Raw genomic sequence first — 69,864 nt, forward strand, 5'->3', positions numbered from 1 at the left:
CCTGGCCCACCACCTTCTTCTTCCTCTTAGTTAAGGAAATTACTTCACTAGCCAGCAGCTTGCTTCCCGACGTCCCATCGCACGGCGGGTACAAGGGACGTTTCTCCCGAGCGGATAAGCACCGGGCCAGTCACTTCCCAGGAGTGAGGCTCCTCTTCCTGGGCTCAGTCGGGGCTCCAAACACAGGTGGCCCTCCTGCCCACCCTCCCTCGGGCGCGCCCCCGGCCTCCGGCTGAGCCTTTGTCCAGGTCAGATCCCGAGGGCCGGTCAGCGCTGCTGGCACTTGTCCCAGCCCAGCAGACTTTCTGGTGCCGGTCTGCATAGCGGCCTGCTGCTCGGCCCTCTGTGAGGAGTTCAAGACCGGCCCCGCCGCCACAGACATGGTTTTCAGCCGCTGGGACAGGGCAGGGACTAAGATACTAAATCACAGGGAAATCTGGGAGCCAAGGGGGCGAAAACTACTGAATTTAGAGAAAAAAACTGAAATGCGAGTGTCAGCAACACCGCACAGGAACCCAGAGGCAGAGGCGGGAGTGGAGGCTGGGTTCCCAGGAGAGGACGGTCAGAAGTGACAAGGTCAAGGTCAAGGTCAGCCTGGCAGAGACGACCTCACAATGTAATTATGTCAAAGCCGCAGTGCCCGGCGCAGGGGCAGGTGGCCTGAGTAAGAGCAGAGCTCCAGGCTGGCCTGCAGCTTTCCTGTCTGTCAATCAAGCGACACTGAGGGTGGGGCAGGCTTCCGTGGAGGCCAGAGGCAGGTGGCTGTCCCCTGGCAGCAGGGGCCTGGGCAGCAGTGTTGGCATGGCCACCCCTGCAGAGGTACCAGTACAAGTCCACACAGGACTCCCTGCAAGGTCATGGAGTGTCCCCTGCACCACTGATGCTGGGAGCCAGTCATGAAGGGAGGTTTCAGTTGGGTGTCAATGACTGCCTTCTCCTCTCTCCCCCCTACTCCCACCTTCCTCTCTCCCCTTCCTCTCTCTCCCCCCCTTCCTCTCTCCCCCTTCTCTCTCCCCTTTTCCTCTCTCTCTCCCCCCCTTCCTCTCTCTCCTCCATGTTATTGGACAGCCCTTTAATCGGTTAGTAAATTAGCATCATCTCCAGTGCAGGAGACCACGTGCTCAGTGGGGCTGAAACCCACCCACCTGGAGAGACGCTGACACACGCTGATTTCATGCCCAACCTGTCTGGCCAGTGGTCCTACGGATTATCACCTTTGGTTCTCATGGCCCGCTTCTTAAATGGCTGGTCACAGAGCACGTGGGCAGCCTCTGCGTGAACACCCGTGTTCCAGGCATGGGCGTCCCCTGCTCTGTGTGGTTCCAGCAGGCAGTGCTCGGGGGGCCGGCTCTGGCCCTGCAGGCGGAGCTGGGCCCCACCCCTCCAAGGCCCGGAGACTCCCCGAGGAGGGATGTTTGTCTCCCGCCCAGGACCCCAGTCTCTACATCTTCCAGCAGCTTCTTCCCCTCCCCTCCCCCGCACCCGCTGCCCGGTATTTTAGGAGCTGGTGGCACATCAGATGCCAGGCTGGCGGGCGCGGCTCCAGCAGCGCGTGAGCCGTGGGCTCTTCACACGGCTTTTCTCACCTCGGAGCACTCGCCACGGAGCCTGTTCTGAGAAATGTCAGGGGAGACAGCTCGTGTTGCGATGGTGCAGCGACGGGGGAGGGAGCCCCTCGCTGCCTGATGCTGCGCTGTCAGCACTCCATCTGCCCGGCCATGCGGACATGGAGGGCTTCCATGTCACAGGAGCTGGAGGGAAGGCCCATCCTCGCCTCAGTGTCCCCTCCCTGTCTGCTCCCACCTGCTGGCTCACTCGCCCTCATTCCTGAAACCCCCGGTCACTGCACTGTCCCTTTGCGTCACTTCCTGTGTTACCGACAGGGAAGGAAGGCAGAGGCTGTCTCGCCCCAGGTCGCAGGGCTGGGACCCAGAGCCAGGCTCAGCCTCACGCCCTGGCCCCCGGTCATTGTGCCGCGCCTCGGGCTCCGTGTCTCGGGCTCCGCAGCCAGTGGCTCTTGCCAGACCCTCCTGTGTCCCTAAACCATCAGGGAGCGTGGGGATGTGAGTGCACAGAGCGCCCGCTGGTGGCCCAAGAGCGCGTGCGCCTCCTTTAAACCTTTAACGCGCGTGCTCACGTCCAGCCGGGCTCCGGAGACACCCTCCTCCCAGGTGACCGCACGCGGCCCAGCTGCGCACCACCCTTCCCTCGGTTCCCTCCCTCTGTGACCGTGGCTCCTTCACCGCCCTCCCCAGCTCTCTGGGACTCAGCGATTCCCACACGGCAGCCGCCGCGCCGGGAGTCTGTCCCGGCTTTGATTTGTGCCTGGAAACCACAGGCACCAAGTCCTAGGGACATGACAGATCGTAGTTGCCGGAGGTGGGGGGGGGGGGGCAGGGGGGAGCGGCCAAGCTCTAACCAGTGTGTTTTAAAGTGGCTTGTGCAGCATAAATGACCAAATCCCTGCACCTTGTCACCTCACTGTCCACGCTGTCCCTTCCTCAAACTCCCGAAACTAGTCCTACATCAATATCTTTTCATCACTTAGTGATGGTTTCATGAAGTAAATATACCGCAAACACAGCAAGCCGCACTGTACATGAGCCCCTACCGGCCAGCACCTGGCTTTTAACACTGACCGCCTTCACTCGCCATGTCGGCCCATCACCATCCAGCGTAGCTTTACGTACGTCTAAGGCCCTGCGGACGCCAGGGCCTTCACGCGAAGCGTCTCAGGCTGCAGGTGTGCACGGCAGCAAGCAGGTCGGAGGACCTAGTTCGGTTTGCATCCTTGGAGGTAAAGCTTCGATACCGTGAAGAGCACCTTAAGCACAGTTTCTGGCAAGTGCACGCCTGTGCGCCGCCTGAGGAAGCAGCGCTGAGTGTGAATCCACACCCACGGGCCGTCTGCGCCTCCCTCACGAGATCTCAACCTGTCGGTCACCTACGGGTGTTCAGCCAGCACCTTTATCTATGACCAGCGGCCCTGGAACCCGGCCGTGTGGTGGGACCGGCTGGGCGCAGACACCTGGGAGCTTGGGAAGCCGAGAGAGAGCCGCTCGGGCACTAGTTTGTCACTGACGGGCCTGGTGCGGGCAGGGACCTGCTGACGAAGGCCAGGCGGCCACACTGCGGGGTGTGGCTGAGTGTCCCTGGGGAAAGCCTGCTCCGCCATCCTTGCAGCCCCTGGGCCGGGTGTGAGGAGCCACAGGTCCTGCCGCCTCCCCGCGGCTGGGAGAGCATTCCCGCCGGCTCTGCCCCACGACTGCGACTCCCAACCCTGTGGAGAGAGAGGCGTCCTGCTCACGGGCGCAGGCCAAATGGCGGGGGCAGCCCCACGCCGAGGCCAGAGAACGGGTCCAGCTTTCTCACCTTGTTTGAGGGGAAGCAGCCCAGAAAGACGAGAGACCGCAGGATGGGCGAGGACAGGACAGGAGTGCCCGCTGGCTCCTGGGAGAAACCGCCTGGGGTGGCCTTCTCTGCGGAAGAGGGACGTGGTGAGTGCTGGGGACGGCCGGGAGCTCGCCCAGCTGGCCGGGTCCCCTGCCAGGGCCTTCCGGGCCCACCCAGCTCACAGCGCAATTCCGCCGGGTCAGGACACACATCTCGCTCACAGCACAGATGCATTGATCGCTGCGTCTCTGCCTCCCCTCAGCACCCTCGAGGAGAGAGGCTCCCTGGTGCCCTGCTACGCTTAGCATCACCGTTAGGGGAGGCCTTGATGCGCCGGGTTTGCCCACTCCATGGTGCAGATGCGCCCACCGGGACTAGTCTCAAGCCACCAGCACAATATCGCCCAACAGAGCTGGCTCCTGCCAGCGGCACCAGCGGCACCAGCGGCACCAGTGGGCCGCCCGCACTGCCTGTTGCTCGTGGACTGGCCGGCGTGTTCCCAGCACTCGTGGGCTCCAGCTTCGTGGCGCAGAGTCTGCAGGGGATGTGCCGGACGTGACCCCTGCTCTCATGACGCCCCAGACCGGCGCTAGTTCTCCAGGGGCTGGCGTCTGCCACCTTTCCTCCTGTATCTGACCCCCTTTAACCACACTGCGTGGACCGTCCGTGTCATTTAGCTGTGTGAAATGTCACGGCATTAGAAACTCTCCCGTCCCCTCACTGGCTCCACCGTGTCTAGCGCCTCTTCCAGCCTCAGCCGCGGGACATTTATTGATGAGCAAGAGCAGGGGCAGCTGATGGGCTGACCTGGGTTTGTGCAGTGGTGGCCGCTGGGTCTGGGGCTGGGGCTGACGGGGAGGCCCCCCACTCACACCCCCGGGCTGCCGGTCCCTTCTGTCCCCAGGAGGCTGAGTTCCGCACGCAGGTCCTTCCCCGCGTGGCCTCTCCAGCCTCCTCCTCCCCCGGGTTCCAAAAACAAGAGGTTCCTGAGGGCTGGCAACTGCACCCACGTCCTAACAGCAGTGCAGCCCAAGTTACCAGGCTGTTTCCACACCCACTCAGCTCGAAGCAAAGCCAACTCCCAGCAAGGAACAAGCAAAAGGTTCCGTCTTCATCAGGAAGGGAGGGGGTGGGAAAAGCAGGGAGCGCCAGGTGCGCTCCCCCGAGGGAGCCACACGCAGGCCTGGGTGCCGGGTTAGCAGGCGCGTTCGGACCTCACTGTCCTGCTAAATCCTTCAGAGCCGCAGGGGGCGCCAGCATGGAGCTTAAGAGCCGACCACCTTGCCGCATCGAGAGCACATCCGTAGGAAAAGAACATACAGAAACGGGCCAGGGCTCCATGGGGAGGCGCCCGGGGTCTTTGTGGAGTCAAACCCGAGTCAGGAGAAAGGAACTTCCTTTATTTTGTCAAGAGCATCTGCACATGTAGCTCCTCTCTCACCCCCAGAAGGAGGTCAGCCAGAAGCAGGCCAGGGTCACATGGTAATGGGGTGAGACCATCACTCTCACTCCCCTTCCTCATCTCACACACGCTTGCTCACACACATGCATGCATACACGCATGCACACACATGTGTGCACTGTCTTCTCGGGAACCATAGGGCAGTTGACTAACTATGTTTGTCTCATGTGATTCCGTGTCCTAAGGACCAGCCCTGCAATAGGAACGTCGTCCTGACCCGAGGTCCTGGCCGCCACGGGCTCTCCGGCACCCCCTTTGCTCTGTGCCCCCCTGACTTTAATTCCTTCGGGAAGCATAGTTTAAATGTGAATGCACACATATGTACACACAGAGACCAACAACGTTTACCTACCTGCAGGTTGTCGTAAGAATTACTGAAGCGCAATGACGAATTCATGTTCTCTGAAGTAACTGGCATTTTAGGGGTTTGTTTATGTCACAATCTAGTTCACTGACAATGTAAATAAGAGCCCTGGCCAGTGTGCTCAGTGGTTAGAATGCCAACCTGCTCACCGAAGGGTCTTGGGCTTGAGTTCAATCAAGGGCATGTGCCTGGGTTGCAGGTTCAAGCCCCAGCCCCAGCCAAGGCGCCTGCAGGAGGCGACAATCGATGTGTCTCTCTCCCTTTGCCTGCCTCCCTCCCACTTGCTCTAAAAATCAATGGGAAAAATATCTTTGGGTGAGGATTATGAAAAATAATAGTAATAAATGAAATAAAACGAAATGTAAACAAGAAGAGGCCATTGCTGTTGTTGAGAGGATGTCCCTAACATGTAGCATCTGAGGTGACCGCCCCCCGGTTCTGTCCCCGGGGCTGGAGCAATGAGCACACGGGGCGGACGCAACACGGCAGCGGGAGCGGCTGCAGGCATCACGGAGCGGACCCTGTCCCCTCCCTCAGTCTTCAAGTACGGGCTTCCCAGGCCTCCACTGGGCAGCTGGGCAGCAGCGCCGTGGACTCTGACCCTGAGGCCCAGCCTCGGCCGCAGCCCGAGCTGGTGTGGAGCGGCTGCCGGGCCGTGGGGTCCCCGAGTGCCCCCGTGGCCAAGCTCACCTGCGGCAGCCCCATCGACCTCTGTGAGGGTGACGCTTCCCCACCGGCCCCAGCCCTGGGCGTGAGGCTAGCAGGCAGGTGAGAGGAGGGGCGGGGGGGGCTCCCACCGCAGCAGCAGGACTCCTTCCTCCCACCTCTCTGCCGCCAGCCCCCCAGAGCGCTCTGAAAATGGCCTTGACTACACCCAGGAGGGCTCTAGACTTGGGACTGAGGGTGGACGCACGGATCACAGGTGTCATGGCCGGAAGGAAACGCGAGGCCCCCCGGCAGGTTTGCAGTCTTTCCTGTGGCCTCTGCCTTCCGACACCCAGGGCTCCATGGGGTGGGGGGAGGGCGGGCCCAGCGGGGGGGCTGGTGTAGGTGGGGGTGGGCAGAAGCCCCCTCTACCCTCTCCTCTGGGTTAGGGTTCCGTGTAGGTGTCCTTTTGAGAGCAAGAACAGGAACCCTATCTGTTAGAAAGAGGAGGGCAGCACCTCTCTCACCAGGGAGTCCCTGAAGTTGGCTGGACAGAGGACGATGTGCCGCAGGCTCCAGCCTGACTCGGGCACCAGGGCCCGCTGCTGCCTCGCCCCGGAGCCGCTTTCACTAAGGCCGTGGCCACGCCGGGGCCGGCCTGAGACTAACTGTTTTATGTTAAATTCCTTGGTAGCTCATACAGATAAATGACGTATATAAGTACAAGATTAAGTTTAACTAATATCTTAAACAGTGTTGGGCCTCTGTCTGTCTGTCTGCCGGATTTTACTACCTTAATCTATTCCGGCCTCTGTAGATACAGCCACCTGGCATTTCTGCAGGTAAATGCTAATAACTCCTTTCTTCCCGGGCCAGGTATTAAGGTTCCATACGGAAAATTGTTCTCGTCAACCAACCAAGTGTGATTGCCAAGCACGTTTTTATCCTGCAAGAATGTGGCGGATCAGCAGCGGCAGCAGCCCTGGGTGGGCGTCCTCCCGGGCACCAGGGTGTGGCCGGTTCTATTCCGGTCGGGGCGCGGGCCTGGGTTGTGGTGGGGACCCTGCGGGGGTGGCCGATGGATGTTTCTCTCTCCCCCTCCCTTCCCCTCTCAGATATCAATAATAGATAAATAAATCAATAATAAGCAGTGGCGACAGCTCAACCCTCCCCAGCCGCGTGTCCAGGGAGGAGTCACAGCTGCTCCAGCAGCCAGCACGCACTGACCGCCTCGGTTCACGCCCGTGAGCTCACTGGCCTCCTGTATGTCACACATCACAAGTGCATGCTTCCTCATGTTTGGCTGCACGCGTGTTAGCTCCTTGAGTCCCAGCCAGGAGCCTCTGCGGGGGGGGGGGGGGGGGGGGGCGGACTGCTGGTCTCTCTACCTCAACGAAGAAGAAATGAAGGCACGCAGGTAAAACACTTCGTCCCCAGCCCCTGGGCCTGCCCGCAGCCGACTCCAGGGCCAGACGCAGTCCGGTCGGGTGACTCAGGGGTTGGACTCAGAAGAGGCCGCGTGGGGAGGCAGAGATGGCCCTTCCGGGAGGTGGGACCTTCCCTAAGGCATCGAGAAGGAGAAGGGCGGGCAGCGAGGGGGGCCGAGCAGGCCTGACCTGAGGTGCTCCAGTCTGAGGACAGTCTTACTGACCACACTCCCCTCCACCTTCCTACCCAGCTGTGCACACCTGCCCTGGTGCTGGTGAGTGCAGGAGGGCGTGGGGTCATGGCTTCCCCTCCCGATGCCTGGTCTGTCCTCCTCCCGCACCCTGGGTGTCACAGGCATCACGGTGTCATCGGGTGTCATGAGGTGTCGTCATGCTCTGTTGACATTTCTCTCTGCTAACTATGCTGACCCCATGCTGTGAGTATTGATGCCAGTGCCTGGCACAGCAGTGGGCATAGAGGCTGTCCTTGGAGAAGTTTGATGAATGAATAAATGATCTTCAATTGATTCTAATCAAACTGGGGGCAGAAGAGGATTTCTGTGACCCGAAGTGCACCCAAACTTCACCAGAGCGGTTCACAATGACACAGCTGACCACAGGAGAGCGATGGAAAATGATTATAAACACCTTCTCACCTGCAGAAAAAATGGGGATCAGAGCAACTCAGTCTTAGCCGTTCAGCCCCATAGGGTGGCTGACTGGGGGTTCACCCACGTGGGGCGCACCCAGGGAGACTGAGGGTTCAGCCATGCAGGGTGCACCCTGGTGAGGTCCTGCCTCGGCTGTCCCTGGTGTGCCGGCCGCTGCTCAATCCTAGGAGGTGATTTGGCATAAAAATGGTCCCACTGAACCATGAGGCTCGAGAATAGCCTGAGCTTGCCCTGCCCCCCAACAAAACAGCATTCATCTCTGCACTCGGGCTCTTGTTATCAGCCTCTCCCAACAGTCCTGGGGCGCCGGGGTCCCTGCAATGACGACTCATCGTCCGTTTAAGCCCCACTTTGTGCGGGACTTCCGGAAGCGCCGCATTATGCTGAGTACGTTATGCTAACATCTGACCCCCAATCCCCGACTTCCATAGCGATGCCTCCTCCACGTTCTCCTGACATTCCCCGGCATTTACTTTAGCTCCATGTGTGTGCGCACGCGCACGTGTGTGCGTGTGTGCGCGTGTGTGTGCGCGTGTGTGTGTGCATGTGCGTGTGTGTGCATGTGCGTGTGTGTGTGCGTGTGTGTGTGTGTGTGTGTGTGTGTGGTGGCGGTTACTGCATACCTGTTCAGGAGACAGACTGTAAGTCACCATCAGATAAAAAGAAACAGCGAGTGAGGGGAGGGTGGGGCCACTGCCAGCTCTCGGGGAGCCCCGACACCAGGGGCACCGCAGCTTCGCCTCCTGTCGAACCACACACATGGCCAGGCTTCTGTCTGTCACGCTGCGTGTGTGTGACTCTGAGTTTAACTTCATTTCATTTGTAGGTAAGTAGAGTTGGGGAGCAATGTTGCATTAGTTACGTTTGTCTCGGGTGTAGGACGTGGTGGTGGGCGTTTTGCACCTGACACTGTGAGCGCCCCACAACGCCGTCACCGTCGCCGTGCACGGGGTCAGTGCTGCTGACCGCAGTCCCCGCTGCTCGCCATGCCTCCCCCTCCTCCTTCCTGGCGACCATCAGTTTGTCCTGAGTGGGCTCCTGTTTTGTTTATTTTGTCAGATCCTGAGTGAAATCTACAGTTTGTCTTTCTCTGTCTGGCTGCTTTCACTCAGCATGAGGCTCCTGAGATGTCTCCCGTTCGGACTCGCAGCCTCCGTCTTTTCGTCTGTGACCCGGGCCCCAGGTTCACCGGGGTGAGCCGGCAATACCAGGCCCTGCCTGCCCGCGGCCGGGCGCTTCAGGCACTGACTGTTCCCTTCACTGCCTGGCCAGGCACAAAGCCAGTCAGCCCCCGCCTCGCCCTCGGGAGGCAGCTGTGTGTGCGGAAGACTCTCCTGCCAGAAATCACCCGTTTTCCAAGCAGAAAGGCCAGGAAGGACCCTGTCTCACCCCAGCCCGCCATCACGCTGCTGCCTAACGAGTGGTCCGCGGGCACCAGTGGTCCGTGAGGTCCTAAAGGCAGTGACCGCTGCCCTGCACAACACGCGGCCGCAGCACCTCCTGCTGCGTGTGGCTCTGCCTTCGGAGGCCTCCACCGGGCCCCCCTGGGCCGCCCCCAGGAGCCGATGTCAGCCAGACGCCGAGGACTCCACTGAGTCTGACGTCATCCCCCGGTCAGGCCTCCTCGGTGGGCCGCCAGCGGCGGGCGGGCATGCCCAACTTCAAGGTGGGCCGCAGCCACCGCCTGCAGGCGGGGCTCGTTAGCGAGGGCTCCGCGGTGATGGATCGGCTGCGGGCTTCATGTGGACTCGCACGCTCCGCAGGTTTTTCTAATTTAGTGCGGCCGCGGCTCAGCCGCGATGGGGTTCAGAGGAGAAGGGGAGAGGAGAGAAGAGCTGGTGTCGAACATCAAACCCACCGGCTCTCAGGGCTCTGAACTGAAAGGCTTTTAAGCTGCACCCTCAGCGCTGCCCGCTGTCCTCTCGGGACGTTTGTTTTCCTGAAAGGGCCGCGCTTTCATGACGACTCCCCAGTCATGATCAATAGTGGCGGCCTTGGTCCCAAGCTGTCACTCTTCGCTTTTTTCCCTTCCTTTCAAGTGTGGGTTTAGACATGCACCCCCGGCTCCTGGGTTCCACCACTGAGCACAGGCGGGCGGGGGCGGGGGGTGGGGACAGGCCACTGCCTGTGTCCCCTGTGGCTACGCAGGCCCCGCCGCCTGGAAGGGCTTCAGATCTGTCCCTGCAGGAACGGCCAGGCAGGGGAGGCCGCTCTGAACGGTGCCGCTCTGCGTGCGAGCGTGCGAGCTGGAGCATGAAACAGGAAAAGCCGGCTTCCTGCAGGAGCGGCTGGCGGTCTCCCCTGGAGTGGCCTTGATGGTCCCGAGTGCGTTTTCTCATTCCGTCCAGCTCACCATGGCAGCGGGTGAACCCCCAGCCGGGACACAGAAATCACGGTCCTTGATGCCAGGCCGGGCTCAGCCGAGTAGGGCCACTGACCACGTCCCAAGGGCAGCAGCTGGGCAGCAGATGCCAGCTCAGTGGCCTTGGATGAGGAAATGCCAAGATGCCACCTGCCTTCACAGTTGCACCAGTGTCACTGGGTGACTCACTGCATAGTACTCTGCTAGCCACCCCACCACCCCCGCCCAAGTCTTCCCCAAATTGTACTCAAACTGCTCTTTAAATAAAGGACCAGCATGGTTTAGGCCTGGGGTGGGGGACCTTTTTTCTGCCCGGGGCCGCTTGGGTATTTATAACGTCATTCGCAGGCCATACAAAATTATCATCAGCTTAAACATTAGCCTGCTGTGTTTGCCAAACATTTAATTAGCTCGCCCCTCACGCCTTAGCGGGGCCAGACCCAATGCTTTCACAGGCCTTATATGGCCTGGGGCCACACGTTCCCCACCCCTGGACTTGGGCCTATGTAGGTCCGGTGTCCCAGCTCACTTCTTAGTTGAGTTTAGGTGAGTTACTGGACCTTTCCATACCTCAGTTTCCCCTTCAGTACAGGAGGTGGCTGACTGTGCCGAGCTCCCAGGGTGTAGCAGCCTCCACACGAAGCTCTGACAGCACAGCTCCAGGTGACGCCTTACTCCTGTGATGGCTTCTTAGACACAGAAAGTGCCCGAGCACCTCGATGGCCCTCGTCTCCTTTCTTCCAGATGAGATTTCAGGTCTTCCTCCCACAAGGGCAGGGGTGGGACAGCGGTGACCAAGAGGAGAAGGAGATGAAGGAGGAGATGGAGGAGGAGGAGATGTAGGTGGAGGAGGAGGAGAGGGAAGAGGAGGAGATGGAGGAGGAGGAGAAGGAAATGGAGCAGAAGGAGAAGAAGGAGATGTACGAGGAGGGGGGAGATGGAGGAGGAGGAGGAGATGGAGGAAGAGATGGAGGGCGAGGGGGAGGGGGAGGGGGAGGGGGAGGGGGAGGGGGAGAAGAGAACAGATGGAGGCTCACCTCTTTCTCCTCCTACTGTAATGCCAGTCAGTCAACACATTCTGCCGGGATCCAACCCCAGCAGGTCCAGGGGTCCCCAGAGGTGTGGACGGAGTCGGCGAAGAAGGAAAGACTCAGAGGCAGCGTTCAGTTGATCAGCATGGTTGGGTTCTCTTGCCTGGTTCTATTGCCATGTTCTGTAGGTTCTCCAGCCAGGTTCTGTCTAGGATCTCCAGCCAGGTTCAGTCACCAAGTTCTAGTCAGGTTCTCTTGCCATGTTCTATCCAGGTTCTGTAGCCAGGTTCTGTCTCTAGGTTCTTCAGCCAGGTTCTCTCTCTAGGTTCTGTGGCCAGTTTCTGTCCAGGATCTTTTGCCATGTTCTCTCCAGCGAAGTTCTTCTGTCTCTAGGTTCTGTGTCTAGGTTCTGTGTCTAGGTTCTGTGTCCTGTTGTCTTGTTACATCCGTATTTATACCAGCTGATTCCAATCCTATCAATCTCTCTTCCAAAGGTTAGGGCCTTTCTTATCTCCATTCCAGGGAGTAAAGATTATGTAGCTTAAGCATGATTGTTCGTAGTTAAAGTGATTAATTACCCGCCTGGCACTTAGTTAAGGGGTTTTATTCCCTCCCTAACTTCAGGGGAAAATCCCTACCTGGGGAAACAGCCTTTCTCAGAGAGATGACCTTGGTTAAAACACATAGTGCCAAGAAGGTGAGCAAACATATTAAGAACAGTATGCCATATATGCCAGGTCCCTTGAAACAGCAAGGATGGACCGGCTCCCGGCAACATTCTATTTAGAGAAAGACTTAAAAATACTGACCACATTGGGTGCACAAATCTGGAGGGGGGAGCAGAATTCCCCGAAGGACAGCCCTGGGGCGTCTCAGAACGACAGGGCTCTGGCTGGACACGGGCCTGGTCCTTCCCCAGGTGCCGGTGTCACAAGCATCACCTTCCTGAGCTTGGACCCTGAGTGGGATGCGCCTCCCTGTGCCTTTGGCTGGTTTGCGCCTCCAGAATCCGAGAGCTGCCGAGGGCACAGGAAGGCTGGGCTCAGGGAAGGCAGTGGTGACCTGGGACCCGCATGGTGAAGAACTGGGTCAGTCTCTTGACCCAACGCCAACAGGTGGGAGCTTGATGTCAAGTCTCCCCGGGAGTGCTCCGGTGGCTTTGGGGACCCTCCTCTTTCTGCGGGACAAGGTGGAGCAGCTGCACCAGCCTCAAGTCTTGGCAGCTCAGCAGTGGGGACCCTCCTTCCTGGGGCCTCCCAGCCAACTCCCTGAGCCCTGGTCTTCAGACCCCAGGGCCTGGTGTGGCCCCAGCGAGGAGACTGTGGCCACTGTGCCCGCTGGGGAAGGCACTCGGTGGTGGGACGGGGGACCGGTGTGGGCAGCAGGCGGGAACGTGGAGTCAGTCCGGCTGGTCTGTGCCATAGACTCTGGTGCCCTTCTCACCTGTGTCACCATCCCCGCCATCCCGGCTGACCACACCTGCACTCGCTCCCACAAAGGTTTCCATGGCGCCCAAGGTCACCTTGGCTCCCTGCCACCTGCCTGCACCGCATCTCCGAGCCTGGGGCCCGCAGCCCTTTGCCCAATCACCAGCTCACTTCAAACTCAAGGCAAACAGGAAGATTGTTGTGAACTTTTATTTTAGCTACAAGTTTCCAGGGAAACGATGAGAAGAGAAGAAACGCCCCGGACCACATCCTCGTCCCGTCACGTCCCATTTCCACTGGCAGCGAGGGCGTGTGATCCCCGCCAGGAACCACGCCGCACGGGTGGCGGCCCCCTGTCCCGGAGCCGGCGGCCCCAGATGGGCTGCCTCTCCGCTCCGGGAGCGATCTCCTCCCACGCAAGTAGCAGACATCGCCTGCGAGGGGGGGAATGGACCCCAGCTCTGGGGAGGGTGTGAAGCCCCAGGAACACTCCCTGTATCTGTCAGAACCACCCTGCCCTTGCCTGCCAGGGGCTGGCTTGTTCCTCTTGGTTTCAAAATGTGTGTGTGTGTATGTTTGTGTGAGTGTGTATATGTATGAGCATGTCTGTGCACATGTGTGTGCACATGTGTGCATATGTGGGAGTGTGCATGTTTGGGAGTGTGTGCATGTGTGAGTGTATGAGTGTGTAAATGTATGTGTGTGAATGTGTGTGAATGTGTATGTGAGTGTGTGAATGTATGTGCATGTGTGCGTGTGTGCCTGTGTGTATGTGTGTGCGTGTATGTGAGTGTGCATGTGTGTGTGTGAGTGTACGTGAGTGTGCATGTGTGTATGTGTGAGTGTATGAGTGTGTAAATGTATGTGTGAATATGTGTGAATGTGTGTGTGAATGTATGTGCATGTGTATATGTGTGAATGTGTATGTGTGAGTGTGCATGTGTGTATTGTGAGTGTATGAGTGTGAATGTGTGTGAGTGTGTGAATGTATGTGCATGTATGTGTGAGTGTGCATGTGTGTGCATGTGTGTATGTGTGTGTATGAGTGTATAAATGTATGTGTGTGAATGTGTGTGTGAATGTATGTGCATGTGTGTATGTGTGTGTGCATGTGTGTATTGTGAGTGTATGAGTGTATAAATGTTTGTCTTTAAATGTGTGTGCACGTGTCCGTGTGTGTGTGTGTGTGTATGTGTGAGTGTGTGTATGGGGGGAGTCTTTCAAGGGCAAGAACTACCTCCTCCTCTTCCATGGTCACAGGCCTAGGCCACCCCAAGGGCGATAGACTTCAGGCCCTGCCCCCAGTGGTGACAAGCGCTTGCTAACAGGGGACCGGCCTTCTCACCGCCCTCCCAGGCGCCCTCAGGAGGAAGGAGCCTCCTACGCCTGGGTCCCCACAGTGTGCGGGCTCCCTGTCAGGGGCCCAGTCAGAGCTGCGAAGCCCATGCTACGTAGCCCACGCACAGGCGCCTGTGAGAGAGGAACTGGGGGGAGGACAGGGCGAGGCATGGCCAGGGCGCGGACGGTCCATGCAGAGCCTGGCCTGGCCTTCAGAGGCTGGCACGCGGGTGAGACACTCATCCTGCAGGACCCTGAGGATCCTGGCTGTGCACCTGAATCAGAGCCCCTGGGACACACAGATGGTGGACGGTCTTCTCGTCATTGTCCTTGTTCAGTGGTTAGCACAGGGGTCGCAAACGGGAGCAGCAGCAGGCCCTGGGGTGGGGGGTGGCTGGTGAACCACATTTGCTGACTGCGTCCCACAGCTTCTCCATGGGTGGGTCTGGGTGAGGCCCCAGAATTTTCATTGAAACAAACTTCCTGGCGATGCCAATGTGGAGGCCCAGGAAGCAGAGTGCCCGGGCTGGTGAACACAGCAGAACCGTGGGACACATCTGTCACGTGGGGAAGGACAGCAGGGCCCGGGCACATCTGTCACGTGGGGAAGGACAGCAGGGCCGGGCACATCTGTCATGTGGGGAAGGACAGCAGGGCCCGGGCACATCTGTCACGTGGGGAAGGACAGCAGGACCCGGGAACATCTGTCACGTGGGGAAGGACAGCAGGGCCGGGCACATCTGTCACGTGGGGAAGGACAGCAGGGCCGGGCACATCTGTCACGTGGGGAAGGACAGCAGGGCCGGGCACATCTGTCACGTGGGGAAGGACAGCAGGGCCCGGCAACATCTGTCACGTGGGGAAGGACAGCAGGGCCCGGGAACATCTGTCACGTGGGGAAGGACAGCAGGACCCAGGCACATCTGTCACGTGGGGAAGGACAGCAGGGCCCGGGCACATCTGTCACGTGGGGAAGGACAGCAGGGCCGGGCACATCTGTCACGTGGGGAAGGACAGCAGGGCCGGGCACATCTGTCACGTGGGGAAGGACAGCAGGGCCCGGCAACATCTGTCACGTGGGGAAGGCCAGCAGGGCCCGGGAACATCTGTCACGTGGGGAAGGACAGCAGGACCCAGGCACATCTGTCACGTGGGGAAGGACAGCAGGGCCCGGGCACATCTGTCACGTGGGGAAGGACAGCAGGGCCCGGGCACATCTGTCACGTGGGGAAGGACAGCAGGGCCCGGGAACATCTGTCATGTGGGGAAGGACAGCAGGGCCGGGCACATCTGTCACGTGGGGAAGGACAGCAGGGCCCGGGACACATCTGTCACGTGGGGAAGGACAGCAGGGCCCGGGCACATCTGCCACGTGGGGAAGGACAGCAGGGCCCGGGCACATCTGTCACGTGGGGAAGGACAGCAGAGCCCGGGAACATCTGTCACGTGGGGAAGGACAGCAGGGCCCGGGCACATCTGTCACGTGGGGAAGGACAGCAGGGCCCGGGCACATCTGCCACGTGGGGAAGGACAGCAGGGGCCGGGCACATCTGTCACGTGGGGAAGGACAGCAGGGCCCGGGCACATCTGCCACGTGGGGAAGGACAGCAGGGGCCGGGCACATCTGTCACGTGGGGAAGGACAGCAGGGCCCGGGAACATCTGTCACGTGGGGAAGGACAGCAGGGCCCGGGCACATCTGCCACGTGGGGAAGGACAGCAGGGCCCGGGCACATCTGCCACGTGAGGAAGGACAGCAGGGCCCGGGCACATCTGTCACATGGGGAAGGACAGCAGGGCCCGGGCACATCTGTCACGTGGGGAAGGACAGCAGGGGCCGGGCACATCTGCCACGTGGGGAAGGACAGCAGGGCCCGGGAACATCTGTCACGTGGGGAAGGACAGCAGGGGCCGGGACATATCTGCCACGTGGGGAAGGACAGCAGGGCCCGGGAACATCTGCCACGTGGGGAAGGACAGCAGGGCCCGGGAACATCTGTCATGTGGGGAAGGACAGCAGGGGCCGGGCACATCTGTCACGTGGGGAAGGACAGCAGGGGCCGGGACATATCTGCCACGTGGGGAAGGACAGCAGGGCCCGGGAACATCTGTCACGTGGGGAAGGACAGCAGGACCCAGGCACATCTGTCACGTGGGGAAGGACAGCAGGGGCCGGGCACATCTGTCACGTGGGGAAGGACAGCAGAAGCGTGGGACACATCTGCCACGTGGGGAAGGACAGCAGGGGCCGGGCACATCTGTCACGTGGGGAAGGACAGCAGGGCCCGGGCACATCTGCCACGTGGGGAAGGACAGCAGGGCCCGGGAACATCTGCCACGTGGGGAAGGACAGCAGGGCCGGGCACATCTGTCACGTGGGGAGGGCACTCTAACCTGAAATGGGTGAGACTGCACCAGGGGTGCTCCTTCCGTCAGGGCTCTGCTGGCCGTGCTCAGAGCTGCGTGGCTGGGGCTGGGGCAGAGCCTCTCTCTGGCCGAGGGGACAGACGGGTCGGGAAGGCACAGTGCGCGTGGCAGTGCCACCTGAGAGGACGGCTTCCTGCGCTCTCTCCTGAGTCTGAAATAAGTTTAAAAGCCGAGAGAGCATCCGTGGCTCACAGTTTCCTCCCCACCCCACCTTCCCTAGGCCGAGTCCCGGCAGCCCCTGCTGCCTCCTGAGCCAGCACTGAGCCAGCAGGGGGAGTGCCACCGGCCTCTGTCAGGGACTCCTCTTGCTCAGGCACTGACACAGGTGACACACGGGACATTATGAAGGACCCACATCATGGCCATTGGCCACAGCCCTTCCCCATCCGCCGGGAATCCCACCTCTGCATGGGCCGTAGGCTGGTCAGAGCGTGGCTGTCACTCCCCGGAGAGGGCAGGCATGTGGGTGCGCGGAGTTGGGAGAGAGCTGGTGGGGTGCACACGTTTGCTCCTTTGGGAGCTGCAGCCACGGAGCACCCGTGGGCGGGCTCAGGGCTTGTGTCCGCCCCAGGCCATGCCCTTCAAGGCAAAGGTCCTGCTGGAGATGACCATGGCGGAGAGCTGTGGCCCTGCCCCACCTCCCCCCTCAGCTGGGAGGGAGGACCCCACCCCCTGCCCCGCCTCCCCTCTCAGCTGGCAGCTAGGGGGACCCCACCCACTGCCCCGACTCCCCTCTCAGCTGGCAGCTAGGGGGACCCCACCCCCTGCCCCGCCTCCCCTCTCAGCTGGCAGCTAGGGGGACCCCACCCTCTGCCCCAACTCCCCCCTCAGCTGGCAGCTAGGGGGACCCTACCCCCTGCCCCGCCTCCCCCCCTCAGCTGGCAGCTAGGGGGACCCCACCCCCTGCCCCGCCTCCCCCCTCAGCTGGGAGGGAGGACCCCACCCCCTGCCCCACCTCCCCCCTCAGCTGGCAGCTAGGGGGACCCCACCCCCTGCCCCACCTCCCCCCTCAGCTGGCAGCTAGGGGGACCCCACCCCCTGCCCCACCTCCCCCCTCAGCTGGCAGCTAGGGGGACCCCGCCCCCTGCCCTTTGATGGGGAGCTGTGCCAGGGTGTCTACCCCTCTTTCCAGTGGGTGTGGGAATCATTTTCCTCTTCTCTCCGTTCTCCTCTCCTACCCACCCATCCATAGATTGGCACTTTCTTTATTCCTGTGAGAGGTGGCCATCATTGCCCTGGCCAGTGTGCCCAGTGGTTAGAGCATCTGCCCGCGTACTGAAGGCATGTGGGTTCAACTCCTGGTCAAGGGCAGGAACCTGGGTTGCAGGTTTGATCACTGGCCCCAGCCAGGGCACATGCAGGAGACAAGCAATCGATGTGTCTCTCACATCCATGCTTCTCTCTCTCTTCCCCCCTTCCTTCATCCCTGCCTTCCACTCTCTCTAAAAAGCAAGCAATGGGGAAATCCTCGGGTGAGGATTAACCAAAAAAGTCTCATAATTCACTGAACAAAGTCCCCGTTATTTCTGTGGTGCGTGCACAGGCCTGTTCCTGACGGAAGGCACCTCGCCGGCCCTGCTCCACCCCGGACCTCACCCTCGGGCTCGGTGGGCCCGCCCCGCCCCGTGCTGCCTGCGTGATGGCAGCAGGGTCCGGGGGCAGAGGGGCCGCGGGCTGTCAGGGGCTGAGGAAGGACACACCACGCGAACCACCGCTCAGCTCGATGTGTGCGGCCTGGCTGAGACCCAGGCGCGGCCGCTGGCACCACACTCCTCGCAGCCTCAGAAGGGTCAGGGGGGCCCATTTTAGGAGCAGAATGTTAGCTCATGGGCCTTGGAACCCCAACAAGTGACTTTATCTTTGTCACATCATGGCCACGGGGTCCCTCAAACAGTCAAGCCCCCTGCCCACTGACCTGAGGTGTCCGTGGTTCCCACGCTTCTGCCTGGGAGGCCTTCCAGGAGGATGGTCACTCACCTGGCCGTGGGGGCAGGGCAGGGAGGTGGGGGGCAGGAATGGTGGGGGGCAGGGGAGGTGGGGGGCAGGGGAGGTGGGGGGCAGGGGCGGTAGGGGTCAGGGGAGGTGGGGGGCAGGGACGGTGGGGGGCAGGGGAGGTGGGGGGCAGGGACGGTGGGGGGCAGGGACGGTGGAGGGCAGGGATGGTGGGGGGCAGGGGAGGTGGGGGGCAGGGACAGTGGGGGGCAGGGACGGTGGGGGGCAGGGACAGTGGGGGGCATGGGCGGTGGGGGCAGGGGAGGTAGGGGGCAGAGGAGGTAGGGGGCAGGGGCGGTGGGGGTCAGGTGCGGTGGGGGTCAGGGGCGGTGGGGGTCAGGGGAGGTGGGGGTCAGGGGCGGTGGGGGTCAGGGGCGGTGGGGGTCAGGGGCGGTGGGGGTCAGGAGAGGTGGGGGGCAGGGACGGTGGGGGGCAGGGACAGTGGGGGGCAGGACGTTGCTGTCTCTCAGGGAAGCTCCAGAGCTGCATGCCTCCCAAGCCTGCACTTCCACTCACTTCCTCCCACGTGCCCGTCAGACCTCAGAGCAGCAGTCACCTCCGGGCTCTTAGGGGATGGCATTGCACTTGTTGTATATGATTTATGAACATAAATGCGTAGGATTCCCAGGGAGCCGATCCTGGCTGGACTGTCAATCTACCTCCCTCCAGTGCTGCTGGCTTCCTCCTGGCCCTCGCCCAGGAGAGAGGGCCCTTCCTTCCATCAGAAGGAAGTCGGGGGGCGGGAGGCCTCCCGGGGGGCGGGAGACGCGGGCAAGGCCACAGGAAGTGCATGTTCCTCCCCATTACTGAGCAGCAGCGGCAGCCTGCCCACCTCTCCTCCGGGCGACGGCTGTGCCTCTGGGAGGCAAGTGTCCGGGAGAGAGCCCCGGCCGCCCACCCAGCGACCCCCAGCCCCCGGCCTCCTGCCCTGGCCCTGGCCCTTCTCACCTGGAGTCCCTTCCCCACGTGCCTCCCCGGGGCCGAGATGACATTCTCAGGCAGATGGCTAAGTCACTGTCGCTCCTCCGGTTTGTGTTTTCATGATTGAAACAGTCAAACTCATGGGAGCCACCAGGCCCTCACATGTCAGCACGGCCTCTGCAGAGCGGGAAACACAGGAAACACCTGTGCACGGGCCTCTACCACCTGTGCACGGGCCTCTAACACCTTTGCACGGGGCCCTCTAACACCTGTGCACGGGCCTCTAACACCTGTGCACGGGCCTCTAACACCTGTGCACGGGCCTCTAACACCTGTGCACGGGCCTCTGACACCTGTGCACGAGGCCCTCTAACACCTGTGCACGGGCCTCTAATACCTGTGCACAGGCCACTAACACCTGTGCACGGGCCTCTAACACCTGTGCACGGGCCTCTGACACCTGTGCACGGGCCCCTCTAACACCTGCGCACAGGCCACTAACACCTGTGCACGGGCCTCTAACACCTGTGCAAGGGGTCCTCTAACACCTGTGCACGGGCCTCTAATACCTGTGCACGGTCCTCTAACACCTGTGCAAGGAGTCCTCTAACACCTGTGCACGGGCCTCTAATACCTGTGCAAGGGGCCCTCTAACACCTGTGCACGGGCCTCTAACACCTGTGCACGGGCCTCTAACACCTGTGCACGGGCCTCTGACACCTGTGCACGGGCCCCTCTAACACCTGCGCACAGGCCTCTAACACCTGTGCATGGGCCTCTAATACCTGTGCACAGGTCTCTAACACCTGGCAGGGTAGAACCCCAACCAGGGAGGGTGCCACCTCACAGGCAGGGATGCAAGTAGAGGGTCACTTCACAGGCAGGGCCCAGGGAGGGGGCCACACCCCCACACTAACTAGTGCATCGGGACTCTGACCGGCATCTTCCGGTCAGATGGGGCGGCATCTGCCCAGGGAATGGAGCCCGTGCCCTCGTAGTCCCACGTGCGGGGAGCCTTCTCGCTGTGCAGAGATCCAGCTTCCATCTCAGCAACAGGACGCGACAATGGAGGGGGCATGAGGGTGACATGTCGGGCAGTGTGGGGACATGGATGCTGCTCAACACCTGGATCCCCGCCCGGCTGCCCTGCCCCACCCAGCAAGCCAGGTCCCATCCTCCCCAGCCACACCGCCCCCAAGGGCTGCCAGACAGCTTCCCGCACCACAACGTCACCAGGACACCCCGTCCTCTACCACTGTCCTCCAGATACACTCAGACTCTCAGGGCACTCGGGTCCCCACTCCACACCTAATGGAGCCTCGCGCCTGACCCAGTGCCTCTCTGCGCTGGCCCAGCAGCTCGGCCTGGCTCGTCCCCTGTCCCCGCAGAAGCCGCAGAAGCACCTGCCCCTGTCCCCGAAGAAGCACACGTCCCTGTCCCCACAGGAGCACCCGTCCCTGTCCCTGTCCCCGCAGAAGCACCCGTCCCTGTCCCTGTCCCCGCAGAAGCACCCACCCCTGTCCCTGTCCCCGCAGGAGCACCCGTCCCTGTCCCTGTCCCCGCAGGAGCACCCGTCCCTGTCCCCGCAGGAGCACCCGTCCCTGTCCCTGTCCCTGCAGGAGCACCCACCCCTGTCCCTGTCCCCACAGGAGCACCCGCCTCTGTCCCTGTCCCCGCAGGAGCACCCGCCCCTGTCCCTGTCCCCGCAGGAGCACCTGCCCCTGTCCCTGTCCCCGCAGGAGCACCTGCCCCTGTCCCTGTCCCCGCAGGAGCACCTGTCCCTGTTCCCGCAGGAGCACCCGTCCCTGTCCCTGTCCCCGCAGGAGCACCCGACCCTGTCCCTGTCCCCGCAAGAGCACCTGTACCTGTCCCCACAGGAGCACCCGCCCCTGTCTCTGTCCCCGCAGGAGCACCTGTCCCTATCCCCGCAGGAGCACCCACCCCTGTCCCTGTCTCCGCAGGAGCACCCGCCACTGTCCCTGTCCCCGCAGAAGCACCCGTCCCTGTCCCTGTCCCCGCAGAAGCACCCGTCCCTGTCCCTGTCCCCGCAGGAGCACCTGTCCCTGTACCCGAAGGAGCACCCGTCCCTGTCCCTGTCCCCGCAGGAGCACCTGCCCCTGTCCCTGTCCCTGTCCCCGCAGGAGCACCTGTCCCTGTTCCCGCAGGAGCACCCGTCCCTGTCCCTGTCCCCGCAGGAGCACCCGACCCTGTCCCTGTTCCCGCAAAGGCACCTGTACCTGTCCCCACAGCAGCACCCGCCCCTGTCCCTGTCCCCGCAGGAGCACCTGCCCCTATCCCCGCAGGAGCACCCACCCCTGTCCCTGTCTCCGCAGGAGCACCCACCCCTGTCCCTGTCCCCGCAGAAGCACCCGTCCCTGTCCCTGTCCCCGCAGGAGCACCTGTCCCTGTACCCGAAGGAGCACCTGTCCCTGTTCCCGCAGGAGCACCCGTCCCTGTCCCTGTCCCCGCAGGAGCACCCGACCCTGTCCCTGTCCCCGCAAGAGCACCTGTACCTGTCCCCACAGCAGCACCCGCCCCTGTCCCTGTCCCCGCAGGAGCACCTGCCCCTATCCCCGCATGAGCACCCACCCCTGTCCCTGTCTCCGCAGGAGCACCCACCCCTGTCCCTGTCCCCGCAGAAGCACCCGTCCCTGTCCCTGTTCCCGCAGGAGCACCCGTCCCTGTCCCTGTCCCCGCAGGAGCACCCGACCCTGTCCCTGTCCCCGCAAGAGCACCTGTACCTGTCCCCACAGCAGCACCCGCCCCTGTCCCTGTCCCCGCAGGAGCACCTGCCCCTATCCCCGCAGGAGCACCCACCCCTGTCCCTGTCTCCGCAGGAGCACCCACCCCTGTCCCTGTCCCCGCAGAAGCACCCGTCCCTGTCCCTGTCCCCGCAGGAGCACCTGTCCCTGTACCCGAAGGAGCACCCGCCCCTGTCCCTGTCCCCGCAGGAGCACCCGTCCCTGTCCCCGCAGGAGCACCCGTCCCTGTCCCTGTCCCTGCAGGAGCACCCACCCCTGTCCCTGTCCCCACAGGAGCACCCGCCTCTGTCCCTGTCCCCGCAGGAGCACCCGCCCCTGTCCCTGTCCCCGCAGGAGCACCTGCCCCTGTCCCTGTCCCCGCAGGAGCACCTGCCCCTGTCCCTGTCCCCGCAGGAGCACCTGTCCCTGTTCCCGCAGGAGCACCCGTCCCTGTCCCTGTCCCCGCAGGAGCACCCGACCCTGTCCCTGTCCCCGCAAGAGCACCTGTACCTGTCCCCACAGGAGCACCCGCCCCTGTCTCTGTCCCCGCAGGAGCACCTGTCCCTATCCCCGCAGGAGCACCCACCCCTGTCCCTGTCTCCGCAGGAGCACCCGCCACTGTCCCTGTCCCCGCAGAAGCACCCGTCCCTGTCCCTGTCCCCGCAGAAGCACCCGTCCCTGTCCCTGTCCCCGCAGGAGCACCTGTCCCTGTACCCGAAGGAGCACCCGTCCCTGTCCCTGTCCCCGCAGGAGCACCTGCCCCTGTCCCTGTCCCTGTCCCCGCAGGAGCACCTGTCCCTGTTCCCGCAGGAGCACCCGTCCCTGTCCCTGTCCCCGCAGGAGCACCCGACCCTGTCCCTGTTCCCGCAAAGGCACCTGTACCTGTCCCCACAGCAGCACCCGCCCCTGTCCCTGTCCCCGCAGGAGCACCTGCCCCTATCCCCGCAGGAGCACCCACCCCTGTCCCTGTCTCCGCAGGAGCACCCACCCCTGTCCCTGTCCCCGCAGAAGCACCCGTCCCTGTCCCTGTCCCCGCAGGAGCACCTGTCCCTGTACCCGAAGGAGCACCTGTCCCTGTTCCCGCAGGAGCACCCGTCCCTGTCCCTGTCCCCGCAGGAGCACCCGACCCTGTCCCTGTCCCCGCAAGAGCACCTGTACCTGTCCCCACAGCAGCACCCGCCCCTGTCCCTGTCCCCGCAGGAGCACCTGCCCCTATCCCCGCATGAGCACCCACCCCTGTCCCTGTCTCCGCAGGAGCACCCACCCCTGTCCCTGTCCCCGCAGAAGCACCCGTCCCTGTCCCTGTTCCCGCAGGAGCACCCGTCCCTGTCCCTGTCCCCGCAGGAGCACCCGACCCTGTCCCTGTCCCCGCAAGAGCACCTGTACCTGTCCCCACAGCAGCACCCGCCCCTGTCCCTGTCCCCGCAGGAGCACCTGCCCCTATCCCCGCAGGAGCACCCACCCCTGTCCCTGTCTCCGCAGGAGCACCCACCCCTGTCCCTGTCCCCGCAGAAGCACCCGTCCCTGTCCCTGTCCCCGCAGGAGCACCTGTCCCTGTACCCGAAGGAGCACCCGCCCCTGTCCCTGTCTCCGCAGGAGCACCCGCCCCTGTCCCTGTCCCCGCAGAAGCACCCGTCCCTGTCCCTGTCCCCGCAGAAGCACCCGTCCCTGTCCCTGTCCCTGCAGGAGCACCCGTCCCTGTACCTGAAGGAGCACCCGTCCCTGCAGGAGCACCCACCCCTGTCCCTGTCCCCGCAGGAGCACCCGTCCCTGTCCCTCTCCCCGCAGGAGCACCCGTCCCTGTCCCTCTCCCCGCAGGAGCACACGCCCCTGTCCCTTTCCCCGCAGGAGCTCCTATCCCTGTCCCCGCAGGAGCACCCGCCCCTGTCCCTGTCCACGAAGGAGCACCTGTCCCTGTCCTCGCAGGAGCACCCTGCCGGGGTCCAACCCCAGCGGGTCCAGGGGTCCCCAAAGGTGTGGACGGAGTCGGCCAAGAAGGAAGGACACGGAGACAGTGTTCAGTTGATCAGCAGCCTAGCCAGGATCTCCAGCCAGGATCTCCAGCCTAGTTCTGGTCTCGATCTCCAGAGAGGTTCTGCTTAGGATCTCCAGCCAGGTTCTCTGTCCATGTTGTCTTGCTAGGTTCTCCAGGTTCTCCAGCCAGGATCTCTCGAAGTTCTGCTTAGGATCTCCAGCCAGGTTCAGTAGCCATGTTCCTCGCTAGGTTCTCCAGCCAGGTTCTGTCCAGGTTCTCCAGCCAGGTTCAGTCACCAGGTTCTAGTCAGGTTCTCTTGCCAATTTCTGTAGTCAGGTTCAGTCCAGGATCTTTTGCCATGTTCTCTCACTAGGTTCTGTCTCTAGGTTCTGAGGCCAGTTTCTTTCCAGGATCTTTTGCCATGTTCTCTCCAGCAAAGTTCTTCTGTCTCTAGAGAACGTTCTGTGTAGGTTCTGTCTTCTTCGTTCTGTCTTCTGCTGTCTTGTTACATCTGTATTTATACCAGTTGATTCAATCCTATCAATCTCTATTACAAAGGTTAGGGCGTTTCTTATCTCCATTCCAGGGAGTAAGGATTATGTAGCTTAAGCATGATTGTTCGTAGTTAAAGTGATTAATTACCCGCCTGGCACTTAGTTAAGAGGTTTTATTCCCTCCCTAACTTCAGGGGAAAATCTCTACCTGGGGAAACAACCTTTCTCAGAGAGAAGACCTTGGTTAAAACACATAGTGCCAAGAAGGTGAGCAAACATATTAAGAACGGTATGCCATATATGCCAGGTCCCTTGAAACAGCAAGCATGGACCGGCTCCCGGCAGCACCCTTCCCTGTCCCTGTCCCCCGCAGGAGCACCGCCCCTGTACCTGTCCCTGCAGGAGCACCCGCCCCTGTCCCCACAGGAGCAACTGTCCCTGTCCCTGTCCCTGTCCCCGCAGGAGCACCCGCCCCTGTCCCTGTCCCTGCAGGAGCACCTGTCCCTGTCCCCGCAGGAGCACCCGCTCCTGTCCCTGTCCCCGCAGGAGCACCCGTCCCTGTCCCTGTCCCCGCAGGAGCACCAGCCCCTGTCCCTGTCCCCGCAGGAGCACCCGTCCCTGTCCCTGTCCCCGCAGGAGCACCAGCCCCTGTCCCTGTCCCCGCAGGAGCACCAGCCCCTGTCCCTGTCCCCGCAGGAGCACCTGTCCCTGTCCCAGCAGGAGCACCCGCCCCTGTCCCTGTTCCCACAGGAGCTCCTCTCCCTGTCCCCGCAAGAGCACCCTTCCCTGTCCCCGCAGGAGCACCCGCCCCTGTCCCTGTCCCCGCAGGAGCACCCGCCCTTGTCCCTGTCCCCGCAGGAGCCCCCGTAGCTGTCCCCACAGGAGCACCCGTCCCTGTCCCTGTCCGTGCAGGAGCACCCGCCCCTGTCTCTATCCCCGCAGGAGCACCCGCTCTTGTCCCTGTCCCCCGCAGGAGCACCGCCCCTGTCCCTGTCCCTGCAGGAGCACCTGTCCCTGTCCCCGCAGGAGCACCCGCTCCTGTCCCTGTCCCCGCAGGAGCACCCGCCCCTGTCCCTGTCCCCACAGGAGCTCCTGTCCCTGTCGCCACAAGAGCACCCGTCCCTGTCCCCACATTAGCACCCGCCCCTGTCCCTGTCCCCCCAGGAGCTCCTGTCCCTGTCCCCACAGGAGCACACGTCCCCGTCCCTGTCCCCGCAGGAGCACCCGCCCCTGTCCCTGTCCCCGCAGGAGCACCTGCCCCTGTCCCTGTCCCCGCAGGAAGACCCGCCCCTGTCCCTGTCCCCGCAGGAGCACCCTTCCCTGTCCCCGCAGGAGCACCCGCCCCTGTCCCTGTCCGTGCAGGAGCACCCGTCCCTGTCTCTGTCCCCTCAGGAGCACCCGTCGCTGTCCCTCTCCCCGCAGGAGCACACGTCCCTGTCCCTTTCCCCGCAGGAGCTCCTATCCCTGTCCCCGCAGGAGCACCCGTCCCTGTCCCCACAGGAGCTCCCTCCCCTGTCCCTGTCCCCGCAGGAGCACCTGTCCTTGTCCCTGTCCCCGCAAGAGCACCTGTCCCTGTCCCTGTCCCTGTCCCCACAGAAGCACATGCCCCTGTCAACAAGGTGACATCTCAGGTGCCCAAACGGACAACGTCTCTGCTACCCAGGTGACATAACAGGCAGTGAGTGACCACAGGTCCCGCCAAGACCCATCACTAGCCAGACAGCCCATAAAGAGCAAGAGTGACAAGCAGAGAGAATTAGGAAGCCTGAGTGGTAAGAGCTGGAATTATACCCACGCCCCTGACTGCCCGCGTGGAGGACCCGGGTCCAGAGTTGGACGTGGTACTGCCCCCCGCGCCGCCCACAGCAGGCACCGTGGGCGCTGCAGCCGCAGGATGATTCTCCAGCAGCCAGGGCATCCCCCGAGGCAGCCTGCTCCCTGCCCCCCGCCATCCAGCCAGCTCCCCTGGAGGCGGGCGGAGGCTTCTGCTAGAGGAAAGAGGCCCTTGCAGTCCACTGGCTGTGCTTCCGGAACCAGGAGGGCGGTGGCTCCTCGGTCCAGATTGGACAGTGGGCGTATTGGCGGGGCGGGAGGCCTGGCATCCAGTCCCCCTGCGCTGCTCTCGCCCTGTGACACTGGCAGACGGGTCTCCGCGGGCCTCCTGTTGGAGCCCTGAACCCTGGGCGCGTGATGCGGTTTAACGCAATCAGATGACTTTGCCCGTCAGATTAGACGCCTCCTGGATGCCGGCCTTGGAGCCAACCTGCGGGCGGCACCCACGGCGGGCGGCACCCACCCCCTCCCGTGTCCTGGGAGTGTCACCAGGACCACAGACAAGACCCGTGGGGACAGGAAAGGAAGGCTCTGTCCTCAGGACTCGGGTCAGAACTTGGTGTTTTGACCAGGGTTTCGAAACCTTCCATAGAAGAAACCGGTATGACCAGCATCAGGGAAGTTCTGGAGTCCAACACTGGACCCCGTGAGGGCGAGTGTCCACAGGGCTGGGCGGCGTTAAGCTGCGAACGAGTCTCCGTGTCTCGCTGGTCAGCAGGTCCCCCGGGCCTTGGGCGTCACTGTCACAGCGTCCACGCCGTCTCCGTGTCTCGCTCGTCAGCAGGTCCCCCGGGCCTTGGGCGTCACTGTCACAGCGGCCACGCCGCCGCGAGGGCGCCCTGTGCGGCCTCCTCCCCCCAGTGCCTGCGCTTCGCTTTCTGCAGGGCTGTCTTTCAAGGAACAGTCGCGTTGACCACGAACAATTTTTGAGGGACGGGGAGGGCCCGCTGCTGTGTAGCCAAACCCAGGCACGTGGGCGGAGACTGCTGAGCCCTGCAAACGGTTCTCGACCTCAGGGACTCAGGCCGCGGCCTTCCGGGGAGCGGGGACCCCATGACTTGATTGCGATCATGAGGGTGGACTAGAGGTCTGACTGGGAAAAACAAACTGGCAAGTAAAGTGATGTGCAATGGGCCGCTCATCGTATGGTGTCTGGTGGGGGAGGGGGGCCTCACACAGGCCAGAACCCGATATCCGATATCCGTGCGAACCTAGAGCCAGACCTCTGAGGGCGCCTCAGGAATGCCCTCCTGTCTGAGCTTGCCAGGGGCAGGAGGGTAAGGAAATTCACAGTCTGAGGGGCGGGCAGATGAGCTGTAAGGAGATAATGTCGTGTTGTGACAGACACGCTGGACACACACGCCTGCACCTCATCACTCGGCCAGTTCTATGCTCCCAGGTGCACGGAGGAAGGAGGAGCCTCAGGTCACATTGCAAATGACAAGAACACGGGCAGGAGAGGGGGGGCCTGTAATTAAAAAGAGCACATCAAAATACTAGTGTATTTCTGCGGCTCAAACTACTGATTCTCAGTATGTTGTGCTTTTGCGTTTTTCATTCTCTACAAGTCCTTTCCTTCCAGCAGAGGTGAAGCTATTTTGAATGTTCTCTGGGGTCCTTGCACCAGGGGTCAGCGGGGAGCTTCGGGGAGGGTGGCGTTGAGCTGGAGGTGGGAAGGGGAGGGCTTGGCTAAGCCAAGGCAGGGGTCGGCCAGGAGGGGCCTTGCTCGGAGACTCAGCTGGACAGAGGGTGCTGGAGGCTGGGCCTTTGGCAGATCCCCGGAGCCCAGCCCCTCTGAAGGCCGACAGGACTCTCACGAGATAATCCATTCAAGTGCTGCCACCAACTTAAAAACCTAGAGCAAGCAAGGACAGCTTTTGGTGCCTGTTAAAAATTCCAGTTCATTACTCTAAGTGTGAGCTGGTCCCTGTCGGTGGCGGGCAGTGCTGACACGCAGCAGACCGCTGGCTCCCGGCTCCCAGCTCCCGGCAGGCTCCCAGCTGCCCTCTCCCACCCACCCCTGCTTGAGACGCATGCAGGCTCTCTGAACCCCAGAGCTTCCGGGCAGCACAGGCACCAGCAGCAACTGCAGGATAAAGCCAACCTCTGAGCTCAGTTAAGTTGCGGACTGAGTGTGGCCTTTATCTTCAACAAGGACAGCAAACCCAAAGCCGCGCCCAGCTCCCGGCTGCCAGCTTCTGCTCTGAGGACATGACATGTCCTTAGGAGCAGACGGCAGCACTATAACTAATTAAACCCACCACAATATCACGGCAAATCGCTTCGCTTTTCTAACAGGTAAATGTAACTGGCCGCTCTGTGTTTGGAAGCGTACTCGCCCAACATCAATTCCTTTAGTTTCTAGAGAATAGGAGCGAGAGGCAATCTCATTTTAATTATATCTCTTTATTGCTAACAAAGGAATGATTTATGCAATTAAATTAACTGGCTAGAAAATTATTCTCAGCTGGGCTGTCCTGATTCTTTGCTTTGTGAACCGCAGGCTCTTACACTTGTGCGTGTAGATTAATGCTCCTGATATGCAAACAATGCCTCTTGTGTTCGCCTTTTCCTTTTTTTTTTATTCAGAGGTTCCCTTTTCTTCTTGCCAACGACACGAATAATATTTATTGAACTGCTTGGCTCTGACTACATTTTATTTTTTAATGTTAAAAAGATCCTTCCTTTCCAGCCTCATTACCCCGGGCAGAGTGAGGTCGGAGGGTCTTGTCTGCGGTCCCGGGAAAGCAGAAAAGCAGGAGGCGTGCAGATGCGTGGGAGCTGCACCGTGGGGAGCGGCTTCGCAGCCCCAGAGGGTGTCATGAGCAAATGCCTTGGGGACCCTCCCTCCCTCCTCCTGGCTTTCCTTGTCCCTCCGCCTCCCCCGCCCACCCCAGGGCCTCTCTCCCATTACTCCTACCGGTGCGCCCAGGTAAATGCTGGTGCTGAACCACAGCCAGCCCACCTTTGTGACCTCCGTGAGTGGACACTGGATGAGGTCCGGGGGAGGGGGTGATGGAGGAATGCGAAGACATCCACAGAGCCGGTGGCAGGAGGGCAATGTCTGGAAGAGTCTTACAGCAGAAGGTGGATGACGAGAGGGTGATGACATTACTCGGGACTGCCGGCATTGCGTGGGCCTGCATTACTTCACCTTTCAGATGGGAGGAGGGGAGTCGCAGAATACCAGGTGGGATGTTAAGTGACGGGAGGAAGCAGACGCAGTAACAGGCGCTTCCCTTTTGCTCGGCCTTACCTGCGAGGCCAGCATCCTGGGGCCGGCAGGATGCCAAGTGCTCTTTGACTGCATGTCCTGTGTCTGCCGCGGTGCGGAGCGCTGCCGTGGGGGGCGGGGCGGCAGCCAGGGGCAGCACGGGAGCCAGGAGCGGCTGCTCCGTCCTCTGGTTCACCCCCAGCCCCCGCTGCCCGCACCGTGTCTGAGGGAGGAGCCCTCCCTGACAAACCCCAGGCCAGAAAGCACCATGGGCCGGAGCCAAGGCTGCCAGTCAGAAGTGGTAACTAGTTTGCTTCGAGGACCTCACGACCTTGGATGGACCCATTCAGTGGATTTCACGGACGCAGTAGATTAAACAACTGCAGCTCGGGGGGCAGGCTCTGCAGTGGGCGCTTAGTCCCCGGGAGGAGACGCAAAGACGCCACAGGGGACGCGGGCATTTGCAGACGCTGGCAAACGGCAGGCAGCCTGGTGCTGACGACAGGAGTCTCTGGGACCCTCACCACTGGGGCCGGTGCCCAAGGGCAGATGACGGTGCAGACCCCACGCTTCCCCTCTGGCTTGGATCCCGAGAGATGCTGCCATGCGCGTGCCGACAGCGGCGAAACAGAACAGAGAGGAGCAGCCTGACCAGAGCAGGGAGGAGCAGCCTGACCGTGGGGCAGGAGGTGGTGCGCGGGGCCACGAAATGCTACGCAGCAGTGTCCGTGGAACAGAGCTCCACGCAGAATGCTCCCGCCGCTTCGCTCGGCAATGAAGTGCCCTCACGGGCGCCGGCAGGCCTGCGCCAGGCCCTCCTGGGGGCTGACAAGGCCGTCACCCCCGCGTTGCTCCCATGAAGTGAGACGAGGGGCAGGAGCGTGCGCCCCACGCCGTGCCCGCGCGGTTAGGGGAGCCGCACAGAGGCAGCTCCCGTGTAAGAAACTCTCGTTTCCGAGCGCGGGTCCGAGAGCAGGGGGACGGTTGTGGGGAGACAGCAGCGAGGGCTGAGGTTGGAGGAATGTCTTCTGTTAATCTAGGGAGGCACCGCTGCTTGCAATGCAGTAGGCATCTGTCCCGAAGGGAAGGAATCCCTTTCTCACAGGAAAACAGACATCACGTTGGTCACTGACGTCACCACCGCTAGGTCCAGGAGCTGCCTGCCCCTCGGCCTCCCTCCGAGCTGAGCCCTTCAGTCCTGCGGGTCTAACCTGAGAGGCCACAGCATCAGGTTTGCGAAGCGGGAAGGAGGAGGCAGCGTTTCAGGGAGACCTGTGGGCAGTGAGTGGGGCAGAGGGCAGTGACCGTCACTCATCAGGAGAGAAGGGAGCCACCCTGACGGCAGGCCGGGCGGGGCCCAGGCTCGGCTCCTAAGTGACTTGCTTACCGTTGGGTGGGTGTCTCAACTCTGTCTCAGGAAGTCACCGTCCTCCGTGTTGAGTTGTGTGGAATCTGAACTAGAACTCCAGAAGCCGGTGCTCAGGGACAACCGCGATACCATCACCCAGGAAGGGGAAATCGAGGCAGACTCGAGCTTTGGCTGAACAGGCATCCTTTTATGAACTTTTAAAATAACTTTAAGATGCTACTTAGAACCTATTTTGAGTCGAAATTCTCTCACACTTTTTCTGCGTTGCTCTGATCACTTTAACATTTTCAGCTTTGATGTTCCAAATCCTATGCCCTGGAGGCAGTGCGGGCAGGAAGGCAGCAGCGCCCCATCACAGGGGAGCAGAAGGAACTGCAGGAAGGAGGGGGAGGCCCTGACTCTGAGCTGGAATTTCATACACTTTTCTGGTCTTTCTAAAAATAGGGAACATCCCATGAAACTGAAGTCAGATGCTTTAACTTCAGCCTGCAAAACGCGTATTTCAATTTCCCGTGCTTCGTCATCCGATGGATTAGCTCCTTGAAAGGTGTCAGTTGAACTTGAAGTTACACAATTGCTCTACACAGGCCTCGGCTGTACCTGTGCCCTGCACAGCCGTTTCCATTGTGGTAATAACCTTTAGTGTTTACATGTTGAGAAGGCTTTGGGAAAAAATTCTGAATTGTGTCATTTATTCTTCAGTCAAAACAGCCAATAGAGGTTTAAATGTGGGTATGTTTGGGGACAGAGAGAGATGAGTGAAGACATGAAACTTCTAGGCCATATGCTAATGTTTGGTATGGAAAAGTGCATGAAAGATGAGCGTTTTTTGTGGACAACCATGAACCTGGGTGAGGGGCTATTTGGTCACAGGACGAAAAGGCTGCTGCCCAAGTAGCAAAGAGGCGGGGCAGGTGTGGGGTGTGCTTCGCCAGGACTGCCAGCGCAAGCCGGCTCGTGGCCCCAGGCAGAGCGGAGACCTGAGGCAGTGCCCTGGTTCAGGGGCTCGGTTAGTTGAGTGTCATCCATACACCAGAGGGTTATGAGTTTGATCCCCAGTTGGGAAGCATATGGGAGACAACTGATTGATGTTTCTTTTCCTCCCTTCCTTTCTCTCTAAAATCAATTAAAAAAACAAAACCTTTTGCTTGATGTAGTCCCATGTTATTTTTAATGCATTTTAAATTTATTTTTGTACGTGGTGTAAGCAAGTGGTCCATGTTCACTTTCATCATGTGGCTGCCGTTTTTCCAGCACCACTTACTGAAGAGACTGTCCCTACCCCACTGTGTAGCCTCACCTTTGTGCAGACTGACCACAGGAGCGAGGACTTATTTCTGGGCTCTGCTGATCTGTTTTTATGCCAGAGCCATACTGTTTTGATTACTGTAGCTTTATAATATCTTTTGATATCAAGGAGCATGCCACATCCCACTTTGTTCTTAAAATTTCTTTGGCTATTTGGGTCTGTTGTGGTTCTACATAAATTTTAGAATTAGTTGTTCTGAGAATGCCACTGGTATTTTAATGGCATTGCTTTGGGTAGTATGGAAATTTTAACAATATAATCCTTCTAATCCAGCGGTTCTCAGCCTGTGGGTCGCGACCCCTTTGGGGGTCGAATGACCCTTTCACAGGGGTCACCTAAGACCATCGGAAAACACATATATAATTACATATTGTTTTTGTGATTAATCACTATGCTTTAATTATGTTCAATTTGTAACAATGAAATTGGGGGTCTCCACAACATGAGGGACTGTGTTAAAGGATCGCGGCATTAGGAAGGTTGAGAACCACTGAGCAAGGGACAGCCTTCCATTTATTTGTATCTTGTTCAAATTTTCTTCAGTGTCATATAGGTTTCAGAGATGTCTTTCACCCCTTTGATTTAATTTATTCCTATGTATTTTATGTTTTTAAAAAATACATATTTAATTGATTTCAGAGACACAGAGAGAGGGAGAAACATCTATATACTAGTATATAAAAGGCTAAGCAACCATCCGACCGTCTGGTAGGTATGATGCGCACTGACCACCAGAGGGCAGATGCTCAACGCAGGAGCTGCCAAGCCTCAGTGACCCGGCAGCAGTGGTTCTGGGGTGACACACCCCGAAACCAGAGAGGAGGGAACCCGATTCCGGGGTGCATCACCCGAGAACCGCCCTCTTGCACCCTGGGACCCCTTGGGAGATGTTGGAGAGCTGGTTTCGGCCCGATCCCTGCAGGCCAGGCCGAGGGACCCCGCTCATTCTGCCAATGCCCTTCGAGCCACGGTGCCGCCCCAGGTGTGGCTGGCTGGGGAGGGCCCACAGGAGGTTGGCTCCAGGGCGTGTCTGGCCCGTCTCACCCAGTCCCGCCCGGCCAGCCATCTTCTAATTAATTCCCTTTCAATGTGCACGAATCTGTGCACCAGGGCACCAGTCAATGATAAGAGAGAATCACTGATCAGCTGCCTCCTGCACGCCCTCCACTGAGGATCAAGTTCAGAACCCAGGCATGTGCCCTGACCAAGAATCAAACTGTGACCTCCTGGTTCATAGGTCAATGCTCAACCACTGACCAAACAAGCCGGGCTATTTTATGCTTTTTGACAGAACTGTAAATGGGATTGTTTTATTAATATGTCCTTCTGATGGTTCCTTATTGGTGTACAGAAATGCAACTGACCTCTGAGCATGGCTGACAGGAAGAGCTGGGGCCGAGTCATGAAGAGCTGTAGAGCTTTATGAGTTAGGAAATGTCCACATTAAATGCATTATCCTACAAATAATAACCTATGAGTGTACACAAAATGACTGAGCTAACATTTAGTACTTCTGATACTTCCATTAAATTCAACTTCCAGTTACAAACATTAAACCACACAAGCTATTTACAAACCACCTGCCACATGTGCATCAGGTGGGCAGTGTGGCCATCCTCTTCCTCAGCTCAGCTGCCTTCCCCTCCAGCTCAGCACAGCACTCCTCGGCCGCCTTCCCAATGCCTTCATGGTATTTCTCCAGAGCCCCTTTCAAGGTCAGAAATATTTCCTAAGTGGAAAGTGAGATGGAATGAGTCTATGCAGCCATCTAAACTGAAAATGAGTTACAAGAATCATGGTCTGATTCCTATTTATTAATACCACGTGCACGCACACGTGCGTCTATTCTCACTAAAAAACCCTCTACAAGCCAGACAGACACATCAACCACGTCTGCTCCTCAGAACAAGCCTGTCCTGTCACCACGGCCTGGGTTCTGAGACATGAGGACTTAACCGTCGAGGAAACTTCCACTTTGCCGCTCTCCATGGCAAACACCAGGCACACACCTAGGCAGCGGTGGCAGCGAGAGCCTCTGCCCAGGACCCGCCATCACTGAAGGCCTGTACACAGACTCACTACAAGCCCACAGGGCTGGGAAATGCCCCAGCCTCACCTGGCCAGGCTGCTCCACCAGCAAGAATGAGTTTTCACCCAAACCCACGTGCATGTGCTGAACATGAAGAAACATAAAGCAAAAGTTTTCAGCCTGAAGGTAGTTTCTTCCATCTCATACTTAACCAATGCAATTTTGATCTTTTATTATTTATTTTTAAAATTCTCAAACCTTGTGCTGGGGCCCTGACCAGAGTAAGCCAGAGGTTCAAGGCCCACTCGCCATTCGCATGTGTATAGGCAAGGACACAGCACATTACTAGGTTAAACGCCCCTTTGCCCTACACATGCGCGAGGGCAATGCCTCAGCAGTAGCACTATCTGTATTGTGCAAGCGCACCCTCGTGTAACCTCTTTATGTTAGTGTAGCACGAGAGTCACTAATTGGCACGAGGCCTCTTTTGTTTGAGCGTGTATATCAGGTGCCCCTGATCAGCCAGTTGTTGGCTGCTCTGTTCACAGTAAAGCATGTCCCAGTCACCTGCTGTTGCCCATGTGTTCTTCCCATTTCCTGCCCCCAAGGGGGTCCAGTCCCTGGCTGAGGAACTTGCCCCCCCGCACCTTGGTATAAGAATAAGTAGGATTCTGAAAGGTTATGGGAGGGGGGTCAACCTCTACTCTAGAAAACTGATGAAATCTTCAAAATGAGGGTGGCATAACTGACGTCTTCAGCTGGTGAGATGACCTGAAGTTAATTTCTCATCAACACTCACCTGGGACTTCAGTTTCTCCCTCTCCGTGGTATCTTTTAGTTGCTGGATGGCAAATTTAACTTTTTGGATTTCTTGGTTAATGGTGGTTATTCGCTCATACACAGCACCTCTTTTTTCTTGAACTTTATTGCAATCTCTAAAGAAAATGGAGACAGCCGATTATAATTCCTCTTCAGCATCTAAAGGGCAAACATTTAACTCTGAGTCCAATTCCAAAGTGACCATGTGTTTCTGACACACCTCAGCCTTGTCTCAGGAATAAAAGCGAACGGATGACGACCCCAGTGTGGGGCTACACACGTGCTGGATGCCCATAAGCCACATGGGTCTGACATCACAGTCCCCACCCAGGGTGTGCCTCGCATGCCACTGGTGGGAATGTGAGTCAGGGCAATTCTACTGTGAGGCAGCTTGGCCACAAATCTAACGCCCAGGCTCTGCCCTTTGTTTCATCCACAGGAGGAACAAAGCAAAGGAAATCGTCCCCCGATCCCTAACATGACACCTGACATCCCTGACACCCATCTTAACTATTCTTAGCACCTTAGCTCAGACGGGAAGGAGACTGCACCAAGGGACCCCCAGCTCACTAGCTGACAGCTACCACGAACGTTAACACTACAGCTCTTCTCTGAGCACAAAATCCACGGTGCTGCCAGGCTGCGACAGCCCGGTGCACTGGGAGGTGGGCTGGGAGGTGGACTGGGAGGTGGACTGGGAGGTGCACTGGGAGGTGGACTGGGAGGTGCACTGGGAGGTGGACTGGGAGGTGCACTGGGAGGTGGACTGGGAGGTGCACTGGGAGGTGGACTGGGAGGTGGACTGAGAGGTGGACTAGGAGGTGCACTGGGAGGTGCACTGGGAGGTGCACTGGGAGGTGCACTGGGAGGTGGACTAGATGGACTAGGAGGTGCACTGGGAGGTGCACTGGGAGGTGGACTGGGAGGTGCACTGGGAGGTGGGCTAGATGGACTAGGAGGTGCACTGGGAGGTGCACTGGGAGGTGGACTGGGAGGTGCACTGGGAGGTGCACTGGGAGGTGGGCTAGATGGACTAGGAGGTGCACTGGGAGGTGCACTGGGAGGTGGACTGGGAGGTGGACTAGATGGACTAGGAGGTGCACTGGGAGGTGCACTGGGAGGTGGACTAGATGGACTAGGAGGTGCACTGGGAGGTGGACTGGGAGGTGGACCACCTGGCCAACAGAGTAGAGCACTGAAGAGTTATGCAAATCACAGAATTGTGACCCTGGAAAGAAATCCAGTACAGCAACATCTCCAAATCTGGACACGGTCCCCTAAGACCCACAGCTGGCTCATCTGTTCCGCCCCTCACTGTGGAACACCTTTCTGAAATGGTAAGTGTTTTGGAATCTCAGGCAAAGCTCTTAGTTATCCCAGTGCCCGCCCTGCCCTGCACCGCTCCGTACTCAATGACCGTGCGCTTATACTGCTTGACGTCCTCATGTTTCTTGTTGATTTTGAACTGGGCTGTGGCAAGTTTTTCCTTCTTCACATTCATCAGTCTGCGCAAGGAATTCTCTTCCGCCTTCAGTTTCTTCAGTTCTGACTCCCCGCTCTCAATCTGATCCTCCAGGTTCAGGTTCTGTGTCATGAGAAGGACTTCATGTCAATGCAACCAAGTAGGGTTTACAGACAGAATGAACGACTCTTTCTAGAAGAACAGCAATCAGACATGCTCTGAAAGGAGATGGAACTGTTTCAGCCCTGCACCCGCAGAAGCATGCAGACTGGATGGAGGAGACACCAGTAGGCAGGGACAGAGAGTGCGTGACACCCACAGGGCTTCTCTTGCTGCTTTCTCGGAGAACTGGAACAGAGGTGCATACAAGACCAGCTAGAGGCGAAGGAGGAGGAGGGAGGAGGGTGGCCCAGAGCTGAGAGAAGCAGGGACCTCCCCCTGCTCTGCGGGCTGCCGAGGGCAGACAGGCGAGAATGCGGTGGGGAACCAACACCTCGGGCAATCTCATACCCTAACCTCTACTTCCTCACGTAAGAAATCCCTCACAAATGCATGGGGCAAGGCCTGGGGACAGGCAGGGTGAGGATGGGAAGGGTGCGAAGTGGGAAGAGTTTCTAGCCAGAGAAACTTAATGCTGGTGCTGGCTCTCCGCCTGCAGGGCCGACACTGTCACTAACTTTCGTCCCTAGATCTCAGGGGGCACTAGGTCACCTGGAGGAGCACTTCCAACAACTGTGAACTCGAGTTTAAAACTTCTGCTACTTTTCTCTGAAACCCAGAGCAACAAGCGATGTCAGTGACGCCACCATCGCCGTCCCCTGGGGAGAGCTGGGCTGAAGAGACCAAGGAGCTCTCTGCCCCAGCACACAGCCCGCGGCGCTGCAGGGACCTGCTTCTTTAGGACACGGTACCGGAGAGGAAAGCAAATCCCAGGCACTATGCCCGCAACGCCAGGGAGGACAGAACAAACCTCCTTTAAGACACCGGCCAGCTTCTCCCTGTTCCCCGCCAGGTCCTGTATTTTCTTCTGATACAGCTGCACCTCCAGCTGACAGGAGGGCAGGCCGTCCACCGAGTCGCGGTACACCTCGTACTTCTCCATCACTTCTTGCTTGGGGAGAAACGCAGAAGCCGGGTGAGAGCCTCGTTGGGACGGGCAGTGACGTCAGTGCCCGCTGGGCAGTGATGCCGCAGAGCAGCAGAGCGCACTCAGACGGCCGGACAGCGCGGTCATGCCGCCTGAGCCCAGGGGCGTGGGCAGAGGAAAGCTGCCTTCATTCACCAACGCCCTCTCTGAAGCGCCCCCAAGGTTTCTCCCATGACCTGAAAAGGCTCCATTTCTGCCAACACTCCCACCGCCGGTTCCTCCCGGGCAGCTGCCTCCCGATTATAACCTTAGTCCTTTGTGTAAAGATGACTACTCCAGCTCATTTTTAAAAAAGACTAGTTCCTCTTCTAAAACCAGAAATGAGCACTGTTGACCACACCACCCTAACAACGAGGGCTTCTCTCCTACCCCAGCCCCTTCTCAACCAGTGGTTGTCATCAGCAAACTGCTCGTTTTCCGTGGTCTTTTTCGTACTAACAGCACCTTGCATGTCGTGGACATAACCCATCACCTGTCACGTGCTCTACAGGTATGTCCCATTCCTGCACTGTTCTCTATAGCTTTGGGGTTTCCTATCTTAATTTTAAAAATCCATCCCAGACCAAGATTATATGTGTTCTCTTGAAATTTCTAAAATTGCTGAATTTTTAAATTTTAATCCCGTTAAAATGTACTTTTGCAAGTGCTGCAGATGTAGACCCGACTCCCTCTGCTTCTACATGAGCAGCCATTGGATGAGAACTGCTTGCTAAATCCTCCCCGCTTCTCTCAGAACATGCAGATCTCTCGGGGCTCTCGTTCCTGCTCTGTGACCTTTGTCTATTCCTGTGTGGGAATTCTTAATACTCGGGAATTACCTGCGTAACAACCTCAGAGATGACCCGGCGTGTCTTTCCATAGTCTATAAAACTTGCCTCATAAAAGATGCTCAATCGTCCACCCACTTCTACTGAGTCCCACTCTACCCACCTCTTCCCACAAACACCCAGGGTCTTTAAACACAAATCCTACCACGCCCAGCACTCCCCTCTGAAGCAGTCGCTGCTGCGCCCTGGCTCTCAGGTCAAATCCAGCACCCTGAGCCTCGATCTCTGCCTAGTTTTCCATCACCTCAGGCCACTCTCCTTCTAGACATCATGCTTTGTTCCCAGAACACACCTACGACCTCGGAAACTTTGCATATGCTGTTCCCTCTGCCCAATGCAAATGTACTAGGATTACCTGTTCGTTCTTCAGGTGTCAACCTCAATTCCCCTCCTCCCCCCACCGCAATTTCCACAGAGTAAAGCAGGCTCCCTCATCAGACTACTTCAAAGCACCCATACATTTTCTGTTTGTTTCTCTTTGTGGTGATTTTTCAAAAGCAGATTTTATTTCCTGGAGTTTTACATTCACAGCAAAATTGAACGGAAGGAACAGAGATTTCCCATATACCTTCTGCCCCGACATGCAGACCCTATGCTTCTTCATAGTACATACTGAAACCTGTTATTATATAGTCTATGATAATAAAAGCATAATATGCTAACTAGACCGGATGTCCTTCCGGACATTCTTCCAGACGAAGCCGGGCTGCGAGGGAAGCCCGGGTCCCAGGTGCCTGCCAGCAGCCGGAGGGAAGCCCGGACCCCAAGGGCCGAAGGGACAGTGCCAGCAGCCGGGGGAAGGAAGGCCTACTCCTGCACGAATTTCGTGCATTGGGCCTCTAGTTGATTATAAAACTGTTTAATACTTTTCTCCCTTAAAATAAAGTACCTAAGTCTCATGAGGGTCACCCAGGGAAAAGCCTAAAACACGTGTTGCCTAAGTGCACAAAAGCCTTCAAATTCTATGTCTTTATCCCAAACCCACTTTGAGAAGAGCCACAAATTAGAGATTCGGGCAAAACGCTTAAAAGGGAGAGATGGACAGGTAACCAGGAAATCAGATAATTAACAAATGATTAGACAACAGTTGCCAAAAAGACAGAAACTCATTAAAATAGAAAGGAGCCTGGCTGGTGTGGCTCAGTGGATGAGCATCGACCTATGAACCTGGAGGTCATGGTTTGAGTCCCGGTCAGGGCACAGGCCCAGCTTTCAGGCTGGATCCCCAGTGGGGGTGTGCAGGAGGCAGCCGATCAGTGATTCTCTCATCACTGATGTTTCTCTCTCCTCCTCCTCCTCCTCTCCCTTTCCTTTCTAAAATCAATAAAAAACATGTAAAATAACATTTAAAAAAAGTAAAAATAAAATAAAAAGGAAACTTACCCTAGAATTTTTAAGCTTCTGGACTGTATCTTTCATTTTTTCTTTATAATTCTTCACCTTCTCTGGGGAATCCACAATTTTTGTTTTCAAACTCTCTTGTGCTTCTTTCAAAGAAACCACTGATAACTTTAGTTCATTCTGTGGAGAAAACCTTTTTATACATTAGATACGACATTAGGTTGGAGATTTCTCATTACAATGGGAAAGAGCAAGGAAGTCAGGTCCATGGCAGTGGGGGTGAAATTCAGTGATGGCCACAGTGCTTCCTGCCTTGAGGCTCACATTCGTGTCCAGGCCCCAGGCCAAGCTCTCCCTCAGTCCCTCAGGCTCCTGTTGTGTCCTGGCCCTCCAGTGTCCAGTGGCCCCCTGCAAGCTGGTCACACAGGTCCTGTGATGGGCCATGACAGTGTGGTCCTGCTGAGGTCACCTCCTCCGCCTGCACGGCCTGTGCCCACGAACCCGGGAAACCCTGCCCCGCCTGCTCCAAGCCCTCCATCGGCCGGACCCAGGCTCACACCCACATGGTCCTTGTGCGGTTCAGCTGTTTCTCAACTGACAGACAACGTGGGCGTGTGACCACTTAGTTACTTTTCATCTCCCAGGACCCAAGCAAAGTAACAGCGCTGAGAAGGTGCTATGAAAAAAGTTCAATTCGATTCATTTTAAGGGAAAAGACACAGGAGACATTTGACTATATTACACCCAGTTAAACACTCCTCCCACAAGCTCCCCAACCTCAATGCTGCTGAAGGGAAAGGTGCTCACCAAATGCTTGGTTTTCTCTAAAACATCGGACTTCTTTTGGGCATTTCTCTCTTGCAGCAACACCTAAGGAAAAAGCAAACACTCTTTCATAAGGACTCAGAGCAGGTTTAGAGAGCCTCTCGGAGCTCTGATAAAGCTAAGGTCAGAAAAGAGCTGGGGCATTAGGCCAGTACCCTCACGCCCTCGGTCCACACTATCCGGCCCCACCCAAGCCCCCGCCACAAGTACCCACAGCTCCCTTACTGAGCAGCTCAATGCAATAGCTGCTCAGCGCTACGGCCGCCTCGGCAGCCCAGACAGAAGGAAAACAGTGCCGTGGTGCCCACGTGACCCGCTCTCACGGAGAGGAGAGTCCGTGGGGCTTCCTAGGTCCGATGCTGCCGTCCCCTAACCGCACTGGCAGCCTGGGCACCGCAGCAAGCCCTCCGTGCTTCTGTCTGTCCAGTGTCTGCTCATGCACGCCCGCCCCCATCTGCAGAGACGCTCTTCTCAGAGTCGAGGTCTGCCAGGACACACACCGTTTTCTGCCGGAAGTCCTGGTTCAGCAGCTGCTGCAGCTCCTGGATCTCGTCGGAAAGCTGCTGGAACTCGGCCTGCTCCTCCGCTGGAACAGAACTGAGCAGAGCGGCGCCAGTTAACGCCACGTGGTGCCGGCCTGGACTGTGCGGGCCAGACTGAAGGCTGGGCCCCCGGAACTTCCCTGGGAACACCCTCTGCCTTCACGTCTGACTGAGATGGACCAGCTGCCTCCAGGACACGCTCCCTCTGCTTCCCCCATCAGGTCTTCCTTCTTGGGGACCATCTCCGTGGGTACCGTCTGCGCACCCCACCCTCTGACCCCGAATGAGAACACGGACTCGGGGCCCCCTGCCCTGCCCGTGCGGCTGCTGCCTGGGCCCGGCAGCGCCTTCTCTGGCCCTCCCAGGCCTCCCTAACTAACCCTCACATGCCCAGTCTCCTCCACAGGAAGGTTCTCCGGGTGAGGCTCTGAAACATGGTCTAGAATCGTTCCTTTAATTCTGTCCCCTACTGCCAGTGAGTCTGACAAGCTCTCATTTCCAGCCACCTGCATGCATCCCGTCAGTCCCCTCATGCCCCCGGGGTCCACCTTCTACTGCCATTCCCCGGGGGCGGGTTCTCTGCATGGTAGAGCCCCGCGCGGCTGTGATGGACAGAGACGTGCTTTGCTGCATGTGCTGCTAACACTCCCCCAGTCTGGCCCTGTCGCTTGATCTGCTGCGCTAAACCCACCACGTGAACTTGAACATCTGCCTCCTGTGCTGTCTTTTCAGCTACTGCTGTCTCTGAAGGCAATTCACAGGAAGGCCTGTGCAGCTACACTCAGGCCCCAGCATGTTAGAAGGGAGAAAAGTCCGTCAGTTCCAAACCAGAATACACAAGGCCAAGGAACCCTAACTCGCGAACGGTTCTCCTCCTGTCTGGCCGGAGTCAACAAAACGCCCCTCTGCTCAAGTAGAACGCTGACCACTAACGGCCCGCAGGGAGCCACTGCGCCGCTGCTCTCCTGTGCAAGCTAAACACTTCCGGGGCAGCTCCAGAGAGCGAGGTATCACTTGGCACGTGCCCAGCTAATGCACGAACAGCAGGAAAGAAACAAAAGATGTATTACACCCCGAGAGTGAGAAAAAGGAAAAGGTCAACTTAAAACAGTGTTTTAGGTAAGAAAGATAAGAGACTTGAGATCCAGTGTAAGGCTGTCAAACGCTTACAATCTACTGTGCCTGCTTGAAGTGGCGTTTATTTTATTTGTAAATCTGCTACTTACTCCAGTTTCTCCAACTTCATTAACGCCTCCTGGTGAGCCACATTTAGCTGCTGCATTTTGTCCACAGAAGATTTCTATTAAAGCAAGTTTAGTAACTTCACATTAGCTTCCAACATAATCAGCAGCATGCTCACACATCACCTGCCAGGGCAGGCGCAAACACTCGCTACTCCTTTCACCGTCAGAAACAAGCATGTGAGACGGCACCAGGCGCTGGGACAGCGCATCAGGGATTTCTGTGCTTCCTCACACAGAAGTGTTGGTGCAGCGCCGGAAACAGCACCTGAGATGACAGTGCCTGGACGCCAGTAGCTCGGTCGCCCTGAAGAGTCAGTGCCAAGTATAAGCCACAACCCAGCTTGTTCTAGTGCTAACCACAGGGGCAGCAGCCACTTGGGTGGTGGCCAGGGGAGCGTCACAGGGGTCTTTGTAAAAATGACAGATGTCTGAGCTGTGCCTCAGAAGTGAGAAGAAATGAGCCAAGCCACGGTGTATACGCATGTTGGCACACACACGTGTCGGCGTGGGGAGCGTGTGATGCTCAGGAGGTACAGGCGTGGTGTGGTCTGTGCTCAGTGTGGCTGGAGCTGAGTCTGAGTGCCTGACTCGGGGCTGTGCCCACAGCTGCGGACAGAGGGAACAGCCCTCCAAACCCTCGGAACTGCAGGATGTGCGCATCTGGGACAGGGATTTATTGGACAGAAGGCGACCATGCGGTGCGGGGCCAGCATGATAAACAAGCAGCATCAGTCAGGTCGTCACTGAGGAGCAAGCGCCAATTCCAAGCCTCGGTGATTTAAGGGCACCGCTAACCTCAACAGGGACCCTGGACTCATCACGACTCTCCTACCTGCCATTTCCTAAAACAGGAAGAGCAGCCTCAGCCACAGGAGTAAACAAGCCCAGCCTCTCCCTAACGTCCATCACCAAACAGCCAAGGCACCCTCCCTGAGGTGCTCCCCGTAACTAGGCCTGCCGCTCACATACACACAGCGCGCTCGGTGCTACAGCACTCAGCCATGCGCGACAGCCGATTCACAGCAGATCACTAGTTTATAACGATGCTTCTGGTCTGGTCTGCGACCCCAGAATCCTTTCCAGTCTTACATATTGCCAGAGAAACTCCATGTACGTGTCCCGGCATGCTTCCCTGAAGTGGATGAAGTTGATGATCCCACTCAAAAACCGACTGGTCCGTTTGGCTTCTAAAATAGAAAGCAAGACTCCTTAAATAAATCTTTGAAACAATATAAAAGTGGAAACTACCCTCTCCCACATGCACTCTGCTCGCAGGACACAGAACAGAGCTGGTGTGCTGGAACAGGCCAAGGTGCACTAACTTAAAGATCAGAGGATCTCTGCGTTAACAACTCAAAAAAACGTTCAAGGCGAACCACGTTTGGCCATGAGAAAAGGGCAGAACCAGCTTTCTCTCCCCCTTAACCAATCGCAAAGCCAGACACAACGGGCTGCAGCAGCCGAGGACAGCAGCCCCGAGGGACACCAAGGCGGGGAGCCCTGTCCACGTGCCAGCCCACCGCCACCCACAGTGTCCGGGCTGCGCCCAGGGAGGAGGAGCACAGACCCACAGCTTCTGCTGAGCCATGAAGGAGGAGTTAGAGTTTGGAGAGACCGAGGCAAACAGAATTGAAACTGGCCTCTCCAAACTAAACTCCATTGCCCACCTTCCACTCCATCTGTTCAAGGGAGAGAGAAGCACCAGCAGTATAAGGAGAAAAAGAAAAAATCGTTTTAAAAAGACCTGAATCAAACTTTTACGATTTACAACTAGAATATGTGAAATGAAAAATCCACTCAGCAGGATTAACAGCAGACCTACAGAGGCAAGGACCAGTGAAAGGAAGGCAGCAGGAAAAGCCAGAGTCGAGCATGAACAGAGCACCGTGCGTTGAGGGACACCCCCAAACAGCACAACGAATGAGTAAGGGGAGCCCCACAAAGAGGAGTGGCAGAGGGACCTTCATAAAATAGCCCAACACTCCACACTTGATAGAACTACAAGTCTATCCAAGGACGTAAGCAAACCTGAGGGAGGGGGCAGGAGGGGACACAGACAAATCCCCGAGAGGCGCACTGATAAACTGCCGAGACCTGCGGCAGGAGAAGCAGCCGGCGGCAGAAGCAGCGGGTTCGTCCAGGCTGAGGAGCAAGGGGTCGGGATCACTGACCTTCAGACAGAACAGCTGACGACGCCCTGGCCCCACCGGCCACAGGGCCCTGGAGCTGGGAGCCCTGCAGGATGTGGGACCTCTGCAAGGCTGCACACATCCCAGCGAAAGAATGGATTGGGGCAGCGATGGCGAACCTTTTGAGCTCGGCGTGTCAGCATTTTGAAAAACCCTAACTTAACTCTGGTGCCGTGTCACATATAGAAATTTTTTTTATATTTGCAACCATAGCAAAACAAAGATTTATATTTTTGATATTTATTTTATATATTTAAATGCCATTTAACAAAGAAAAATCAACCAAAAAAATGAATTCGCTTGTCACCTCTGACACGCATGTCATAGGTTCGCCATCACTGGATTAAGGGAAACTCTCCCCCACAGTGCAGGGAGATGACGAGCTTACTGGCACCTCTTCCTTGTCATTTCTGAGACAGTCAACTCCTCTGAGAAGTCTAACTGTGGCCACTGCCACATGGGTTTTAGTGGAAGTAAACTCTGTATGTGTCTCTAGAACCACCAAAATTAAGAGTTAAGGTAAAAAGTGGCTTTAGACAATGATAACCATGGGGGAACTTCCAGAAGCAGAATGAACCTCAGGAGGGACGTGGCCTTGACCCGGAAGCTGAAGACGAGTTTAAACTTATAATCCAAAATGTACACATGCACCTGTGTGCACGCACACACACGCACGGAAGAAAACCCCTCTCATCCGTTTGTGGGTGCAGCTGAAGCGGGGCTAAGGGGAAATTTATGGCACTAAACACCTTTATTAGAAAAGAAGAAACGTCTCAAACAATGGCCTCAGTTTCTACCTTAAAAAAATAAACACCAGGGGGGCAGGGGGGAAAGAGCAAACCCAGAGCAAGCATGAAAAGGAATAATGCTAAGCACAAAAGCCAATAAAATGGAAAACAGAAAAATCAATGAAATGAAAAGCTTTTTCTTTGAAAAGACCAACAAAAGAACACTCTCAAATGTAAGGAATTAAGAACAACTACTACTAGATGTGCGGGCACATCTAGTCAGAGGGGCCAGGGAGAAGTAAGAGTGGAGAGAGAAACTGCTCGAGTCCCAAGACTACAGAGACAGGTGAAACGATGCGGGAAGACAGGAGCAATGCTATGTTCCTACCTTGCCAACCTAAGTGGAAGAAGGAGTCCCTGGAGAATGGGAGACCAGCAGAGGAGCCCTTTATTTATTAAAGAGACTGAATTCTTGCCCTGACCAGTTTGGCTCAGTGGCTAGAGCGTCGGCCTGTGGACTGAAGAGTCCCAGGTTCGATTCCGGTCAAGGGCATGTACCTTGGTTGCAGGCACATCCCCAGGAGGGGGTGTGCAGGAGGCAGCTGATCGATGTTTCTCTCTCATTGATGTTTCTAACTCTCTATCCCTCTCCCTTCCTCTCTGTAAAAAATCAGTAAAATATATTAAAAAAAAAAAAAGACTAAATTCTTAATCTGAAACCTTCCCATAGATTTCAATTACGCACTTACAATTGGCGAACTTTTATATAGTGTCAATTACACGTCAATCAACAAAACAGAAACCAGAGAGTCAAAGAGGACAAAACAAGTTGTGAGCAGCACACCAGACCTCTTGCTCCAGGAGCCCCTGGGTGTGTGAGCATCAGAGGCAGAGGTGAGGGCACAGGAAGTCAGGACAAGCGCACCTTCTGGTACAATAGCGTGACTATTCGTGTTTTACTGAAAGACATCTTCTCCCTGGTAAACAGTACTTGTACATTTACATCCGACAAAACTGAGCCCATTATGCCACATCACAGCTTATCTATTACTTGTATTCATACTCTCAATATACGGAACATTCTCAAATGTAAGGAATTAAGAACATCTCAGAAAAAGCTTTTCTGTGGCTCTGCAAGGACAGCACTCCAATATGAGGACATAAGAGAATCATCCTTCTGAATGGGATCCTCCTTCCTTTGGGTTGTACGTTTATTCGTAGAAAAGTGTTGAGAGAGTCTCACTCACTTGGGTACAGGATGTCGGCCGTCTCGAAGTCGTTCACGCGGCAGATGGGCAGAAACGAGTTCCTGGAAGACGCAGTAGAGAAAACACTGAACAGTGTACTGTCAATCACACACAAGCCCAGGACAGAAACAGCTTCTTTTCAATGAGATTTCTAGATATATTCTGAACGTCAAAGGACCATGGCAGACATGCACTGTGGCACTGAAATTGCCTTTTCTGTACATCACGTGAGTGCCCGTGCCCAGGCACAGTGGTCGATCCACATAAACAACGCACACTTATGGAGGTACTAGGACTCTTAAGAACACAACGGCCTCCAACAATTTTACGTTCACACCCCTTAAAACTGCGATTCAAAGTGCACAGGTGGAGGCAGTGTGTCATGCTCGCTGAAAGTCTACAATTTTGAATATATATGGGACGGAGTGGAGAGCAAGAGGGCAGACATTCCTCCCCAAAGAAAATCGTGTCATTAAGAAAGCTTCATGTAACGTGGATAGGGTTAGACTAAGCAAATAAAACAGCTCTCCTCACAGGTGAATAAACAGGTTGCTGACGGGTAAGAAGCCTTCCATCAAATGCGGGTACATGACGTCCGAGTTCACTGGCATCTGAAGGGGAAAACCAAGTTACACATTAACCTGACGAAACGAGAAAAGTCTTCAAGAACCTCAACCACAGAGTGAGATCAAATTATATTAACTTCTCACTAAAGAAAAACAACCACAAATGGTATAGATCCTAGAGCTGTGGTTAATATTAACAACTAGGTTCACAGAGGGTGTGCAAGAGCGGTTCTGAAGGCAGGAGGAAGGAAGGGCGCTGGTTCCGGTTTCTACGTAGCAGCACAACTACGCCGGCTTTTACACGCGCTCGCTTACCCGCAGAACAAGCCCAGGGCAGAGTGCGGGCCTGTGTCAGACACAGAGCGAAGGCTTAGATTCTACACAACCTGCTGTGAGGCTGCATCACGTGCACCTTCAGACGGCACTCAGATGAGAGACACATCTCCTGCTAGAAATCCCTGACGTGCTAAGAGCTCAGCTGCCCCCCTCAGCCGCTTTCCCCCGACGCGGCTCCGTCCTGAGGACACGTCTCTGAGCGCCCGCCTGGGAACCTGCACACCTGAGGCCCTGGGTCTCTCCCTGGTTTCTGTCTGACTGAAGCTGTCAATATAAACCATCCTTAGGCCTGAGATGCCTTTCAAAGTGACATTTCATACAAGCCTTTCATTTTGTTACAAATAAAGTGAAGAACTTCCTGTCCTGAACCTGAGCCTGCGAGGGTAGGACGTGAGCAGAACGGCCACCGACCCACCATGTAGAAGTGCTCCAGCCGCGTGCCGTACACGATCTGCAAGGCCCTCAGGTAGATCATGTGCAGGACCTCGGGCTGCGGAGAAACGCCTGTTAGTGCTGGGTCACCACCGCCCTCACCACCCCACACAGTCACCGCGTGCAAAGGACAAGACTGACCTCTGGGGGGGGGGGGGGGGGCCTAGAAGGGGTCAATGGGGGGAAATGGGGACGTCTGTAATACTTTCAATAATCAAGATAAATTTTTTTTAAAAGACTGAAAAAGTTCTCTTTTTCACTTGAAACATTTCCCTTCAAATAGTTAATTTTTCCAAATTTGAAAATGCCTTATATACTTACCACTTCTCCTAAGTAGTAAGCGGGTGGTAAGATGGGCTGCCTACGCTCATAGACACAATGAGCGCAAGTCGATCCAAATCCAACGCCAGCAACCCCCCCCACTGGGGAAGAGGGGCCAGTCTTCCCAAACAGGTGGTCTGCACTGGGGTGTTTTTCTTCAAAAAGGAGGTCACCCAGGGCGGCCCTCCGGCTGCCCTTCCGCCCGCGGCTTGTGGAACCCAGGCTGACCCTCCCGCCAGCACGCTGGAGGCAGGAACCTGCACGCCGTTCCCACCCACGTCCCAGAGTTAGGAGAACACTGCGGCGGGGTCTGAATGTGATAGGGTGGCCAGGGATGTTTACAGCATCGTCTCCGAGAGTAGCAGCTCCCAAATGCGGGCCCGCAGAGCCTGTCCTATCCCCATGCAGCTTCCTTTGTCCTGGGAGCCTCCCTTCCATTTTAAAGAACTAAAGGGCCGGAGACCAGAAAGCTGTGCCCCACACCGTGACCCAGGCCTCCTGTGCTATCGCTTCACGGGGACTCACTGGCCACACGGTTCATTTCCGCACTGAACACCTGCAGATCTAAGCAACACGTCACTTCCCCTGGGGACACAGTGCAGAAAGGCTAGCCGGAGCTCCCAGGGCCATTTCCCAGCAAGCCCTGGGCCTGGGAGCCAGAGGGCACCCTCAGAGCACCACTCCGGCCACAGAAAACGCAACAGGAAGAAAAGGACCATATTAAAGGACTGAATTCCTAGCGGAATGGAGACGTCACCCCACATGTAAACTTGTTATTTTAAAACGACACGAGGAGCGTCTCTGTGGATTAAAACGACTGGCTGCCCCAAGTACTGGGCGCAGGCCTTTCTCCACCCCGAGACCCCTCTCACTGCGCCCGCCCGCCTGCAGGCAGTCCCGCCTCACCTTCGGATTGGGGTACAGGTCAGTCTTGGAGAGGTTTTTACCATCAGCCCCGGTTAGGATTTTGTTTCGAACGTGAGTCACAATCTCAGCTACATTGTATCTGGGGAAAGACAAGGTCTCCATCCTGGGGGTCTCCGCGAGTCTGGAGGAAAAAGAGAGAGAGGTCAGAGAAGGGCAGGGCGGCAGCGCTCCCCCGGGAAGCCGAGCGCGGGAGCCAGGAGCCGAGCCGATGCGCACCGGGCGTCCGCAGCCATCGGGCACCCGGGCAGGGAGGGAGCCCAGTCCCACAACCGCCCGCAGCTCCGGTCACTGCTGCGCTGACGGAAGCAGCCTCTCTGGTCCCCACGCTGCTCCCTTTCATTTGGTTGAAGAGACGGGGAACCATGTTTTCCTTCTTTAAATTGGGGGCACATCGATCCTGAGAACTAATCCTCAAAGCAAGATGCTAGGCAGCACCCTCCGCAGAACCGTGTGTGACAGCGACGCTGCCCTGTGACCCCCACCTTACCCAGGGACAGGGTGCGGGGCGAGGAGGGAGAGGAGCCACCAGGGCAACCTGAGAGCAACACAGAAACCCTCGCCCGGTGTCCGCCCACCTGGCGGCGTGGGCTCCTGCTCCGCGCTGGGTGCACCGACGCTCAGAAGGGGGTCAGGCCGGGCCTCCCGCTCCCTCCTCCGGCCCGGCAGGAGCCGCTCCCACGGCCGCTCCTGTTTTCCTACCGCGGACCCCCCTCCCCGGGAGGCCGGGCCCAGAGCCCTGCGGAACCCGCTCAGCTCCGCAAACGAAGGGAACGCCCGCTCTGGCCCGCCGCGCCGGACACCAGGGCAGGAACCACCGCTGCGGGCGGGAAGGTCCCGGGACTGGGCCTCCAGCTCCGCCCCCACTCGGGGCTCCGAGACCCGCCGCGGGGCGGGGCGGCCGGAACCCCAACCCCGCCCGCGTCCGCAGCCCGGGCCGGGAGGACCGTGACTGACACTTCGCTGGACCGAGGCGGCGCCTGCAGGCGGAGGACCACGCGCGGGCCCCGCTCGGGCCACCGGCCTCCCCCTCGAGCCCGGGTACAACGCGGCGTCCGACCCCTGCGCCCCTCACTGTCGCTGACGCCGGGCCGCCCACCGCCTCCCCGCCTCCCGCCCGCGCTCACCGCTCCGGAGACAACCAGCCCGACGAGCAGCCTCGGGCGGAACCACCCCCAAGGCGCCGACCGCTGTTGAGTTTAAACCCGCCGCCCGGCCCGGGAGCCCCGCCCCTTCCGCCTACTTCCGGTAACGGTCACGCCGGAGGCCGTTGCGGCTCAAAAGACTGGAGCGGCGCGGGCTCCAGGCGGAACCTTTCTCGGGGCTCAGGCATCCGGTCGGACCTGAACTCCGCCGGAAGTGGGCGCTGCGGTGCGGTGCGCGTCGCGGGGAGGGGGCGCTGCGAGCTCGCGGTTGGATTCCTGGTGCTCTCTCCTCTGGCTGTCCTTTGCGCTACGTATCTATATTAACTATGAATGAATAGGTAAACAGATGCAGTGCTTTTGAATATTTTCACGAGCATTTCGGTGCATAGATATTTACATATAATAGTTCCTATTCTGTGAAAAGCTGGGCTGCAGATACACTGAAGATGCAGCAGGACGTGGAACAGCAAAGCCTGGGGACGTCTTGAGTGCACGGCGTAGTCACTGGGTGGCGCCGTTGCACTAGGAGAACCTGACACCGCAGCAGCTTTCTTTCATTTTCTTCTACACAAGGAAACAGAATGACACGGATAGACACCGAACACTGTTCCGGGTGAACCCTAAATTACAGGCTTTAAAACGCATGGTTAGAGTCTGGGCTTGGGAAGGAAGACGACGCTGGCTCTGGCCACCTGCTCGCCTGCCCCGCCCATCAGCTCGTCCTCACTCCTGGATTCGGAACTGAACTCTGTTTCCAGACTTCAAACAGCGCCTTTGCTAACTACTCACGCGGAGTTTTCCGTTAGAAACCATAAAATGCATGTTCTTTGCTAAACTCATTTGGGATGAGCTGCAAACCAGGTCCCAGGAAGCAAAAATCAATCGGGAATATTAGACTCTCCCCCAACTCCCGCATCAAGTTACACGATTCTGACGTGATCAGTAGAGAGAGCCTTGGGAGTCAGTTTCCCAAATTAACTGGATAGTGATAAAATATACTGATCCAACATGACTTCTTAAAAAAAATACAGTGTTCATGCTCTGGGGTTTCAACAGTGGTTTTATAATACCTTGTGATGTTTCCAGTTATTCTAAGGGAGTTAATGAGACTCTCCGGGAAAATACTAGTATTAAGGCACATTGATGTTAAAATGAGTCATTATCACACAGATTTTGTGAAGAAGGAAGTTTTAAAAAAATGAAACCAATGACAGTGTCACAAATCAGAAAACTCCGGGATAAGCAGCTTCCTGGCCTACGGAGCCTTTGTGCCGGGGGTTTCTGCACACTGACACAAACCCAGCAGGAACCCCGGAGGGAAATCACTGCTAAGTCCTCATCTTCTTTTCGTGGCTCCAAATCCTGTTTTCTCTCAAAAAGGAGACTAGTATTTTCTGAACACATTTCTGTGTATGTACCACGTAACATTATCTAATTTCACCCCTAGTGTTTGAAGGGGAAAACTGTCCGTGTTCACCCCTGTTTTTTAAGCAGACTCAACCTGGTAAGCAGGTTGACCAGATACATTCAAAATCGGTACCTGAGTATTGTTCCTTGGATAGCCCATTGAGGTAAGATTTATGTACCATTTGCAGATGGTGCTTGATGGTAACGATGCTAGCTCACATTCATAAGAGATGTCCAGGACCCTCTCCAGGGACTACTTCATTTAATTCTCACGGCACAAAGCAGCTCCTATTCCCATTTTCCAGATGACAAACGAAAAAGAAATTCCTTAAGACAACCTGAACAATGTGCTCATAGTCATGTGTCTAGGAAAGAAAGGGACCAGCATTTGAATCCTAGCAATGTAGTGGTAGGAACCCTGTTCTTGGCTACTTACTGTGCCGCCTGACCTTGGGCCCACATGGCAGTGCCAGACACCTGCTTCTCATACACAATCCACGGTTGTCCCCTTGGGTCTTCCCAGCAAGGACTGTATTCCTAGATGCCTTCTGGCCTCTACTACCTCCCTCCCCACCTCCCCACACACACAACTGTGAAAAGAGACCTGTGGAGGTGAAGCAGTTCTTATGGGAAGGATTCAGCTCATCGGTCTTTGCTCTAACTCCTGAGCTCCCTGTGTGTTCCTTGTGTCCCTCTAGGCGTGTGGTGGGCTGGCATTCTCACAGGAGTCTAGGCCAGGGGTGGGGACACAGTGGATTAGGGCCGCCCAAATGACCTCATCATAACTTGATGACCTCCATAAAGACCCTGTTGCACATAGATCGAATTCTGGTGTTTTGGGGTGCAGACTTCCCATGTCTTTCGGACTTCAAAATCTGGAGGACAAAATTCAACCCAGAACACACAGAACAGCAGCCTTCCTGAGCAGGACCTATAAGTAGCCAGAGGGCTCAAGCAGCACCAAGTGCAGCTCCCCTCTGAGCACAGCCCCCGGGTTAAACGGAGCCCTAATTCCCTGTTATGTTTATACCGCTGATGCCCTTGGAGTGCAACCTGCTCAGTCCACGTGGTTCGTTCCATTTTCCTTAGAAACAACTCTTAAAAGGCATCGGGATAAAAGCAGAAACAAAACAGACGAGAAGGCATGCTGGGCAGAATCGGTGACAGTTTGGGTCTCTGTCCCAGAGAGAAGGGAGGTTTCATTCAACAGAGCGGAGAGGGGACCTGATTTACCAGGACCGGCAGGCCCGAGCTCTAATGCTGCCTACCGGGAGGATCCACAAGGACAAACCGGAGGATCAGAGCCGAGAAACACGCTCACGAGCCAGCCCAACCGGGATGCCATGCTCATCTGCCAACTGTGAGAGGCGTTCGATGTACAGTCAGTGCTCAGACCCACGTTCCAGAGACCACATCCGCCCTGAAGGGGGCTCACCTATGCGCGTCCATCCGGAGGGACTCCGTGCCAGGGTTCACGCTGCGGGGGAGGGGCCCTATAAGGCCCTTGAAGTCATTGGGTCTGGCTCTGCTAAGGCAACCTCAGGCGGGACTCGAAATTCAATACATCTTGGAACTTCTTTCACAGCAACATCAATTTATGTTAATGAATAATATTAAGCGAGTGATGTTATAAACATCCAATAGCCCTCGGCGGAACAAAGGTTCTCCTCCACCCCCCACTACCCCATCCCCCAAACCCCCAGTTTACAGCTCCTCTCACAGCTCTCCAGCGGGGGACAGTGACCTGCTCAAGAAAGGCTGGCGGAGTGGACAGTCAAGTCAGGGGGCAAGAGCCGGGCAGGAGAGACACCAGCAAAGGGAGAGCGCGTCTTCTTGCCCTTGCCCACCTGTGCACCAGCGGACAGGCCGCTCAGCGCGTGCTCTGGAGAGTGAGAGTGGGAGTGGCTGGGAGGCTGAGAAGGAGCTCAGAGGAAGAGCGTGTTTGTGCCCTGAGGACAGCGCCCATTCTTGTTTAGATGTTCCAGAAGCAGAAAGTCCCCTGTCGCCTGGACCTGCAGGGCTCAGAGTCACTAAGTAGGAAATGCTTGGGGACAGACCCAGGACTCAGAGGCTCCGGGTGAGGGACACAGTGGTGGTGGGGGAGGGGGGCAGGACCTCTAGGGCCCAGGGAGGGGCCCCCAACCCTGAGAACATCACAGCAGGGCTGGAGTGAGACTGGCCTGCAGATCCCCGAGCGCCTCCCCACATGCCCCTGCATCACTGAGGCCACCAGCCAAGGACAAGCCCAGAATGCCTCCCCCCTGCACCCCCGGGGCGGGAGGTGGTGGCTCCTGAGAAGACCTCTGCATCTCCCCCGCATCTCCCCTCCCTCCTCCTGCCCCCAGCTTCAAAGAAATAGGCCTGGGAAGAGGGCAGGGCTCCGCCCTCCTGTTTCAAACTGGCAAGTCTGTGTTTTGCTAAGCAGATGTGACTAGAAAGTTGCGGAGTCTGCGCACAATGCCATTAGAGAAACGAGAAGGGGAGCCTGGTGCAGGTGATCATGGGACGGAACAGGTGCCAGGTCTGCGATGCTGTGTCGCCAGCGCTCCGGCCAGGAGTGGCCTTACCAGCAGGGGCTTCGGGCTGGCACCCTGCACACGGGCCAGACCACGAGTTCGCCCACAGGACTGTACAGTGTCCCTTCCGGCCCTTCTCTGGGCTCCACCCTCCAGTCGTCAGTCACTGTGTTGGCTGCCATGTACTTAGGAATTTCCTATGTACACATTTAACCAGAACATTGATGGAACAAATACACGTCAATTGCCTGTTATTAAGCAGAAGCTGTATGGAACAGCGGTGGTATAAGTATGAAGAAGGCATTGCCCCTGCCCTTGAAGGGGCATGTGTGCACATGTGTGTGCATGTGCATGTGTATCTGTGTGTGTGCACCTGTGTGCGTATGTATGAGGGCGTGCACACGTGTGTGCACCTGTGTGCGTATGAGTGTGTGCATGCGCATGGGCACCTGTGTGCATATGTATGAGTGTGTGCACGCACGTGTGCACCTGTGTGCATGTGGACAGCGCGCTGCACCTCAGCCCGAGCAGCCGGTCGGGGGCTGGCGGTGAGGAAACCCAGTCTGCCCGGCGGTCAGCGGAGCTGGGTCTCGGAGGGGTGCACACGAAGCCGGAAGTCCACCCAGCCTCCAGCCCCCCAGGCTGGCTGAGCAGGTGTTGTCCACCCGCAGCGAGCGGGCAGCGGGGCCAGAGCTTCTGTCACAGAAGCCGCGCTAGAGGGAGCCCTGCGGGGCGCCGAGGCCCTGGCAGAGGCCGGATGCGGAGAGAAGCGCGGAACGGCCGGGTCAGCCGATGCTGCTGCGCAGGTGTGTCCAGTCCACTCGCAGGGCTTCTTCGAATCCCGCCGTTGTGCGGACTGGCCAGAGAGCAGTGGCCGGCGGGACTGCGTGGGGACCCCCTCCTGGTCTCAGGTGGGGAGAACGGCACCTGGTGCAGAGGCCGTTCCCCGCCCCGGCAACGCCCGCCAAACCCCTGGCCTCCCGACTTCCGTCCCGCGGCCGGCGGTGGTCCCTCCGGCGGTGGTCCCTCCGGGAGGAAACTCCCGAGCGCGCTGTGTGCGTCTGCGCAACCGAGAACAGCACCCGGTCTGTGCATCGTGCTGCTCCAAGTGCTTCCCCGTGACCCGAGCGGGCGCTGCCATGGCCCAGCCCACAGCAGGCGGCACACAGGCAGCCCGCACCCCTACTGCCCACCGCCACGTGCAGTGGCCTTGAGCTCTTCAGGGTCACTCTCTTCGGGGTCACTCTCTTGGGGTTGCAGAACCCTCCATGTTTGGGGACCACATACAACAAGAGGGCACGTGGTGGCCGGGTGCACGCGGCTCCGTGGCTCACCCAGCGGAGGAGACTGGCCTAACACCAGGTGTCGCCCAGGAGAGCTCACTCCTCCCTAGAAAAGCAAGATTGTTCTTCCACCCGCACCGGCCTCCAGCCTGCCTTCAGGACTCGGCATGTCAGCTCCTCCCCCAGGGCCTGTGGCCAACAGAGAGCGTGCTATTGGCCAAGCAGTTCTGTGCACGTGTCTCAGCCTCGGCCTGGGGACCAGGCAGACACAGGGGCTGGCCTCCCGCCCCCATGCTTCTATCAGAAATCTCAGTGCTCTTAAAGGGGAGGACAGATTTTATCTTTCCTGCCAGCCTGCATAAGTAAGTCATAAGAGTAATTTGGAATTTACCTAATTTACATATATATGCATATAAATATCCTATCCCTCCAAATGAAGTGATACACTGACATACATGGTATATCTATATGTATAAAAGCCTCAGCGACTGGCCAACCAACCAGCGACCAGCCAACCGGCCGGTAGCTATGATGCGCAATGATCACTAGGGGGCAGACGCTCAGTGCAGGAGCTGCCGAGCACAGTCACTTTGCAGAGTGCCCTCTCACACTCCAGGACCCCTAGGGGTATGTGGGACTGCCGGTTTTGGTCTGATCCCCACAGGCCAGGCCGAGGTACCTCACCTGCCAGAGGGACCCTGCTCACTCTGTAGATACCCTTTGGCCCTGGTGCTGCCCCAGGTACGTCAGCTTGGGAGGGACCGTGGGAGGTTGGCTCCAGGGCATGTCTGGCCAGTCTCACCCAGTCCCACCCTGACGGCCACCTTCTAATTAATTTCCTATCAATGTGCATGAATCCGTGCACCGTGCCTCTAGTATTTTATATTTCTGTGTCCTTTTCCCCTTCATCCCTTGCATTGGGACCTTGTATACAGTTAATGCTCAATAAATATTTGTCAAATCAGCCAGAAATGAAATGAAATAAAGAAAAAGGCAAACCTACAAACCTATCAATAGTGAACAACAGTGGCTGTAACTTTTCTTCCACAGAAACAGATCGGAAGCCCAAGCCCGCGTCCTGGAGATGTTCCCTGTGGCTGGGCAATCGGCAAGCCCTGCCGCGGGACCGACGAGAGGGGGCCCGGCTGCACTTCGTCGTCAGAGCACCTTGCTCGCCGCAGACTCAGGTGAGGGAACCGTGTGCTCACAAACCACGGGGAAGGGTCCTCATATGCTCCGTGTTCTCAATGGCACTGGGGACATGGAACTCTGTCCCTCGTTCCTTCTCCCAGCTCTGCCCACCGCTGTGAAAAGGGGATCTGATTTTAAAAAAGAAGAAGAAAGAAAGGAACTTGCCCAGCATTTTAACAATATTATCGAGAGAAAGACATTGATTTTGTCTGATAGAAATGATGCTCTGGAGAGCCAAGGACCAAACAGCCTCCTCTGAACATCATGGCATCAACCTGACATCAGACGTCGGGGCCGGAGCCAGGGCGTTTTCTGAAAGCCTTGATGCCTTGCAGGTGGGTTCCAGGACCTGGGCGTGGGGGAGGGGCAGAAACAGGAGAGGAAAGGTCGGGGGTGGGGGGAGACCAGAGGGAGAGGGAGAGGCACACCCCCATATGGGAAGCAGGAGGGCAATGTTCAACGGCCGATTCTCTGGGGTCAGAGGGCCAAGGTCAAATCTGTCAGCTTGTCACACAAGCAAGATACTAGTCCAGCTGTCAAAGAGTTATATTAAAATTAAATAAGTGTGTCCACGTAAATGGGTCAGAACACCCAAGTGGTAATCATTTTACAAGTATTAACCATTAGCCTCTGAGTCAGCCTCTATTGCAGCAGTTCTCAACCTGTGGGTCGTGACCCCTTTGGCGGTCGGACGACCCTTTCACAGGGGTCGCCTAAGACCATCCTGCATATCAGATATTTACATTACGATTCATAACAGTAGCAACATGACAGTTATGAAGTAGCAGCGAAAATAATTTTATGGTTGGTCACAGCATGAGGAACTGTATTTAAAGGGCCAGAAGGTTGAGAACCACTGCTCTATTGAGTCGCGGGTGTTGGGGAGGACATGTGTGGTGGGTCAGCTAACCGCGCGTCAGCCAAAGTGGGCCTAAGTGATGACAGTTTCCTCCAGCCTCCCGGCTCCCTGCCTCGCACTGATGTCATCGCCGTCTCTGCTGAGTCCACTTCTTTTAAGGAAATGATAGCACAAGCTCCTCCCTTACCCCAAACCTACATAATTTCTGTTTTCTTTTCATTAATTCTCATCTGAGGATATCTTTCCATTGATTTTTAGAGAGAGTGGAAGGGGCGGGGGAGAGAGAGAAACATCGATGTGAGAGAGACATTAATCGTTTGTCTCCGGCTGCGCCCTACTGGGACTAGGGGTGGAACCTGCAACCCAGCTATATGCTCTTGACCAGGAATCGAACCCTCGACCCTCCTGTGCGCAGGTCGCTTCTCTGACCACTTAGCCAAACCTGCCAGGGCATTTGTTTATTTCTTGAACCAGGTTCACTAATGGAACATGGTATCTTCCTGTTTAGTTTTCAGTCATATTTTTTAATGTAAAATCTGGTGTTTCCTTTATTAAAGTGCCATCAAACAGATGCTCATAATGTTTTCTTGAAAGGCAGGACTTAGCAATGTCTGCCCGGGTAACCCCTTATTTACTGCACCTGCCTCCAGGTAAGATTCTGGGCAACGTGCAAGTTTTTAAATTATATTCATATGCTCTGACTACTTTGCAAGTGGCTACATCATTGTCTGAATGTTTGTGTTCCCTCGGAAATGGCACTGGGAAGAGAGGAAAATGATCCAGAGTAAATTGTAAGTGGAGAAATGGCCGGAAAAGTGCCCGCCCCCCTCGGAGCCTTCCCCTGTGCGCCAGGAGCCCTCGCAGCACAGCCCCTGCCCAGCAGGTGAAGAGCGGGCCCGCTCCCAGCTGTCTCGGGTGCCCTGGTGGCCGGGTCGGCTCCCTCTTTGGCCCTCAGCTGTGCAGGCGCATGTTGCTGGTCTCCACGTGTTTGTGTTTTTACCGTTCGCTTCCTCACGCTGATCTCTGGTTTCATGGCACTGTGCTTGGAGGAGGTTGCTGGACATGATGTCAGTCTTCGTGAGGTCACTGAGGTGGTTTTCAATGTCTTACAACATGACCCATCCCAGAGACTGTTCCGTGAACACTCGAAAAGAAAGTCCTGCGCAGCTGGGGGATGAAAGGGCTGTTAGGTCGCTCTCATCTGATATGACATTTCAAGCCAGCATGTCCTTATTAACTGTCCGCCTGGAGGCCTGTCCACTGATGGGAGTGGGACGTGAACGCCCGCCAGGACCTGCTGTCCGTCTCCCCCTGCATGTCCACTGGCGGTGGCGTATGTCAGGTGGCGTATGTGCTGGGTACAGAGACACGTCCCATGTGGCGCCCTCTTCTCGGATTGGCCCCTTTAGAACCACTCGATGCCCTGTTTTGTCCTTTTACACACTTTTTGTTTGACAGACTATTTTGTCTGATTTAAGTATTGCTACTCCAGCTTTCCTTCTGTTTCTATTTGCACGTAATATCCTTTCCCATCCCTTCACTTTCTGCCTGTGTGTGTCTTTCGATTTGAAGTGAGTCTCTTACAGGAGCATATACATGGGTCAGGATTTTTAATCCCTTCAGCCTCCCTATCTCTTTCATTTGAGCATTTGGTCCATTTACATTTAAAGTAGGAACCTAACCAAGAGAAATGAAAGCCTCTGCCCCCACAGGACTCACACACGAATGTTCATAGAAGCAGTAGTCATGCTCCCCTAACACTGGGACCCACCCAACGCTGAGCAGTCAGGGGTGGGGCGTCCACACATGGAACACACTCAGGAGTCAAGAACACGCGATGCGTGCGCGTGCGGATTGACGGCATGTGCCGTGTGACAGAGGCCGCGTGCAGGCGCTTCGTGGTCTGAGGTTCCGTTGATATAAAAGGGCAGGAGAGCAAGCTCAGAGGCAGGAAGCAGTGCCTGTCTGGGAGAATCGCGGGGGCGGCGAGGAAAGAGTCCCAAAGCTCATTGGTAGTGATGGCTGTGAAACCCCATCCATTGACTAAGATCATTGACTTGTGTGCTTACAGCGGGTGAACTCTATAGCAGTTCAATTATACTTCCTTAGCCCTGGCGCGTGTGCTCAGTGGTTAGAGCAGCAGCTCCCCGGACCGAAGGGTCGTGGGTTCCGTTCAGGTCAAAGGCGCGTACCTGGTTGCAGGTTTGATCCCCAGCCCTGGTCGGGATGCATATGGGAGACAATCAATGTGTCTCTCTCACATCAATCTTTCTCTCTCTCCCCCTCCCCTGCTCTCCCTCCCTTCCACTCTCTCTAAAAAGAAGAAAAGCACACTTCGATAGGGCTATTTTAATGAAGGCTTAAAAACCAGGAGGAATGGCAAAGGCCGAGGCCTCCAGTCGAGCCTGGCTTGTATATTTGGACACAGGGACTGTCCTTTCTCATCCTCTGACTTAATCAGCTCCCTTTCCGCAGGAGAAGTTTATGGGAAACTGAAGTGCTTAATTCCCGCGAGGACTGTTGACATTCCTGCTGTCCTCAGAGGAGAAACATCCAAAATAGCAGATGCACGGATTTCATTAATGATGAAAAACTGCAGATTGTTTACAATGTTTTTTTCAAGAACAGATTGCCTGTAGTTCTGTTTACTTGCCCAGTAACCTCTCTTCCCAAAGACTAAATTAACGACGTGACCGCCTTAGCCGGTTTGGGCGACAGCCCCAAGCGCTGCATCTGGCGCCTGAACCAGGAGCAGTATTCTCGGTGCTTGGGGGCTGGGACCCAAGACCAGGTGCCGCGCCCGCTCCCTGGGGAGAGCGGTCTTTTTGGCTTCCGGGTGCCACCTTCCTCTGTGTCTCACATGGGAGGGAGCTCTGGTGTCGCTCTCACAAGGGCACTAGCCCAACCCAGTGCCCCGGGCAGTGACCTCCCGTGCTGCCTCGTGGGCGGTTAGGGCCGCCCCGTAACACACCCCGTGCCTGGCACTTCCCGTGGTTCCGTGATTATAAAGTGCACACTCTTCACACCTGTCCCCTCTCTCTCATCCTTTAACTTTGCTTTTTATGTCATTTTATTCCTCTCATCTTCCAAGGCCACTTAGAGTTCCAAACCTCCACTTATTTCTTCAAAAATAGTTCCTGAGAATGAGGTATTTCAGGCGCTGGCAGGCACTGGGGCTGTGGAGAACACGCAGGCAAGTGTGCTGTCCGAGGCGCGAGCTGGGGGCCGGGGAGGGGCCGCCACGGGCAGGCAGGCCCTGGGCCGGGCCCAGGTGTGAGCGGCCGGGACACGGGTGCAGTCCTGCCCTGACGCTCAGCAATCCGCGGGCCAGCGAGGAGGCGCAGGGCTGGCGTATGGCGGCTGTGAATCCACAGGGTGGATAGGGCCTGAGGCCCGGCGCTGGGAGAGGAATGTGAGAGATTCACTGAGGGTTTAGACTGAGGAGGAGGAGAAGGGACACACCAGGGAAGCTGGAGTTGAGGGAAGGGGGTGGGGGGAGGAGGAAATAGAAAGTAACGTCGCAGGAGGTTGAAGGGACGCTGGCGTTCGGGATGCAGGGGTGTGAGGAGAGGAGACCGACCCCGAGGGAGGTACCACCGCAGGCCTGGCTCAGTGCTGTGGGGCCGGAGTTCGAGGCCAGGTCGCCAGCGGGGATGCAGGCGCAGGGCCTTGGCAGGAGCCGGGTGACCACGGGGGCTGTGATCCGGTGACCGTGCAGCGCGTTCACAGAAGTGACATTATTGACCGTCACCCTGGGGCACCGGCGACCACAGGCCCCTCCTGCAGGTGAAGGAGCGGAAGGACCGCGGCTCCCGGGGGTCCCACAGCAGCGGCTCCCGCGGCTCCTGCGGTCAGGTCCCTGCCGCCCGCCCTGCACCCGCCCCGCGTGGAGCCCCGCGCGCTGCGTGTGACCCTCTGTTCACCGCGTGTCCTCACCACTGACCGAGACCACGTCCTCTCCCCGGGGCTGGCGGGAGCTGGAGGCAGGTGTCTGCCCAGCAGGTCACACACGGAGGCGCCCTGGCCTCACGCGGCTGAGACGGCACGGGCGCCGGGTTCTCCCGCGGGAAGGCTGTTCGGGTAAATCCCGAGGGTGAGCCTCGCAGAGAGGACCCGCCAGGCCACCGGGAGGGGTCAGCGCAGAGAGGGACGCAGCACCTGAGGGGTTCCTTTCCCCAAGTCACACGGCGGGCACCTGTCCTGCCTCTGCGACAGCTGCAGCGTGAGGACCGGTCACTGCAGGTCTGAGGCCCAGGGAGGGCGCTGCTGCTCTCACCACGCTGCTCCTCCACCCACTGACCCCCGCGAAGCGCCCCCCCACTGACCCCTGTGAGGGGACCCCGGAATCCCACAAAGGGACCCCAAAACCATGAAGGGCCCCCACTGACCCCCACGAAGGGCCCCCCACTGGCCCCTGTGAGGGGACCCCGGAATCCCACAAAGGGACCCTAAAACCATGAAGGGCCCCCACTAACCCCCACGAAGGGTCCCCCACTGGCCCCTATGAGGGGACCCCGGAATCCCACAAAGGGACCCCAAAACCATGAAGGACCCCCACTGACCCCCACGAAGGGCCCCCCATGGGGAAGGGCCCCCCACGGGGAAGGGCCCATGGTCTTGGGGTCACGTCTGAGAGGAGCATCTTCACGGGAAAATGAGGCAAAAATGAAAATAGCCAGACATGCAAGTTTACCCGCAGCCCAGGGAGGGCAGGCACAGAGCGAGAGCGAGGGGGAGGGGCAGCGGGCGAGGGCCAGGCCCCAGGAGAGAGGCCTGTGTGGGCGCCACTGTCCTCCCAGGCTCAGGCTCCTCGGCCCCAGACACGCCGAAGACGCTCTCGTCCGGAAAGTCTACGTGCTGTTTCCCGGGAGCAAAATAGACGCAAGAGAGAACAGAAAAGATTAATTTTAACTCTGAATCAGAAACAGGGCCCTGTGGCATTTAATGGGGAGCTGGCCCTCTGAGGACCCCACCCCATGCCAGCACCTCGGAGAGCAAGCCTGGAGGGCCAGCTCCCCAGCGGGTCTGGATTTAACAATCCTCTGCCAAGGAGCCTGCCTTTTTTTTGGTTTTTGTTTGTTTTTTGTTCGTCCTCACTGAGGATTTTTCCCATTGATTTTTAGAGAGAGTAGAAGGAAGGAAGAGAGGGAGAGAGAGAAAGAGAAAGAGAGAGAGAGAGAAAGAGAGAGAGAAACATTGATGTGAGAGAGACACTTCGATCGGTTGCCTCCTGTACACACCCCAACCAGGGCTGGGGATGGAGCCTGTAACCGAGGTACATGCCCTTGACTGGAAATCGAACCCAAGACCCTTTGGTGGGTGGATCAACACTCTAACCATCATGCCACACCAGCCAGGGCAGGACACCTTTCCAACCTCACCTTCCCAAACCACCGTCCCTCCTGTGGGGTCCCGCTCACCCCGGCAGGACTAAGCCTTCTTCCGTTTCCCCGTATATATCTCAAAAAAACCACTTCACATTAACTCAATTATTTCTTTGTTGCCCAACCTGGACGAGACTGGCCGCTCCTTGTTGAGCCCAGAAAAGGGGGCAGGTGGCTGATGGTTGCCTTTCATGTCCTTTAAATGTGAGACTGTTAAGCTTCGATGGATCCAATCAACCACATAGTTCTCCAGTGTCCGTGGGACTGGGTGAGGGTGCTCTTCCCACCAAGCCTGTCGGTTTCCTCAGGGCCTGCACACCTCCCCTCCGCCAGGACTGCCGTGTCCTCAGGCCGACGATGATGTCACCATCCCTCCCCTCCAAGCACCCACAGTGTTTGTGGCTCCCAGCTCAGGGTGATAGCGGCTCAGGGTGACAGCGGCTCAGGGTGACAGGGTGAGAAAAGCACCTTTGAAGCTGAGTTTACACGGCCTGGGGGATGCACTTTTGCATGAGAAATCCTTTCACATGAGGCTGCTGCTGCTGCAGGGATAACCCAGGCTCCCTGCTCATTCACACCCCGCCCTCCTCCCCCAGCTCCAGTTACTGTTCGGAAAGATGGTCTCGCCTGGGTCTGTTTGGCTTAGTGGATAGAGCGTTGGCTCAAGGACTGAAGGGTCCAGGGTTCGATTCCTGTCAAGGGCACGTACCTCGTTGCAGGCTCCATCCTTGGCCCCAGTCTGAGCGTGTGCAGGAGGCAGCCAATCGATGTGTCTCTCACATCAATGTTTCTCTCTCTCTCCCTCTCCCCCTCCCTTCCACTCTCTCTAAAAATCAATGGAAATAATATCCTCGGGTGAAGACTAACCAAAAAAAGGGGCTCTCATTTGTCCCCACTCATTCCTGAGCACTGGTCTTCAGTTGCCTTAGATGAGAAGTAAGGGAACCGGTTGTGGGTTCTGCCTCCTGGCCCAGGTTGAGGATTGTTTCCGCACATGGCTCTGAGGAGCAAAGTGGAGCCCTGACGTCTGGCGTCTGAGCACGCAGTCTCTGCAGAGCTCTGCGTGCCGTCTAAGCTCACCCCGTGCTCGTGTCTGGACGATACCACTCAGAATCCCGCGAGGACTCCAGCACAGAAGAGCCGTGCATTTCAGTCGGTGCTGAGCTGGCGTGAATTCGTACAGTGCACTATTAAACAGCTCCCCCCCTTCATTCTCCAGATGAGGAACTCAGCCCAGAATGGAGTGGCCGATCCACGTCACATAGACAGTGGCAGGTCCAGGATGGCTCCCCACGTCTGTGCGTCCCCTTTAACATGGGAGGTGTTTTTGCAGCCGGCGTCCAGGAGGCTGAAACCCCACCTTTCCTGTCCCTTCTGCTTGTTCTGAGTTGGTCCCCGAGTGCGCGTGGGGGTGGAGGGACCCTCAGAGCCTCATGGCCTTATGGTTGGTTTGCAGCTTAGCTCCTGCCTGGGCAGACGTGTCTGTAACTTTTATGTCCAATGTTTTCCCTTCTGTGGATGGAGTTGTAGGGATTGTAAACTTAAATGCCCTGGGAACAAGCTACTCATTCTTGCCGTCCCCACCGACCTCCTGTTGAACTGTGATGCCACTGAGCTTAGCTAAATTGCGACTTTTCTAACCTAATAATATTTTCACTTTTTTTCAAGGTCTTGTGGCCAAGAGCTGAAAGGTAGTGAGCTGAGCAGAAAAAGGCATTTTCTTTCCAAAGACCAGCTTGTGAGAGTTTGCGCTGGCACCGGCCACATGAGGGTCCCCGTCCTGCCACAGCGCCCTCAGGGGCTTGAGCAGAGGTGACCCTGGGCCCGTGTGTGGGCACGTGACCTGACAGGCAGCTGCGGCCCCGACACAGGACTCAGGGTCGGCTCAAGACGCGCGATGCCAAGGCCACGGCTCTGGACACAGATGTCCTTCACCGACGTGTCTGGCTTTCTCAGGGTCGGTTCAGGCGGCGCCAACTCTCCGTGAGGTTAAGGCTGCCGCCTGTGTCTCTAGCCTCTGTTCAGAGCGTCAGGTTTCTGGGGCCAGCAGTGGCCCCGCACCCCCAGCCCAGGCCACATCTGCAGACGGTCACCTGCGGGACCTGGCATCCTGGGCAGCGAGATCTGCGGGCCATGTCCAGCCTCAAGCCGTTAGTTTAGGACAGCCGTGGGCAAACTACGGCCCGCGGGCTGGATCTGGCCCGTTTGAAATGAATAAAACTATTGAAAAAAAAGACCGTACCCTTTTATGTAATGATGTTTACTTTGAATTTATATTAGTTCACACAAACACTCCATCCATGCTTTTGTTCCGGCCCTCCGGTCCAGTTTAAGGACCCATTGTGCCCCTCCAGTCAAAAAGTTTGCCCACCCCTGGGCTAGGAGCTGTGGTTGCACCTGCTGACGGGCACCTGTCCTGAGCGGGTGGGCAGAGCAGGACACACGTAAGGAGGGTGACCGTAGGGACTGCCCCGTGCTCTCCACCTGCACGCATGCCCGGCACCGCCTGGCTGTCGTCCGCGTGGTGGGGAGAGGGGTGGTGCGGAGCGTGGCTCCTCCAGGACGGACTAAGGTTTGGTGAAAAGGAAGCGGCGGGGTGCGCTCTCCCACGCTCTCCCGCGCTCTCCTGGCCTCCAGTACTTCCTGCCCCTGTTTGGTGGGAGGGGCAGGGTTTCCCACCGCCTCCTCCACTCACTAAGCAAGCAGCAGGCAGATGCCCCAGCTCCGCCTTGCCATTCGAGTGAGTACATGGATCCCACTGGGGACGTGCTCAGATGGTCCCAGGCTGGCCCGGGATCCAGCCCCCCTCAAACCCAGCTTCGCCCCACTCTGTGCTCTGCACTGTGAGGGCCACTGACCAGCCCTCAGAAAGGGGGCGCTCTTCCCCTTTCTCTCCTTTTCCAGGAGAGGACAAGGGATTGGCACCTGAGAGTCCCGGAGGGAGGCACAGAGGGCGAGGAGTGGAGCCAGTGCGCACAGGCCAGCGCTTTGCCAGGAATGCTTTCCTCTGGTATTCGGGTCACTGCCTCCCTGCGTGGCCAGTGCCAGAACAAGGAGCTGTTGGTTTCTCGGTGTCTTCAGCTCCTTACCTACAATAAGGAGCAGAGAGGCTCATCTCAAGCTGCTCCCCACCCTCCCTCTCAGGCTCCTAGCAGGACATTACCTTTTAGGGCGATCAGATCTCCCTGGGGCTCCAGGCCCTGGGGGTGTCAGGAGCCATTAGAGGACAGGGGTGGAGATGAACAGCAGAGCCCTGCGCACTGCGCCTGGCCACAGACTCTCAAACCAGAGTCCACTGTGGGGGACGCTCTCCACCCACATCAAAGCCGCAGAGCCGACTCTGCGTGCGGGGGGCCTGGGCTGCCTGGTCCAGGAAAGAGGTGCTTTTATCTCTGCCTCCTCACACCCTCAACATTGGGCCAACCACCGTGTCTCCTGTCTCTTCTCACCCCAAATCTTTGTTTTCATAAAATTACAAAATTTCAGAGACTCAGATCTTTTTGTTATCCTCAGAGGGTGGAGCCCAGAGACAGTGATGATCTCTCAGTCCTGGGGCAGATCGGTGACCGAGCAGGAAACGCTGAGAAAATGTAGTGATTGGTGGACAGAACCAAGATGACTGATCACCTCCCCGCAGCCCTGTGCTGGGCGATAGGAGCAGAATCAAAAGAGGAATCTGTGGTCGTCCTTCCTCCCCGGGCAGCAGTGTCCGCGGGGCTGTGAAAGGGCTCGTGCGACAGGCAAGGAGGCCCTCGGGAGATATGGGCAGATACGGACATACAATTTTATGTGTCCCAAAAATGTGTGCACCTCGAATAAGTATTCATCCCAATGGGTTAAATCCGAAAGGAACATCGTTGAGCCATCATGTTGAAGTGTGTATACCTTTTGGGGGGACACCCTGTATATAAGATGATCAACTTCAAGCCAATTACAGTATCTTTTCTGGGACGGAAGGAGCCACAGAGGATTTGAAAGTGTTGGGTAGAGTTAAGACCCCTAGTTACTGACTGCACTCCAGATCCACCTGAAGCCCGAGTCCCGTGTCTCAGAGGTGCCACCCAGAGCCCTGCAGGCTCGCCAGGTCCCTTGACGTGCAGCACTCACATTTCCCATCGGCATGTTCCTGAATTATCCAGGTGACTGGCTCATGCACCTGGGGGAGGCTTTCCGATTGCATCAGCTCGCAGAGGGATCAGAGGGGACTCTAGCCTCACGGGCAAGTGGCGCTCTGGGGCGGGAGCTGTCCCTAAGCACCTGGGGATGGCCTTGCTCCCAGCGGCTCTCGGCTCCCTCGCGGCCACACTGGGGCTGAGGAGCCACCGGAGACGGACTTGCGGCTCCCTGAGGGGCGGACACAGGCGGTAAGCTGCGTTGATCCGCCACACACTGGGACCCGCCATTCAAGTGCTCCGCACACCTACTGCCACGGGTCCTCCTCAGTGACGGCTCGTCTCCCATCAGCACGGGGACCCCAGCAAGCACTTCCCCTCCTGGTCACTTCCTGTCGCCACAGGGACGTCCTGGCATCGCCTCTGGCCCCGAACGGGGCGTTAGCCCTGATTATGACGACATCTGTGAAGACTCTATGAGCTTTAACACCCAGGGAGCCCGGGACTGCGTGGCTGCTGGCCGAGCACACGTCTCCCATGACTACATCCTGAAGAGAGAAGATGTGGGAGGATGTCTCGTGACGCATTTTTCGGCCTGTCCCTGTGGCAGTCACACCCCAACACGCCTGCGCTTTCCCCTCCCTCCACACGCTTCCCCCCCTCCGCCCACTTCCCCCCTCTCCGCCTGCTCTCTCTCTCTCTCTGCCTGTCTCACCCAGAAGATGTTTCCTGACTTGATTGGTCAGCGAAGCCAATGTCACCAAGGGCTACAAAGTCCACAGAATGTGCAGAGTTGCATCTCAGGATTGATCACGGGCACAGGCATGGGCCAGGGTTGATTCCAGAGCGTGGCCTGTGGCCTTCCCCAGGCCCTGCTGTGACTGCAGTGAGACAGAAACTGTCTGGAAATAATCAGATCAGACGGGTTTCAGAGGACTCTGCTCTACCAAGTCCACGCAGGTGCCCTTTCCGTGTAAATGCCGATGCCGTGAGCTCCTGTGGCCACGATCCGGGCTCGCGAACCCCTCTGCCCTGACTGATCATAATGGCGGCAGCAGGTTCGTGCCAGACTGTGTCCCTGGAGGCACTGCCAGCCTGAGCTGTGGGTGAAGGGGCGCAGCAGGCACAGCCCTCGCTGACAGTCCGGCCTGGCCCGTGTCGGGGAGTCAGTTGTGGCAAAACTGAGTCAAATTAATCGGCCACGTGGGACTAAACCCACCCAGACCTCAGCGTTCTAGAATGAACCGCTCAGACAGGTAATAATGGCTCCTGCAGGCGTAGCATTCACAGTACCTGTTACCTGGGGGTTTTCCCTGAGCGCCCAGAGGGTGAGGAGGGAACCAACGTTTGTCGCACCCCTGCCACCGCACGCTCTGTGCGTCCTCAGCGCCGCCACGGGGAGGGGACGTGGCCAGTTCAGCGGGGGCCCTGCGGCTTGTGCAGCGCTCAGACCCGGGCCAAGCCTGTGTTAATTCTCTAAATGTGAACATCTCGGGTGTCAGCGCTTCTCGTGCAGAACCCACAGGTCTTGTGCTCATGAATTCACAGCTGGCGGTGCAACGTGAATGCGTCCGACGGGGAAGCGAGGGCCGGGGTGTCCAGGCGTGAATTCCTTATGAAGAGACAGACGCTGCTTCCCTGGGCGCAGAGACAGAGCCCAGGGGGCTGCCGCCCCTTAGTCCTTGGTAATGACCCTGGATGGTGTTGAGTGACCGCTGGGAGCAGGGCTGGAGGGGCTGGGCCGTCTCCCGGAGCTCAGGGTGGGAGGAACCGGGGATGGAGCAGGGCAGGCGGGCTTGTCTGTGGGGAACTTGAGTCGCTGAGAGAAAGTGACGCTGGGTGAGGCTCCGAAGGCCGTGCAGGTGTCTGGGGGGCGGGTCTGGGACAGAGACCGGCAAGGCCGGGTGTCCTGAGTGTGAGCAGCAGGAGGGGTCCCTGTGGCAGGACAGAGTGAGGGGCGGGGACAGGCGGGAGCTGGGGTGCTGGGTGCCCAGGGTGCCGGGTGCTGGCTGACGGGCGGTTCAGTCTTTGAAAACGCAGCCTGAGCCTGTGATGCTCCTCTGTGCACACATATCTCTTCAGTAAAGTGTGAAACACACCGAAACACGAGCGCCTGGTGCTCAGCTCCTGTCACTTCCACTGGAGCCCTCAGTCCGGTCCGACGTGTCCCTGAGTGTGGGGCCCGGTCCCCCCAGCAGGAGGTGTGCGTGGCCACCCTCCGGGCTCAGGTGGGGCCCTCAGAGGGAGATTATAAACGACAGCCGTGGACTGGGCGCAACCCCTCCCCAGATGCTCCTGTGCCCTGAAGACCTTTGTCCCTTTTGTGGGCGGAGAACACGAACTGCGGAGTCCCAGGGGCGTTGGTCCTTGACCCCCTCCCGGTTCTCACCACCATCCTCACACACCCACTCTCAGTGCCGCGGTAACTGTCCCCACGGCACCTCCCAGCCACCGATCTCTGTGTCTTGCGGTTTGCATCACGGATAGCACAGCCCTGGTTCAGTCTTGAACAGGAAGAGTCAGTCAATCACATACAGGAGGTCCTGGGCATCGGGGGTTACCTCACGGAGCCCAGCACCACCTGTCTGCTCCCA

At 57.6% G+C, this 69,864-nt stretch overlaps 1 protein-coding gene across 2 annotated transcripts; it reads right to left on the minus strand.

Moving 5' to 3' along the window:
* Positions 1 to 32,285: 32,285 nt before the first annotated feature.
* On the minus strand, positions 32,286 to 50,608 carry NUF2 (NUF2 component of NDC80 kinetochore complex). 2 transcript variants are annotated; one of them, XM_081112522.1, is made up of 14 exons: positions 50,501 to 50,608; positions 49,356 to 49,497; positions 48,112 to 48,186; positions 47,329 to 47,405; positions 46,795 to 46,856; positions 43,720 to 43,817; positions 42,613 to 42,686; positions 41,345 to 41,441; positions 40,827 to 40,889; positions 40,062 to 40,199; positions 37,675 to 37,815; positions 36,652 to 36,827; positions 35,223 to 35,358; positions 32,286 to 34,123 (listed from the first exon to the last, which is right to left on the minus strand). In XM_081112522.1, the coding sequence occupies exons 2-14, from the start codon at positions 49,476 to 49,478 to the stop codon at positions 33,989 to 33,991; spliced, it is 1,395 nt and encodes a 464-aa protein (XP_080968648.1). In that variant the 5' UTR covers positions 49,479 to 49,497; positions 50,501 to 50,608; the 3' UTR covers positions 32,286 to 33,988. The 2 variants fall into 2 exon arrangements, with proteins under 2 accessions (XP_080968648.1, XP_080968649.1); XM_081112523.1 differs by lacking the exon at positions 50,501 to 50,608 and adding an exon at positions 49,952 to 50,262.
* Between the last annotated feature and the right edge of the window lie 19,256 nt (positions 50,609 to 69,864).

This window comes from Myotis nattereri (assembly GCF_964212035.1).
Source record: "Myotis nattereri genome assembly, chromosome: 18".
NCBI classification, from domain to species: Eukaryota; Metazoa; Chordata; class Mammalia; order Chiroptera; family Vespertilionidae; genus Myotis; species Myotis nattereri.

Bases quoted from the DNA above. Each gene is read 5' to 3' on its own strand.
- NUF2 (XM_081112522.1), bottom strand. From the start codon at position 49,478: ATGGAGACCTTGTCTTTCCCCAGATACAATGTAGCTGAGATTGTGACT. The intron at 48,187-49,355 runs GTGAGGCGGGAC...GTTTCTCCGCAG, and splicing joins ACCTGTACCCCAATCCGAAG to CCCGAGGTCCTGCACATGAT. The intron at 40,200-40,826 runs GTGAGCACCTTT...TTTTCTCCACAG, and splicing joins TAGAGAAAACCAAGCATTTG to AATGAACTAAAGTTATCAGT.